General features: G+C 42.2%; 2 protein-coding genes and 1 long non-coding RNA gene across 4 annotated transcripts; 2 read left to right on the top strand and 1 right to left on the bottom strand.

Moving 5' to 3' along the window:
- The first annotated feature begins 17,061 nt into the window (after positions 1 to 17,061).
- OBI1 (ORC ubiquitin ligase 1) lies at positions 17,062 to 41,498 on the top strand. 2 transcript variants are annotated; one of them, XM_027721127.2, is made up of 6 exons: positions 17,062 to 17,207; positions 21,649 to 21,784; positions 22,762 to 22,853; positions 25,735 to 25,983; positions 29,426 to 29,514; positions 39,153 to 41,498. In XM_027721127.2, exons 1-6 carry the CDS (start codon positions 17,136 to 17,138, stop codon positions 40,654 to 40,656), a joined length of 2,142 nt encoding a protein of 713 aa, XP_027576928.1. In that variant the 5' UTR covers positions 17,062 to 17,135; the 3' UTR covers positions 40,657 to 41,498. The 2 variants fall into 2 exon arrangements, with proteins under 2 accessions (XP_027576928.1, XP_027576932.1); XM_027721131.2 differs by lacking the exons at positions 17,062 to 17,207; positions 21,649 to 21,784 and adding an exon at positions 23,008 to 23,057 and having other exon boundaries at positions 22,814 to 22,853.
- An 8,650-nt stretch (positions 41,499 to 50,148) lies between these two features.
- Positions 50,149 to 52,399, top strand: POU4F1 (POU class 4 homeobox 1). The gene is made up of 2 exons (XM_027721126.2): positions 50,149 to 50,468; positions 51,338 to 52,399. The coding sequence occupies exons 1-2, from the start codon at positions 50,346 to 50,348 to the stop codon at positions 52,385 to 52,387; spliced, it is 1,173 nt and encodes a 390-aa protein (XP_027576927.1). The 5' UTR covers positions 50,149 to 50,345; the 3' UTR covers positions 52,388 to 52,399.
- Positions 52,400 to 60,246: 7,847 nt separating this feature from the next.
- LOC120322504 lies at positions 60,247 to 67,557 on the bottom strand. Its single transcript, XR_005562267.1, has 3 exons — positions 67,517 to 67,557; positions 61,746 to 61,844; positions 60,247 to 60,438 (listed from the first exon to the last, which is right to left on the bottom strand). It is a non-coding gene; the product is annotated as an uncharacterized LOC120322504 (long non-coding RNA).
- Positions 67,558 to 71,411: the final 3,854 nt, after the last annotated feature.

Below are 71,411 nucleotides of genomic sequence, written 5' to 3'. Positions count from 1 at the left end.
CCATCCATCTAAGAGAAGGTCACTCTAAACAAACCTACGTCCTGAGGACCTTGCTGCCACTGTCCGAGCTTTGCTCGGCCCCGGCAGTTGAACCTTAGGATTAAAGGGTGGGCTCAGTTCAGCGCACACTGTGTCTCACCTAAAAAATCCACTGCGCAGGCTCGAAGGGTAAAGACCTTTCCCAAATCTTCGTTCGCGAAAACTGGCCATACTCATGTCTCAGGGTCTTTTCTGTTTCTGAATTTTCTAATATCAGTAAATTTTATTCTCTCCTTCTCTAGGTTTCCTAATGCTGTCACGATACTGTGTTCTGTTCACCTCCAGTTCAAGAATGAGATCACAATTCTGTGATGGAGCTGGTTACAAAAGGAAACCTGACTGTGATAATTCAAATTAATGTCCTTGTATCTTTTCTTCAGGGCTCCTCTTTTGTGGCAGCCTCGTGTCTTGCAGAATATACCACCTAAGGAGTCTTTCTGCTGTGCCTTTTGCAATCGGACTTGTCTATCTCATATTGGCCTTTTTGGCCACCAGCGTGCTTGTAAAAAATGTGGGTAGAGCCTTTCCCAAATCTTCGATGGTGAAGCCTAGCCATGATGATGAATTCAAATTAATGTACAGGCATCAGATTCCTTGGCAAACTGTTAACACAGATGCAGGTGTTTTCAGATGCTCAGTTCTCCTTTTGGCTTCCAGACTCTTCCCTTCTCTGATTCCCTGGCTTCCAATGAAAATGAAAGGGACAGTGGCAGAATAGGTGATTTTGCTCCTTAGTTGTTTTCTTTGACACCCACTTACAAACTTAAAAGCATATCTAGTCACTATTTGTTTTGCTGTCATAACTAAACCTTACATCAGATACAAAAACCTCACTTTGAAATTCACCAAAAGATTACCTCCGTCTCAGAAAGCTCTCAGGGCAAGTCTAATTTACTTCTGTAGAGTCAAAGGGCAAGGAGAAGCTAGTGACAGAATCGTCATTCACTGGAGGGGCCAAAACTAATAACATTCCACAGGAATAAAAATATAAGTCTGTCCAAACAGGAAACATAAGAATGCAACTCATACAACCATAATTCAAAAATGAGAAAAAATATCAGATTTGAAGGGGAACAGTGTGAGGGAACAGTGTGAGGGCAACTTACTTACTTGTCTGAGAGATACAACTTAAACAGCTGGCCACACCCAACCAAGCCTTGAACACTTCCAGGGATGGGGTATGAAAAACTTCTCAGGTAATCTGTTCCAGTGCCTCACTACCCTCTGAGTAAGGAATTTCTTTGTAACATCTAATCTAAATTAGTTTAAAAATGTTCCCCCTTGTCTTATCACTATTTGCCCATATAAAAACTTACTCTCTTTCTTCTTATAAGCCCCCTTTAAGTACTGGGTCACAATGAGGACTTCCCAGACCTTCTCTTCTCCAGACTGAACAAATCCATCTCTCTCAGCCTGTCTTTGTAGGGGAGGTGTTTCATCCCTCTGATTATCTTTGCAGCCCTCCTCTGGACCCATGCCAACAGGCCTCCTTCTTTCAGGAGAACACTATTTGTGCTCCTGATCCCTTAACCAGCCATCCCAAGGCCATGAGGCCTCTCTTGATTGCCCTCGGGCTTCTTATTGCAACTTCATCACTGCCTACCTGAAAAAGCAATAGTAGATTATCATCTGAGGATTATAGCAGGGTGGGAAGCTTTCTCTTCACATCTTTAACTCAGGCCCCAGGGAGGCAGCAGACTTCCCTGAGAAGTGGGTCTAGTCTGCATATTAGGCCTACTGTTCTCTTCAGAAGGGAGTCTCCTATGACAATGACACATCTTTTTTCCTTATGGAAGCAGTTTTGATGCAAGCATAGGCTGACTTAACCCCATCGAGGCCTCCAAGCTAGATGAACTAACATCATCATTGTTTGGCTCCACTTGCAGACCCTCATACCTATTATGCAAGGGCATGTGGGGAAGTGCAGTAGGTAGTCACAGAGGTGAGGGAGTGTCAAGTTCTATGTGCAGCAGTTACTGTCATCTAGGAAGCCAGGAATCATGTCATATCCTTCCTACACATACACTTCTTGTTTGGAAAGGAAGTTTCTGGACCAGACATGTTGAGTGAGGGAAACACCACTGCAACTCTTCCTTCTCTCTTTACCCGTCCTCCCATTCTTATTGAACAGCCCATCCTCTTTTCTGTTGACCTTAGAACAATCATCAGCTTTTTCAGTATTTTCCTTGGACAGATATCTGGGAGTTGGTAAGTAAAGATTTTGTTGTCAATGTTTGACAGGAATATATGGACTCTAATAGCCATTGAAAATGGTTATTTTTTATACAGTATCCATATGTTCATAGTCTTTATTGAATAGAAAGGATTGTGGGGGATCTGTTTTTCTTAAAGACTTGTTTGGAGGTAAAAAAAACCCAACCAAAACCTAAAAAAACTCCAAAAATCTACTTTTCTAATGGATTTGTGTTCCACTCATTTTCTTTAGAGTATTATAGAATCACAGAGTGGTTTGAGTTGGAAGGGACCTTAAAGATTATCTACTAGACTTTTTTACTGACACGGTGTAATTGTCTACTGAGTACTTTTAGGGTTTTGCTCACTCTAGATTAAAATGGAACTTAGTAGTTAGGCTTCTTTCTGGAACTTTTCCACAGCCCACAAGATCTCACAGTCAGTGTTATCTGATATTGGATCTCAATTTTCCCCCCCTCTCCACTGTACCCAATTACCTTCAGCTCCATTTTTCTCTGAAAAAATCAGACATCTTGAGGTATCCTGAGGTTGGGACCCAGTAAGAAATCAGCTTAATTACTCTTCACATTTCATTTCATATTGATGTACAAGAGGAGTTTATATCCCCTATGTGGCACATATTGCAGTATTAACTTGCACAACCATGCAAGTTGAGGATATTTGCCTTTAAAAGAATTTTCACCAAAAGTGGACTTCTACCCACAACTGCAAATGTCCATGAGTCAAGGATGCAAAATTCATCTTAAAGCGGTAACTTTTTTTGTGCATAAAAATGTTAGGGTTTTAAGCACCATTTTCCAGCCTGATCATGCTAGAAATGGGAGTTCTAAGAGAAGGAAAACCTTGACTTTTCAAGGGAACATTTCACACATTTCTCACCCTGCAGTGTGATGAGTAACATATTTTAAAATCATGCAGTGATATGTATTCACAGAAGAGGTATCTGAAGTGACTTCACAAGGGGAGAAGTTTCAAACACATTGTAAATAATGTTGCTTAAAACACTCTAAAGGAGTGAATTCCCTTAAAATACCTTGACTTAAACTCTTACCCAGTGTGTCAGTGCTTGACATAGTCCAAACCTGTCACTGTCAATCATTTTCAGATGACCTGTATAGCTTATTTTGAGGTTTTGCTACCTGCTGACTCTGCACCTATACTAAACACGGGTTGATAAAACTCCCCAATGTATCATCCTGCAGTTTGTATAGATAAGGACTGACAGAAGAACTTCCTTCAGGACAGATGTAGTTGTTGTCTTCCTCACCTGGGGCACATTTGGTCACAATCAACAGCTTTTCACTCTCTAATGACACAACATCATTTCAGTTCTTCACTCCAGTTAAAGAAAATGGAACATCAGCAATGAAGGAGTAGTTTAACACTTGAGCATTGATCTCTAAAATAGATGCACAGAAGCACAAAAATGTTCCAAACATGATAGCCAGCATCAGTTCCTACTTACATACTGACTGGATCATTTATCCCGAGAAGGTTATTGGTTTTCTTTTCACAGAATATCACCTTCTTAATGAACACCTGAGTGCCACATGCTACTGCCCCTAAGAAAAAAATTCTACTCTCAGCAATATCCAATGGATTTCAGATTTTTGTTCATACTTTCTAAAGTCTCAATAGAAACATTTCAAATAATATGTTCCAGACACCTGGGCCCTTACTGAGCAAAACACTAATTTTTCTGGATTTAAGGTCACTGTAAAAACAAATTAATGGGTCTTTCTTGACTGAAGTTCTACAGAAATAGTATAATCACATCTTTATTCTTCAGACTAGGCGTTTTCTGGCTCCATATTACCCATTATAAGTTTGGCCTATTGATAGGGGAAAATTTTGGCATTTGATTTATTTGCAAATTATTTCCCTGTTAAAATGATAATGGAAAATATCCTCTTATTACAAAGGTAGGTACATGTTGGAAAATATGACTATGTGAAATGTGAGCAGTGAAAAACTTGAAAAGTGGTCTCACAACATGACTATTAATATATGGTACCTTGGCAGCATAAGTGGTCATTTAATGAAGTCCATTGTAGGTTGTGCATGTAACTTATGCTTTGACTTTTGTAAACAGTACCTAGTTGCTATGGCTTGAGGCTCAGTATAAGTCATTAAACAAATACATTCAACAATTTGTACAAAATCAAGAAGCAGGAAATATCCATTTCCGTATTTAAATCTGCCTGTATGTACATCATTATTTTATTAACTTGCCAATAGATGCACACTATCTGCATACTGTATTGACAACAGTTGGCTTTTTTTTAGCCTATACTTCTACAATTTTGTATGGAACTGTAGAAGAATAAGTTATAGTGATGGTTTGCAACCTTATTTTAAGTAATCAAGTCAAGAGAGGTTCATGACCAGATCAATAAAATAGCTACTTAGAACAAAATGAACTATGGCTGCAAATCACCATCAAACCAGGAATTACAGAGCAAGCACATACAATCTTTTCCAAGCTTGCATCAGGCCTCTTTCAGAAATTGAAAGGGACAGTCATACAAAGGCTCAAGCACAGGCTTTAAACTTAATGTGAGTAATCACATTAGTATCAGTGGAACTTCTCTTGTGCTTAAACACATGTGTAAGTCTTTGTAGAATTGCTATCTAAATTCATATGGTTAGACTTTTATGGAATACAGAAACTGCAGAGTGCATAACTCTAAGAAAAAATGTATTTTTATCACTGATTTTACCCAAACAGTTAAGAGTTCTAATAAAAGGCACACAGAATAATATTCTTATCCCTTATTCTCCGTAGCATCAGTCAATGAGAAGAAAAGACTATAGCCTATCCATATTTAATTATAAAGAAGGTTTCTCTCTGATTAATTGAATCATTAAACATGCACAGATAGATTTCATGATATTAAATATTAGTTACCTTCCAGTATATTAAGAAGTAAAAATCAGAGTGGATTAAATGGGAAGAATTATTCTTATTCTATGTCTTGCAGTGCATACCACCCCTCACTTGTTTCCCAGGAAACGAAAAGGAAGCACAGACATTCCACACAGAACAAAAAAATGTACATAGGCTGCAGAACAACTGGCAAAAAATCTTGTCCTCTCTTTAATTTATTTATGGTTTTAGCTATTGTACTGTTTATTCTAGCCTTTACGAAAGAACAATTCCAGCACTACTCATAAACCGATACTGGCAGTTGGTGTCTCTATTAAAAATACAATAAAAACACTACTTTAGGCATTAGGAGATATGGAAAAATATACCGAACCAAAGTATCTGCAGCATATGTTCATAATAATGAAGGGTTTATTAAAACATTTTTATTTGAGAACCCATGTTTTAAGTGGAAAGTAACTGCATTAGCAAATGCTATGCCTCAGTTCACAGGTTTCATATATATATATATATATAAATATATATACAGATATACACAATTTACATCCAGAGAATTCATTTCTGTCCCATAACTTCATTAAAAGAGAGTATAAAGGAGAAGATTAAAAAAAAAAAGAGGGAAATTAAGTGTCACTCAAAGAAATGACAAGGCTGAGAGAATAGTTTGGAGCGGAGGCTTTAAGCTGCCCTGCTGTGCCTTTCACAGCTGCCTACACTTCATGTCATTAATAACCAGTAAATAAGATCTGCAGGTGGGCATATAGGGCACCCTGAGCCAAGAAGCTGTAGCTAGGGCTTCTGTCTCTAAGATGGGTGGCCAGGCTCATTTGCACAAGGCTGCTTATGTTTCCATACAGAAGTGTAACCCTACTTAGCATAGCTTCAGGGAAGCTGCTACAATACAGAGAATGCTAATTACTGTAACCAACTGGCAATGATGCATCCAAAATTAAATGGCCTGTGACTGAGCAGATGAACAATTTTTATAGCCCTAAGTTCAGGGAACGTGGATATTCTATCAAATTAACAGACAGTCTATTTGGTCTTAATAGGTAAATTGAAGTCTTTTAAAAGACATTTAGATGTGCTATTAAGTTATCAGTTATTAAGTACAGTTCTCCTTCCAGCCTAAAGGTGTACAATCTGAATCTAAAATACCTGTAGCCTATTACAGTTAAAAAAAAAAAAAAAAAGAAACAAAATAAAACTCAACCAACCAAGAAAAAAAATAAACCTACAACTTTTTATAGCACTTATAAGCTTCATTTTTAGATGAAACTGCACCATTGCCTCTGCTTGTTCTCTTGGTTCGTGTTTGTCTCTTTGTACTCACACAAAATGCCCTCTGAAGTCAGCAGAAGCTTTGAGCAGAGGGATCTTCAGGCACAGACACCACAGGCTGCCTCCTCAGTCTTCAATTCCAGTGAAATTTGGGATTTTTCAGGAGAACATTATAAGATCAAAGATCTTACTTGACTTTCTACAATGAACTTTAACACGTAAATCAAAACCAAGGCCAGATATAAATAGTCCTTGATTTTTCCTGATTGCACATAGTGAATTAATTACCCATATATTCCAGCACAGATGATATAGCAGTCCAGCTTTCATACAAGTGCTATCAACAAATATATGTATTCATCAACTAATGTTATTATCCTCCTTAAAGTTACCAAAACTCTTTCTCTGAATAATAGAAAATACTCAATAAAATTTAAAAAAAATTATTAATAAACTATGTAGAAAAAAGTTCCAAAAGAAAAATTTTATTGCCAGAGTGCAATCTTTTTCAGAGGATGTTTTGTAACAAGCAAGACTCACAAGAAAATCTTTGGTGCAGTATATCTGGAAAAATGGTTCACTTATACATTTGTCAGTAAGCAAGAATCATGTTGCTTTCAGGAAAACAGAATTGTAAGCAAGTTTGCCTTAGTGTCCCCCCAGAAAATAAACAGCTGGATCTAAAAGCCACTGCACTTGGGATATGATTACAGAAATGTCACTGAAATCAAGATGTTTAGTTACTGGTCAGACTTCCCTTTTTTTATCAATCATATTGAATTGAAACACAAATGTTTCTTCACCCACCTTTCTAATAAAAAGTGTGGGATCCACCTCATCAGCCTTAAGACATATGTATAGTGTCTGGCCAATTCATCCTAGCATCCCTTTATAGGCACTGGATTAAAACTAGGCAGTTGTAGAATACAATTCCTCAAATGTATTTAGACTTTATCTCAAGATATGATGCATCATATCCTAGAAAGTTCTGTTTCTCTGCAGTGACTCCCAGATGTGGTTGGTGAGATCTGCTCATATGTAGATACCTACTTCTTTTTGTTGGATGAAGAGGAATCTAAAAAAAATTCCTCTACTCATTTTTCAGACACCCAAGATGGAAGTTGTGCACTCTGCACGCCCTTCAAAGGGCTTTTTATGGGTTCCTTGAAGAGAGTATGCAAACTGGGAGAGCCCCCTTTCACAGCCACCAGCACCTCTTCTCCTTCACCCCCATGGGCACAGAGGGGTGGGGGGAGCTGCAGAGATGAGCTGCCAAGGAGCAAAGCCGGCAAGAACAGCTGCAGTCACCATTCAAGCCAGAATTGATGGATATTGATAACATCATCACAGTAGCTCTGCAGTTTCCTCACTGGCCTCTGCTTATTCGTTGTTCATTCCAATCGCTTCTCTCTTTGCTCTTCTGTTTCTCCATTTCCCTCCCAATATAACCTCCCTGGATAGATTTTAAAAACCATAACACAAAGCTTATAAAACTCCAGCAGTTTCTGGATATATGTTACATCCTCCCCTTCCTTCCTCTCTTGTCAATTTAAGGTCGGTACAGCAGTCTGTTTCTTAACTGTGTTTTTCCTGAAACTAGCCTCAAAGGCTAAGTCTACATTTACCTGAACTGCAGTGTCCCAGGAGCACTCTGAAATTTCTAAAATCATGTCTGACAAGATATCATCAACTATCAAAAATGGGGTGGGAGGTTTCTGTTTTAATCCAGTAACATTATCATGATAGACAACAAGAAAAATTACTTGAATATTGAATATCTTTGCTAAACAGTCTTGTAACGAAGAGATGGAGAAACTGGAAGTAAAGACTTCAGAGGTAAGTCAAAAAGGAAAGACCTGTGACTGATTTGGATCTACAGCATCTTACATATCTTGCTGGCAAATGCCTGATCCTGCAAGGAGCCATATACAATGTACTGGTTGCCACTGCACTCCAGAGGTCTCTGATTTTGAGCCAAGGATAACCACATATATTAACAAAATGCAAAATTACGCTTTTTTACGTTTTTAACAAGAAAGGTTTTCAAAGCACAGCTGAATTTAATCAATTCAATCCAATTAATGCAAAAAACTTTAAAGATGTCTATTGCATATACTCACAGGAGATACATTGTTTTTCTCTTTTGTTATTATGAAGTTCAAACAATTTAATTAAACACAGCTTTGTATATTCTGGACTAAAAGAACTCTGCATGTTGAGGAAGAGATTGCATTAAAAAAAAAAAAAGAAGATGCATTTCCATAAACTACCAGGTTCATTCTCAGAAGTGCAGAAGTTGTTGAGCAGTGAATTAGCAGCACAATACTTCAGTGGGAAAACTCCAATTGGGCCATTTTGCAGGTGTCTGCAGCAAAAAGCCAGGAAGAGTTGGGGCACTGTTACAGTCATCTCTCTCTATTGCTTTGCAGCTTTTCTTTTTCTTCTTTTCTGCCAGGAAAGACTGTCCAGGATTACTGAGCTCGGTACAACTTAACACACAGCTCACATTTACAGCAGCATCTGTGAAATTACTGGATCAACAGACAGCTGGTTGCTACCACCCCACTGTTGCAAAGAACTGGTCAGAGGGTGACATATTTATTAGATGTCCTTAGCATTCCTCCTATCTGAAGATGCCAGCTGCAACTGGACTCAGAATCCACTTCTGATAACACAACATACATTTTTTTAAGGTTACGGCTGGAGTAACTTAACACATCCCCTATTACATACACTTGCTAGAATTTCTCTGCTGGAAATGACTGTGCCATAGCAGACAATACCCTTCTTGATTTGCCATAATGCATAACAAACAAATTATGTCCAGCAGGTTGATAGCCCATGGACAACGAAAGTGAAGAACGAGTTTGACTTTGCAGCCATCAGATAAGGAGAACCAGGGGCAGTATATCTGAATGCCCTCTGCACTTATTGTTTCTGATAGGATCCTTACAGGATCACTTTTCTGAAAGTGCGGAAAAGCACTGTGTGTGATTGATATTTAAAGGAAAGGGTCTGAGAACTTGCTCTAGTGTAATTTCATCTTTTATGGGAAAAATAGTGCTGTGGGTATGCCAAATACATGGTGAGTAGTATATTTGATTGGGGAATAGGATTCTGGAAATTACATCAGCTTTTTTCAACCTTAGATAAATGGATAGTCACAAAAGTGATCCATTCTCTGTAATACAACAAATCCACTGTCAGCAAAAGTAAGGAATGTTAACAGAGATCTGCATGACTCCATACTGATGCTGAGGAGCACACCAGGATGCTTTGTTGCTCATGATTTGAAACTGTATTTCAGAGCTTCTCAGGAGAGCTGTGCCAAAATAAATACAGATTTAGAGTGACAACAATGGGCAACAAGTTATGATTTCAAACATTAAATATGAATCATAGGATTTTTCAGAGTTGTAAGAGACAGCAGTTGCTACATGATCCCACTGCTCCAAAGTCCTCAGTCAAGTAAGATTTTAGGGAATGTTGCCTTTAATATATGCTTTTTTACCAGAGCATAGGTTAGAGAACCCAAATGTACAGCGGAAGCCATATCAAGAAATTTGTCATTCTTAGCATGAAGTACAGCATTCAAAGTAAAACACAAAGTATGGGGTAGAAAAGATTCATTCTGCTTGGTGAATGCTTCAGGTCACTCTTCAGGTATGTGCTCTTACACCTGATATGTCCATATCTCTCTTTCTTAAACTACAACATCAAGTATAAACAAAACAAAACAAAACAAAACAAAAATATATTTAATTGTCAGGATGGAGATTATTACCTACAACTGGATCAGGAATGTTAATAAACATTACTTGCATTGCTTCAGTACCGCTTCAGGTGTGATGAACGTGCTATGGAAAGGACTGTGTTCACTCCAAATGCTTGGGATAAAAGAGCCCTGGCCTTTCCTTGCAGCATCTCACTTTAAAAGTCCTTAGAATTTTTGTTTAAAAATGCAACTCCTGCTAAAGTAAGTACTGGGTTTACTCCCAGGCACAAGAGATGTAGTAGCAGGCCCTGCAAGAGCACTATCAGGTATATATAACTCACATATGACCTCCATGACAGGGACTACAGCAGGGCTGGGGACATTCAACCCATGTACCCACAAACACACTCCCTCACATGGCTTGTCTGATGTTTGGGAGAGGTCAAGCAGCAGGTAAGTGCTGTACAACCATCAGAAAGACACCACTATCTGTGATGGATTACCAGGATTCAGGACACGGCCACTGAGGGTGGGAAGAGAAACATCAGAGCCCTCTTTTCTCCTCTCAGAAAAATCCACACTTACTCACAAATTACTCCTTCTGCCTGGGACAAGTGGTGTGCAGCTTCCACCCGAAGAGGCCTATAGGTGACAGAGGCCAGTCAGCAAGCCCTACAGTATGACCTGTAAGTATTCGGGACCTTTCAGGAGGAGGTGAGAAACCTGCCGAAAGGTGGCACAATGTGCAGTGGCTGCACTGTTGGCTGGCTGCTCAAATTAAATTTTAACAGAACTTTTAAAAATAATTTCAGCATAAACCACAATGTATGTGAGTGAGCTTAAATTAATAAAAAACTGTCTTTCAAGAATGAAGAATAAATGTAATCTGAGATCAATATTTATGAAGTTGTGATTAATTGACTGATGACCAAATGATTACAAACTTCTGTCTGAGGCAGCTACTCAAATGTATTAGCTTTGACCAAAAAAAATTAAAAAAAAAATACAAACTAGGTCAATGAAAAAATGCATTCCTAATCAATTTTTAATAGCACTTAAGATTTTATGATTTTTTAAACTTTGCTTTTAATAATTAATCAGAAAAATGAATCTAATTTAAACAAGGTGGTGTAAGGTGTTCTGTATCTGTTTGATGGAGTTCTTAATGAAGAAATTCAATTAGGGCTGACTTTTCATTATAAATCTCTGGTTTTAAGGAACACTCTGATTGGCTGGTAAACATTTTAGACTGGGAGAAAAAGGGAGGTGAACCACACTGCTTAGCACAATCTATTCATTAAGATTTTACACTGTTAATTCCAGCCTCCCCTTGCTAAAGAAAGGAAAAGGAAAGCGAAAAGGGGGAAGAGGAAAGGGAAAAGGGGAAAGAGGGAAGGGGAAAAGGGGAAAAAAGGGGGAAGGGGAAGAAAAGGGGAAGAAAAGGGGAAGAAAACGGGAAGAAAAGGGGAGGAAAAGGGGAAGAAAAGGGGAAGAAAAGGGGAAGAAAAGGGGAAGAAAAGGGGAAGAAAAGGGGAAAAGGGGAAAAGGGGAAAGGGAAGGGAAGGGAAGGGAAGGCAAGGGAAGGCAAGGCAAGGCAAGGCAAGGCAAGGCAAGGGAACCAGGATCTCTATAACGTCTGTAACTTTATTAAACTTTTCTGGTGTGTTACAGCATTTTGCCTCCTTCCTTGCTGCACCCTAAAGGATAGATACTCAGGTGGTAGCAGGCATGGTAGCAGGCACCACAAGGTGTACAGAAAGGCTTTTATAATTACAGTTTAAATCAAGGCCTGTTGCATCGAACACTGGTATAAGAAGTAATGTCAGAGATCAAGTAGCAGCCAAAACTTGCAGATTAATGGTACAAACTTGAAGATATTCCCTGCAGAAGCCTTGCCTCCTAAATCAGTTAAATCTATGTAGATGGAGGGGTTAGAGAGAGATCATCTATGCATAAAAAGTAGCTAAAATTCCCCCTCTTCACTGTTATATTACCTATTTCACAAAGTCTCTATATATACTAGCAAATAAAATAAGCACAGAACAGAAAGCATGGTCTGTTTATCCATACCACTTGTTGATGATGATCAGGACCTTGCCTGGTACATCTGTGGCTCACTGCAACCAGCCTTCAAACACACAGACTCCTGAAAAGCTCATGGAGACATCCTTAGGCTGAGACATACCATTACAGGTGGGTTAGAGAGTGACTGCACAGCACAATACTTCTGGAGCTTTTTCTGGCCCTCAGATGCCATTCTAATGCAATTCAGTTTAGATAAAATATCCATCTGAAAAAAAGTCTAATGGGAAATGAACCTTTTTCATGACCCTCAAAAATAAAAAAGGGCATAGCCTAATGTCCCAAGTATGCAAGCTGCACTGACTTCAGGTATAACCCAGCATTATCTATTTACTTATTTGGCTCCTTGCTGACACATGTCAAGAAAAATGGAAAGTATCAGAAGACCAAGATCAAAAAATCTAAAAAGGATCATGAAGAACAGGGTTTTTCTCACTGAACTTTGGATGCCTAGGAGCGAGATGTCTACAACCTGAGCTACTCACTTTGAATTCCTTTGTGGATCCTGGAACCTGAAGGCAGGTATATTCTTCTTTAAGAGGAGATAAAGTTACGGCGGTTAAACTCAAAACAAAAACTGCATTTGTAAAAGCGATTTGTCATCTTTTACTATTTCTTGTGAAGAAGACTAACTGCACCAAGCTTACAAAAGAGTGTCAGTCTCAAACACCATTAAATCACCAAAGTTATTCTCTTTCTCTGCCCCAGTTCACTTACCCAACAGCCAGAGATTAATCTTCTGGTCTCTGACATTCTTTTTATTTACTTTCTGATAACACTAAATTTTTTCCACAGCCAAAACCCAAAACACTGTTTTAAAGAAAGAGACGAAATTTGCTTACATTTTAAAAGGAAAGCCACATGGCAAATCCCAAAGAGCAACTAGGAAGAGCAGCCTACAGTGCTCAGGCATCATAGACAGGGGGCATCTGAGAGCTACATATTTACACTGAATGACCTCTGAATGCCATCAAGAAGGGATTAGGCAGCCAGTGAATCCCTGAGATGGTGTCTCACAAAAGGAGCCAGCGAGGTTACCACTCTGCAGGGCTTGTCAACAGTAAAGTCCTGAGCAGGCAGAACATGTTTCTACCTTTTCTGAAAGTAGTATGTTTTAATGACCACAAGTCTGACTTTAGGCACCTAGAATCCCATGCTTCTTTACTCTTTCTTAGGCAAATTTCACTATATATTCCCCTAAATCATGTAAAAACAGCTGGGAAACCATTTTTAAAAGCTAAAGATCCATCCAGTCTTGTTTTTTGAGGAGGAAACTCTTCAAGACCAACCTGACCAGACTTCACTGTTGCAGAAGTGGACACTGAGAGTGGGTAGCCTGGCTTGGCACTGCATGGTAGAACACAAAAAAAAAAAAAAAAAAAAAAAAAAAAAAGTTAAAACATTAGTGGTTTATATCTATTTGTGTAGGTGCAAAAAATGATCTTCAAGTTAGGTTTTCGAGGCATAAAGTGCCACATCCAAATATATTGTATATATCCAAATTGTTAGAAACAATTCAATTGCATTATTTATCACTTATCAGCTGGGCTAATCAGCCAAGAAGACACACACTTCACACCCTCCCCTGCTCATTCCTCTCTCTACACAATGATGCTGGGAAACATGCACAGACCCAAAATGTAGGAACTTACATATTTTAAGCCAAAAATATGGTAACTTTATTCATTTTTATGAATCAAGCAATATATGTCTCAAGCAGAAAAGACTTAATTGGCTCACTTTAGGAATCTGATCAGTTTCTCTTGTCCTATATTGGTTCTTTCCAAGCTCTCATCAAAGAACTTTTAATTTTTGTGATGGATGCTATTTTCATATTTTCACTACTAATCATCTCAAGGTTTCTAAGATTTCAAGATTTGGTAATGAAGTGGCTGAAGCATTTTACAAATGAAGCCCTAATCCTGGGAGATCTTTCATGGTTATGTTGTTGACCTTTAACCCACCTAACTCTGTAGATTTACCAACAACAGTGGCTAGATTTTTGGAAAATTGCCTGCTTGTTTGATCCTCCAGTGGATCAAAGGATCCAGTTTGATGCATGCCACGCATCCCACAAAATTTTTATGTGTTTCATCCTGGCTCCAGCCCTCCTGCAAAAGTATCCTTCATGCTATGCGGACTATGGTGTTCAGTAGCCTCGAACTGTTAAACATTTATCTCTTGCAGTTACATGGTATTTCTCAGTGCCGCTTTGCTGCAGCAGATTGTTAGCCCTCCAGCTTCTTTCTCCTTGCTCTCTGAGATCTCTCTTTCAGCACTACAGAATTAAGTATTTTCTGTACCCCTGAAGAGTTGGTAACATCAACCCATAAATTTCAACAAAACCTCAGGCGCTACTAGATCACAAATAATTTTTTAAGTATTTCTTCCCTGACTAGGCATACAACCTCAGCAGAAATCCACTAAACAAATAAGTTTAACCTCCTTACACAGAAAATGTGTTCCTTTTAGCAGCTTATTCAGAAGAATAAACTCCTTTACAAGTTATTTTTGGCTGAGAGAAAATAAATTCATACCAATAGAGCTTGTTCTCCAACAGGTCACTTTCCAGTTACAGACACTTTTTTGAAGTAGTGGAAGTCATGCCTTTGAAAGGGTTCCTGCTTCATCCCAGATTCATTTAAAAGAGTTTCACATGTCAAATGCAAGACGCATTTCCTTGCTTTTGATTTCTCTTTCATGCATTTAGCCTTTCTACTCTTTGTATTGTCTATTCACATTTTTTCAATAAAAGTCAATATAAAAATAAAGCTAAGAAAGATAAATAACAGGGATTCATTGCATTCCTGTGTAGCTTGCTGGCTGCATGATAAACTCACTCAATGAATTTCAGGCTCCAGTGGTTCTCTTTAAAGCTCAAAAGACTCAATAATTTTACATTTCTCTTGAAAAAAATTCTCTGAGCACCCTTCTACCTAGGCGGCAGGTCAGTCATGCCAGGACTAAAAGCATCTCCTCGCAGTGGATGTCCACTCAGTCCAGTTTATATTAATTAAGGATATGTCCATTATGTTGGCAAATGGTTCTTTTTTTATTTGACAGTAAATAATTTTTCCTGGAGTTTACGGAAAGGTGTTGTAATGTGTAAACACTCAATCTTTATCAAGCACGTCTTATTCAAACTTGTCCTTTCCTACCCAAGGATTACGTTACCACGAAATCCGCTAGGCCTTGTCTACACTGGAATGTCACCACGGATTAGTTTCCTCACTTTATTTGCAGCAACTTACCTATATCAAATTGAAATGCACTCGTGCAACTCTGCTATCAGAGTCAGCCTAAGATACTTTCCTTGTTAATCATTGCATCCACAACTTTATGCTTGTTTGAATTAGCTGCTCAGCATTATAAGCATTTATCATGTGCCTCAATGTTAAATCACTCAGGTCTATAATTTTCAGCATGTTGTGGCACATTTACAAGAAACTACAGGAATCCTGGGATGGAGGTCAAGTGAGCAGACTCCTAGGAGCCTCCTGTCTCACCAGCACTGCTTCCCAGCTGCTCTTCATCTGCCCAGAAAGAGTAACACAGAGGCTCTGCAGTTTGGAGAGTCCTTGGCACAAGCCGGGTGGCAGATAAAAATTTTCATCTGTGAATTTGGCCCCTCAATTTCCATGGATCAGGATCTTCCATCAGACATCATTAAGCAAGCATCGCCACACACAGCACCTTGCAGGGCTTGGTGGCTTATCAGTCCTCATGTTCTTGCTGGCCTCAAAGCTGCAGCCGCAAGGGCTGTGCAATTCCCACCTGAGTTGACAGGCAAAGCTTTGGGCCAGGAAGCAAGGGGGTTCGGCCAAGCCGCCTGCGCAGTGGGAGGGCAGTGCAGGAACCCAGAGACAATGCCAGGGGCGAGACTGCAGCCGAGTATGGACTGGAGGTGATGGGGAAGAGAGGCTCGTGCCCTGGGAGTTTCCCCTAGAACATGTTCCAGGGCAGCACGTTCCCATGTCCCATGAAGGGCACTGGCCTGTTCAAGTGAGTCCAGCAGAAGCCACCAAATAGATCTGAGGGATGGAACACCTCTCCTGTGGGGAAAGGTGGACAGAATTGGGATTGTTCAACCTGAAAAAGGCTTCAGGGTGACCTAATTGCATCCTTCCAGTACCTGAAGGAAACTTACAAGAAAGATGGGGCAAGACTATTTACAAAAGCATGTAGTAACAGAACAAGGGGGAATGAGTTCAAACTGAGAGTAGGTTTGGATTAGATATTAGGAAGAAATTTTTTACTGAGAGAGTGGTGAGGCATCGGAACAGATTGTCCGGAGAAGCTGTGGATGCTGCACCCCTGGAAGAGCTCAAGGTCAGATTGGATGGCACTCCGAGCAACCCGGTCTACTAAAAAGTGTCCCTGCCCATGGTGGGGGGTTGGAAGTAGATGACCTTAAAAGGTCTCTTCCAACTCAAACTATTCTATGGTTCTATGACTCAGGTGAATTAACAGGACTAAAACAGCCCGTTTATTCAATTCAGCACGATGAAACGTGAGCATAGGATAAGTTTTACTAGGGTAAAGGACATCACCCTTGTCAGCGCGTCGGCCTCCTCCTGCACGGGCACTGCACCAATGCTCCCCATGGCGCTGTGCTTCCCAAAAGGAAGGCCGCGCGGAGGCCGAGAACTCCATGGGTCCCCCAGGCCCATACGGGGGACAGCAGCGGCCCGGCAGAGCCGTGAGGGGCCGCGGCTCCCGCCCGCCCCCCAGGGGAGCGCTGCAACAACGCGCGGCGCCCTCCCTCCGCCGGGCGGCGGCTTGGCCCCGCCGGCTCGCCGTACCGCGGCTGGCGGGATCCTGGGCCGCAGCCCGCCCGCGGGACTTCCGTGCTCGTGGGGCCGGGCTGGGCTGAGCTGGGCTGGGCTGAGCTGAGCGGGGCTGAGCTGGGCCGGCGCGATGGCACAGCACGGGCCGAGCGTCACGCTGTCCCTCACGCTGCCCATCACCTGCCACATCTGCCTGGGCAAGGTAACGGCGGCAACGCCGCCGGGCCCCCGCGGCCCCGGCCTGGGTGCGGGGAGCGGAAGGCGGGGAGCGGGGCGGTCCGGCCGGCGGCGGAGCTCAGGGGCCCCGCCGTGGCCCGACGCCCTGACCCCCACCGGAATTGTCTCTTTTAAGGGGAAGAAAGTTGGGGTACGGGGTCCCTTCTCCCCTGAGGGCCGTTCCCGGCTGCGGCCGAGGTTTCTTGGCAACACTGGGATGTCGGGAACCGCGCGCGCCCCGGCGGGAACGTCCCGGGGGCTGTTACTGGGGGCTCGGGGCCCGAGGCCGCCCAAACGCGGGTATGCAGCTCCCGAGGGGAAGGTTTGAGGTTTGGGTTTTTTCTTCCGGTCCCAGTAGGATGCTCTGCTTCAAAACGCTCGGTGAGCCTGTATTTGAACGTGGTGCGGTGTCGCGGAGAACAAGTGAAACAAAAAGGGGATGTATAACCAGGTGGATTTAAAATGTATTGAGCAAAACTGCAGCAGTCTGGAGGAAAAGTTTCCAGTTTCCTCTTTCTGACCCTTTCTCAGTTCCTTTCTCTTCTCCCTCGGGAAGCAGAGGGCTCTTGAATAGTCTGTTCCTCTCTAGAAGCCCCAGACCTAATTTCATAGTGGTCACTAATTGCTTCTCAAATTCTTTGCTCATTCATTAGTACTCTTTTTATTTCTTGTTTTCCTACTCTCAAAAACAAAACTAATCTCTTAAAGCACAACAGTAATTACAAAGGGAAGAAATAACCTTTTATGTTTATACTCAGAGCATTTACTGACTGGTTTGTTTCTACCTTTTCTCAAGTCTTAACTCTGACAGAGAGTGTTACTTTTAGCAGTTATGTTTACTCTTCTCTTGGCTTTTCTGTGGAAGCCAAGCAAGACTTCCTGGCTGTTGTCCTGTTACCTCTCCTTTTCTGTTTATCTGTTTAATGAAAATGGAGGAGAACACAAACATAGTGTGTCTATAATGGAGAGAGGAGAGCAAAATCAAACCAACAAGGTATTTTCAATTTGAATCCAATCCTAGTTACTTTCTAGCTGTAATAGATTGGTTAGGTATTCGTTCATATCTTCCTATAAAACCACTGGGTTATTTCAAGCCATTGTTTCATACTTCCACTTCTTTTCTAGAGTTGGTCAGGAATTGATGTTCCTGAGTTTGTACTGGAAGAGATTTCCACACTCTTTCTTGCTATATTGCACTGAGATAATACATTAACATTATATCAGTGAATCTATGGGTGCTACCTGTAATAAAGGTATTTGAATGCTTTTGGTTTTAGATGTGTGAAACTGTTTAAATTTTGCCAAAGTTGGCAGCTCTGACTGTCCTTTCTTTTCAATGCACATCTTTGCCTCTAGCTTGGAACTTCATTGAAAAACTTCATCAGAAAGAAAACTCTTCTCGGGAGTAAGGTTAGCATAAGAAAGTTATTTAGTTTAAATTAAGGAAAATGTCTTGTCAGTTTTGTCCTGTCTTGTAGGGTGGAGCAGAGAGTATTGTGGAGAGTTGACATAATCTGATGCTTCTATGGTTTGTAGCATAGGCTTCAATCAAGTAGAAGGCCCACCCTGCAATCAGAATGTACTTCTTGCTATCCTTGAAAAATTTGCAAAGGTCTGTCTGCAAAATAGAAACTACTGTGCGTAACGGTAAGGGGATAAAAAAAGAGATACTCATTCAATAACGTTGTTTTTAACAAAGCAGAAATCTTGGGCAGGAAGGACATGTTAGCCCCTTTTGTTAACTTGAGCAGTGTCAAAAAGTATACTGGCAAGATGTGTAAATAACCATTTATAATAAGAGCTAATTGCTTGGATCAATTTCATGTTTGTCACTTGAACATTCTTTTAGCAAGGCCTGGGCTGTCTTCTAAGGTATCCATATTTATAATCAGTAACCATATCAGAAGCCATCTGCATTGGACTGTTAGGTTTACTTGTCCCAGAATGTCTGAAGGTCTCTCAGACCTGTTGGTTTTGGTGTTGACAGTTTGCTTGGGCTCGAGCGCACAGTTCTGCGTAGGATGTCTGAGAATTCATTCACTGGTATTAGTGTGCCTTCTTTTCCGTGTGCCTGCTCCTCTATTAATCCTACTTGAAGGTCCAGAAGTGCCTTCAAAGTGACATAGATGTGTACAGGATTTGATTTTGGTCTGCATAGGCATTGCATTTTGTGGGAGGGGAAAAATGAGGAAATTGCTCAAAATCACCTAGCTGATCAAGTCTTCTCAAATGAGCTGTAGTCTTTGTGACATTATGGTCAATTGAGGAACTGAAACTGGGCTGTAATTCAAGTAAAATGCTTTTTGGGTATGTCATGGTCCTCCACCCCATGGGCTTGTCACAGTCAGTGGCTCGGGAACTGCACGAAGGGCAGCAGCACCCCCAGCCACTGTGTGACATCAATAGAGCTTCTGCTTGGATTGCTTTGTGTGGATCCTGAGCCAACAAAAGTACAAAACCCAGCCCCAGAATGAAACTTGTACAGGTGTGTAAATCAGAAGCACTGTACCCTGGAGAGTAATAAATGTGACTTACTATTTTGCTAGAGATATGGAGTAATCATTCACTTGCAAGAAGTGTGCTTCTGTGTCAGGTTTGGGGTAACTGAGGGTTTCTTGCTCCCCAGGGGGAAGACCTGCACTCCTGAAATGTCTTTTCCTGTTTGGATTATTTTGTGTTATTCTGCTCTGTATCTTATCATCACCATGCATATAACTATTCTCAGGCTGCTTTTGAGTAAGAAAAAAGTATGGCTAGAGAAAAAGTTCTGGTTTGGGGTGGGGTTTTTTTGGTTTGTTTTTTTGGGGGGAGGGGTATGTGGGGGGGTGTGCTATCTGCTGGTGAGAAAGCTCTTTTTCTGTTAAAGAAAAGCAGTAAATAACAAGATTTTTTAAAAATAATGGAAATTGTAATATTTAAATTTTTCCAAAGCATTGGTATGCTATGCTTGCAATAATCACAAAAAAGTGTTGATTATTATAAAAATCCTCTCCTTAGGAGTACAGTTCAGTTTCTCTCTGTTCAGACCTTTAGTAACTTGAGTGTCTGTTTATGGATAGATAATTCTTATGGCTCTCAGGACTGTAATATAGGAGATCCTAAAAATATTGTGAATCATGTAAGAGGTATAGGTAGTGAATTGGAGAAGAAGCTGACAGATCTGGGCCTTAATTCATATCCATGTGTATTTCAGTGTATATCAGTGTATTTCAGTGGTAAAAACCAGGACACATCTAGTCTGATTGCCCAAGTGATTGTTGGCTGTCATTTCCATTTCCTTGCTTCTCCCTGCCAACGTTTCATTTTTAGTTTGACTGCTTTACTAATAAAACAAAAGAGGAATATCTTGAAAGAGCAATATCTTTGGAGGTGATGAGGACTTCATTTAAAGTTGAAAAGATTCTCTTGAACTTGGGTTTTAAGTGCAGTACAGTAGAATCTAAAATAATATATACTGATGCTTCTGCATCTTAAAATGCGTTTCTTGGGCAAAGAGGGAGTGGAGGAAAAACAAATAATTATTTTTAAGACCCCTAACATAGATACTAGTGTTAACACGTGAGAGATTTTGAGAGTGCATATTACAGTAAGCTGGAACAGAAGCTGCAGTAAGGCATAAAGTCTTTTCCTTCCACATCATATTTGGTCCCTCTATGCACACTTACTTTCAAACAGGGTTTATAGTTAAATGACAAGAGAGAATAATGCATTGTCATTAATATTTTCTAAAAGTTTGTTTACCCTGCTGTTTCAGAAGGGGAGCGAAAGCTTCTTGAAAGAATCTGTGTCTGATTGGAATATTTAATCCTTCAGTTAGCTGCCCCATTCCTGGGTAATGACTTATTTAGTAGCAATGCATATCTAGCAGGAGGGTTGAATTAGTGATTCCTGGTTCATGTTTCAGCTCTGTGGTTTTGGCCCTGATCCTTTTTAAAGCTGATTTCCATGAATCTGATTATGTGCAGGCTAAAGTCAATCTGTAACACTGTACATTTCAATGACACCTCTTTTGAGGCAAAGGGTTGGTTGTTGCCAGGAGAAATCCCTCCTTCCCTTAGTTTTGAAAATCAGTTAATATGGGTCTTTTGGTCTCCTTCTGCCTTGGGAGGCTAATGCATTCACTGGAGCAGTTGGCTGTAGTTCTTGGAGGTTGTGGGGTGAAGGAAAGGTGCTGCTCCCACATTATGTGTTAATGAGCTCTTGGAACCAAGGACCTTGGTTCGGTGCCTTCAATAATAGGGAAGTTTGGTGTTTGAGTCAGATCACTCCTAGCTAGTCCTGTGGAACAACAGTGTCACTTTCCTGCAAGACCAGACTTGCATTGAGAGATGGAGTTGTGTATTTTCGTACTTTGTTACCTGGGAGAGTTTTGAAGTATTCATACTGTTTTTCTGTTTGGTTTTTTTTCTCCCCCTTAATACTGAAAGGTCCGTCACCCAGTTATCTGTGTGAACAACCATGTCTTCTGTTCCATTTGTATTGAAGTGTGGCTGAAGAACAATAATCAGTGCCCAGCTTGCAGGATTCCCATCACACCTGAAAACCCCTGCAAGGAAATTATAGGTAAGGACAACTTTAGGCTTTGAAGTAACTTTCTGGTATTTACTGCTGGAGGAAATTGCTTTGAGTCGAAAGATGTCTGGATACCTTTTCGCCTGTGTGTTTTTTACCAGCATCTAAGGAAGAATTAACTTTAAATCTTTCTGGAAACATACATAATAGCTACACAGTTACATTTCTAAAGATCATGTGTATATTAGTGCTTAGATTATTCATGGTAACCAGTACCCCACGCCTCTATTGATTGTTTTTTAAATCTTGATTGGACGTCCTGTAACTGGAAACAATGTATTCTCACTTGAAGTACTCCACCAATGCAGCGCGATCTGCTGACCTAAGAGAACAGCATTTAGCTGAGAGATAGTGTACTTCAATCCAGAATCTCGAATGAGTATGTGGTATTTTTTACTTTTTGTTTGTTTTGTTTTGTTCGTCACTTCCTCCCTTTTGCTTTATTTTTAAGAAAATTACTCTTAGCACAGAAATATGACAAAGCTACAACACCTGAATGAGGATCTGAACTTCCAGAGCTAGGAAATACTGTAGTCTTTATTTAACATAAAATGTCAGCTCTGCTATTTCATTCTGAGAGAAAAATATATCTGAACGATCTCACTTTAAAAACTTACACTGTCTTGTACTAATTAAATGTAGGCTTGATACCCCACCTCCACCCTTCAGCTCTGTTTTAATAGTATTGTCTTAAATAAGATAGGATTCTGTTAACAGAAATAAAAAGTTAAAAAAATTAAAAGTTTTCTTCTTGCTGTGAGTCAGGATTTTGACTTCTAAATAGCACTAGTAGATACTCAAGTTGAACATTTTCTGAAAGTGAAAGGACTTTAAATCTCCCATGGCAGCCAATTGGTCCAATCTTAGCTGCATTCATAATATGAAAAGTGATGTAAGGTGGATTACTAGTATTGAATTGAATGAAGAAGAGACAATACCAGTGCTTCTGTCATCCTGTGTTGCTTTAGGAGGAACAAGTGAAAGTGATCCTTTATTTAGTCCGGCAGTCAGGAAACACCTACGTAAAACAAGGCTTGAATTGCTCCACAAAGAATATGAGGTAAGGACAGGGGGGTGTTGTGGCTTTCCAGATGAACTGCAACTGTTAAATTGCTGCATACAAATGGTGAGTCCTGCTGTTTTTAATTTGAGTAAAGGTTTATACTGTATCTATGTTAAACTCAACTACATTAAAATCCCATCTTTTGACTCAGGTTACAGGACAGCATTTGCTGGTGCTTGAAGTGACCCCACTGAAGTCATGGTAATAGTCTTTCTAGGCTACAACCAATTCTTTAGTTTTGTGGAAATTCTACCCCCAGGTGGTATGGGAGGGTTTTCTTTATGCATACTGGGTGTAGGGAGCCTTTTGTTTTGTCTTCAATACAAATGCAAACATTTTTTGAAGTAATTCCCTCTTGCTCAGGGAGATTAAATTCCTTCTTAAAGAATATTGTCCACTGTAACCTTCTGGCCTAGGTTAATTTTTAGTGTTATTGTTTTACTGTTTTCTGAAAGTGAGTAAATGCTTCAAAGTGGAACTTGAATGCTTAACTCTCCTGCTGGAAAAATACTCTCTTGGGAAGATGAAAAGCTGTTAATAAGGAATATGCTTAGTTTCTTTTCTCAGCTGTTGTTCCCTTAGTAGCAGCAATGTGAAGACATCACATATTTTTGAAGGAAACCTGTCTTGGGGAGGAGAATGAGGGAAGGGAAATGGACTCTGTATATCTTTAACACCGGGGAAGTAAAAGCTATCTTTTATGACAAGCTTGCCTATAGCTCAGGTTCTTTTGTCCTGTATGAGAGAAGGAGTCAGGAAAAAGGTTTCTTTCCTTTCTTTTGAATCAACTCCAAATTCACACAGCTAGGCATAGAATCATAGAATGAACTGGTTTGGAAAAGACCTCTGAGGTCATTGAGTCCAAGCCTTGATCCAACACTGCCATGGTTACTAGACCATGGCACTAAGTGCCACATCCAGTCTCATCTTAGAAACCTCCAGGGACAGTGAATCCACCACCTCCCTGGGCAGCCCATTCCAATGTGTGATTACTCTCTCTGTAAAAAATTTCTTCCTACAACCTCCTTTCAGGTAGTTGTAGAGGGTGATGAGGTCTCCCCTGAGCCTCCTCTTCTCCAGGCTGAACAACCCCAGCTCCCTCAGCCTCTCCTCATAGGACTTGTGCTCCAGTCCCTTCACCAGCCTTGTTGCTCTTCTCTGGACCTGCTTCAGCACCTCAATATCCTTCCTGAACTGAGGGGACCAGAACTGGACACAGTACTCAAGGTGTGGCCTCACCAGCGCTGAGTACAGGGGAAGAATCACTTCCCTGGTCCTGTTGGCCACACTGTTCCTGATAGAGGCCAGGATGCCATTGGCCTTCTTGGCCACCTGGGCACACTGCTCAGCTTCCTGAGGCTCATGGGCCACCTGGGCTCACGTTCAGCTTCCTGTCAATCCAAACCCCCAGGTCCCTTTCTGCTTGGCTGCTCTCCAGCCACTCTGTGCCCAGCTTGTAGTGCTGCAGGGGGTTGTGGCCAAAGTGCAGGACCTGGCACTTGGCTTTGTTGAACCTCATCCCATTGGAATCAGACCATCTCTCCAGTTTGTCCAGGTCCCTCTGAAGAGCCCTCCTGCCTTCCAGCTGATCAACACTCCCCCCCCAACTTAGTGTCATCTGCAAATTTGCTAACGGTACACTTGATCTCCTCATCCAGATCATCAATAAAGATATTAAACAGAACTGGGCCCAACACTGATCCCTGGGGGACACCACTGGTGACCAGCTGCCAACTGGATGCAGCACCGTTCACCACCACTCTCTGGGCCTGACAATCCAGCCAATTCTTGATCCAGCAGAGACTACCCCTGTCCAAGCTGCAGGCTGCCAGCTTTTTCAGGAGTATGCTGTGGGAGATGGTGTCAAAGGCTTTGCTGAAGACCACGTCCACAGCCTTCCTCTGATCCACCGGGCAGGTCACCTGATCATAAAAGGAGATCAGGTTGGTCAGACAGGACCTGCCCCTCCTAAACCCGTGCTGGCTGGGTCTGATCCCTTGTCCATCCTGTAGGTGTTGTGTGATTGCACGTTGGATGATCTGCTCCATAACCTTGCCAGGCAGAAGGATAACATAAATCTCTTAAAAAACCTTGAATTTAAAATGGCTGTTCCCATGATAGGGGCAGAGGCGGGCTTGATTATTTATGAAAATATGCCTTGGATTTGTGTCAATGCTATATATGCTATATATACTACCTTTAGTAGTCTGACCATGAACAACTCAGGTATTTAAGTTGGTGAACAGTGTAGAAGACATGTTTTCAGGATAAATTTTTTATCCCTTTAACAAACCTTTTGAAGGTTTTTACTTCTTTGTAGCTTCAGACTGCTACAGCTAAGAGCTCTGTTCCTTGCATTTTGAGAGTCTTTCCTAAGGTGTTGCTACTTTGGTGTAGGTGGAGCAGCCTTTTTCAGGCAGTGTTCTGTCCATTTTGGGTTTTGAGGCTTTCAGCATCTGAACATGTAATGTTTCCAAATGATATGAGAGAAACACTCTTATAAAACAGCAAATGAGTCAGCAGAGAGTCAGCCTTAAGAACACTCCTGATACAGGAAATCCTCCCAACACAGTACCCTAATAATAGATTCATGTTGCTGAATGCTTTGAAGCTTTTGGTCTGCCCACCAGTTTGTTCAGGGTCCTTTACGTAGTCAAGGGATTCCCTTCACTAAAATCTTCACTGTGCTTGAGTGTGCAGGTTGATTAAAATCCTGCCTAGAGCACAATACGTAAGCATACTTAGATATATGTGTAAGTGAAGGCATGCATCTGGGCTTGCCAGAACCCAGGCTTACAAAGTGATGTGGGAACTTGTCAGTGTTATTCAATTAATCTCACAAATTATTTTAATTCCTGTGAATTTCTGACACCTTTAGGATGAAATAGAGTCCCTGCAAAAAGAAGTAGAAGATCTGAGAGGTAAAAATCTCAGTTTACAGACACAGCTGAAATCTCTTCTGGATCCTGCAGCATCAGCTTTGTCTTGCCAAAATGAGGAAACTAGCCAGTCAGCAAATGAAGCAAGTACCAGTGGCCCAGAAACACCAGAGGAATGGAGCAAAAAGCTGAAAGCTGCCAATGATATGTATGAAAAACTGATGGATAATGTGGAAAAGCTAAAGGAGGTAATAAATGCAATAAACACATTTCTTCAGCTATCTTGTAGTGTAACTGTTTCATGTTAGTTAACCGGGAATCAGAGCTAGCATGACCTCTGGGTACTTCATAGATCCGGAAGAAAGAAAAAAAATTGAATTCCAGTGACTGTTGTTGTATCACAGTATTTCCATATAGCCCTTGCAAGTGTCAAATGTTATTGCTTGTTCTAGTGAGTCCTGTACGTGACTGCTTTTCAACTCCTCCGTCACTCTGTGCCTGGGTAATTGGATTATAGTAGCACTTGTCAACAGTATTGATGACCAGATTTTTCAGGCTTGCAATAATCTATATAATATATCTATTTTACAACATTCAGTGGGCAAACACAGTACAGTTGGCTGAGGCAGATTTTGCACTATTGCCCTCCCTGCTAGCCGATATTTTTGGTGCAATTTGCTGAGACAGGGTAACTTGACCCTTTGACCAAAAATAGACGAGCTTCAGCATTTTATGACCAGAAGATCCTTTACTGGAAACCTGCAACCTTTTTATACATCTTGTTGTAATATAAAAAAAATCTGATACTGCAGAAGCGGGGATGCAGGAGATAGACGTGTGAAAATACATGTAAATAAAAATATCTTGCAAAATATATCTGTGGGCACAAGAAGGATCACCTCAAACACTGAATAAGAGTGAAATTTCAAAATTAATTTGAAAACAAGGTAGAAAGAACTGGACTTGCATTTGTTCAAAATGCTGCCTTTATTTTTTCTATTAACGATCCTGAGTTGCCACCTGCAAAAATGAAGTGTGATGTGTTTAGGACTTTTTTCTTAACTTTTTACACATTAATAGTGTTCCCACTTATTCTGTGCTACCGACTCGGAGGCACACATACTGTTCTACCATTCTGTAGTTAAAAGGACACTTCTAGGACCCCAGGAGCTTCAGAGTCACTTGTAGATGGCAAAAGGGGATTCACAGCAAAAGTTCTTGTCTGCTTATTTTTTTGTATATTTTTATGAAGTTAAACTGTACTGACTTTTGTTTTTTTGATGACTAAGTTTTTTAACTTTTTCCCTAGGTAAGTAAAAAAAAGAATATAGCAGGAACTGAGGGAAGAGTTTGTTTGGGTATTTTTTTTCAATGTAACTTCAGCCTTAACAGGAAAAGGGATTTAAGTTTATGGAGTCTCTAAATTTGGTTAAGGGTTAGAAACAAATAGAGGTTTAGATGCGTTTTAGGGAACAATATTAAACTGTTGTCCTAGAATCATTAAGATTGGAAAAGACATTTAAGATCATCAAGTCCAACACTCTTCCCATCTGTTCCCTCTTCAATAGCTGCTCAATTCCATAAGCTCTCATTTTAGACCTTGTCTCAGTTGTAAGCATGCACTGAACAGTTCACTCTGAACAGCAAGACGCACACACAGTCTGGAACCAGAAACCTTCTTATCCATGAAAGTGCCTGACCCAGGGGTTTCATCCGTACATCTCTTGTTAGCGAGACATGGTCCCTCAGCAAATGTGCTTGCCATCGCTTTCTTTTTCAAAACCAGACCGAGTCAGGAAATAGCAACCACCTTTATCATTTAAATGTCCTAGAGCAGACAAATGTAGAAATGCCCAAAGTAGGCATTATTGCCTTTGAGTGGAGTCATAACAAGTATGGGAGTGGTGAAACAAACCCAACAGTAGAAATACTGGACAAAGAACACTCATTAAAAATGCAGTTATGTGAGCTAATTAATCTAGACATCATGCTGCAAGTGGAGATCCCTTGCAGATTACTGGCTTGGAGGATCAAGCACTCTCTGGAGGAAGGACACCAAAGAGGTTCAGTCGTGAAATTTTTTACTTGATTATGTGGTTGGGGGAGCTGTCTCTGGAAATGGAGAAAGGTTTTGGCCATGTTGTCAAATGGAGCTTCTTTGGAACTGAGGTTTCCTGAATTCTTACTCATCGCTTTCAGGATAATTTTTTGTGCTTTTATTTTTTGAATACCAAGTAGTTGGTGGCTCGTACGGGGAACCCTGGTGGTCTAGTGGTTAGGATGTGGCACTCTCACCGCCGCGGCCCGGGTTCGATTCCCGGTCAAGGGAAACTCCCCCGGGCAGATGGAGCTCGTCAGCCCTGTAAGGCCATCCATCTAAGAGAAGGTCACTCTAAACAAACCTACGTCCTGAGGACCTCGCTGCCACCGTCCGAGCTTCGCTCGGCCCCGGCAGATGAACCTCAGGATTAAAGGGTGGGCTCAGTTCAGCGCACACTGTGTCTCACCTAAAAAATCCACTGCGCAGGCTTGAAGGGTAAAGACCTTTCCCAAAATCTTCATTCGCGAAGACTGACCATACACACCAAGTAGTTGACACTCAGACACCTAAGCCCTGGGCTCACCCTTCCCTTGTCTTCTTTATCAAAGGTCTCTAGTTATTCTTTTTGCCCTTAGGAATATTTGGTGTTGGGGAAGCAGGGCGTTAGTTTATTTTTTTCCGCTCCGTTCTCCCTACCCCTTACCTGGAAAGATTGCTAGGGATATTTGTCTAAGCATTTAAAGTTTTCTGCCTCTCTTCTTGCACTGTTCAGTGCTTCTAAAAAAGTGCATTTCACTCCTGAGCCCGGTGCATACCTCCTTCTTCAGATCTAACTCTAGATCATACTTTTATTATGCAGTGGAAGTGTTATCTAATTGAGGTTATGAATTACAAGTCTTGAACCGGTGGTGCTTTGTTTTTTAGCATGCAGAGATTAGCAGACTATGAAGTGCAAAGAGTATATTCTGATTGTTAGGATAGTGGCATTCATTATTCTGAAACACGGTGGCAGGAAAACTTCTCTTTATATGAAGCATCTTGTTAAGATGGGTGTCTGCTGAACTGAGAAGAAGGAATTGACCTCAATTCAAGGAGTAAGAAGGGTTGTGAATCAGGAATCTTAATCACAACATCCTGGAAGAAAGTGAAGAAAGACTGCAAATAGCTTGTCGTAATGCATTTACATCCACAGGATAACTATGCTTTAAAAACAAGCCAAAAAACCCACAAAGTAATGTTGCTCTAATTTGGAATGGCGGAAGCTGTTCAACATTAGTTTTGCTGATACCTGCACATTGTAATGTTAATGTACTTAACGTATTTAGTCATGTGGAAAAAAAAACATGGAATTGCCATTAGTACATCTCCTTAATGACTTTCTGTGCTAACTAACATTGCTGTGTTTATTTCCCTAGATAGGACACTTGCAATGTATTTTGGGAATATAAATAAAAAATGTCTGTTCGCTATTCAGTTTTGCAAACCATTTCCCATGGTGATTTTTAAGTGGTGTCCCTGTCTGAAGATTCTTTCCTGCCTTCACATTTCTAGTTCTGTCCCTTTAAAAAGGAGAAACAGCTTGTCCTATAAATATTAGAAGTCATTTCTGTTTTACTGTATACTTATTTTTTTCTGTTTCTTTTCCTTAGGCAAATAAGAAACTGAGCATGGAAAACAATAACCTTTTAAGAGAGAATTTGCGACTAAAAGCTGAAGTTGATAGTAGATCACCCCAAAAGTATGTGAATATTTTAAAAGCTACCATATTTTATTTATAGACTGTTTAACTGTTGTAGGACTGTAACCTAAAACTGTGGTGGTGTACACAGTGTTGCATATGTGTCTCCAGGTAGACTTTGGAATTTTTATCCTCATGGACTTGGGTGAAAAATGTAACAGAGAATAGCAGCAAGTGGGTGAGAAATGCATCTTAGAGAATAGCAGCAAGTGAAGGAATATGACTTGACTACAACTGGTATTCCTTGTGTTACCTGGCCAATATTGAAGAACTGGATTCATTAGTTGAATTCTACAGTTAACTTGTTATTTGGAAATGCCTGAATCTGGTATGCAGTCAAAGTAGAAGGTCTCTTACTAGGTGCAGATATTCTGGTTGCTTGTGTTTAGGTTTGTTTTGTTCTTCCTTTTGCTGCCTTCGTGGTTTGTTTTGTGGGGTTAGGCTCCCTACTCAAGGAACGTTCCTGATAGCTTTGTGTCCAGCAGCATATGTGCAATCAAGCTTCTGCAGCATGAGAACATCATTCCCAGAACTGACACCTGTGTTTAATACTCTGTCAATAAACAGTTAAAACACCAATGACAATGCCCTCAAAAAGCAGAAACTTTGCCATATTGCTTAGAGCTGTGTTGTAAGGTACCCTTCCTTGGGAGTACTTCGTGAAGCAATATATTGATATTTTTAAAGTTGCATTCCTTTCTTTCATTAGCTCTACCATTTTCTGTCATTGGTTTAGAAAGTAAAAAGTTAATAGCAATATTGGCCAAAGGTTTATACAGAGCCTTTGAAGAAGGGGGTTAGGAGGCACCTGCGTAATGTAAGAAGAGAGCTCTCTGGATTTTGTTCTAGTTCACAACTCACCTGCTGGAAGATAAAATTCATCCTTATAGAAAAACTTACTTGCCAGACTGCTTTTTATTTGGGACAACAGAAAAGAGGATGCATGATCCTTGGACTGTGAATACATAAAAGTACATTCTGCCCTGAAGTTCCCGAATAAGATAGAGCCCTGTTTAAGGTCTTGGCAATGGCTTTTATTGACATGGAATATCTTTTCGCATAAGATTCAAGAGTGACTTGGCAAACATGGCAAACTTGAAAACTAAATAAATTTTAACTAAATAAATCCTAGAAAAGAAGAGCTAGAAAAGACCAGATAATATAAGTTGATTTTTGCTTTACTGATACTAGGTAAACTCCTCAGTGGAGAGAATTTCCCTTTCTTCTAGCTTTTACATGTTTTACCATGGTCAGAAAAAATTAGATGTCTGAGGGGCAGGGGTGTGAAGAATTAGTTTTTGCTGCAAGCCAGTTATTTTTCCATCTTTTGCCAGTGTTGTCTAAAACTATAACCTGTCATTTTCTTCTTTAGAAGCAAAGATGTTTAAAGATCTGTCTTGCAACCCATATGCCAGCTAGATTTGCCTGTCTACGTCTCTGCTATTAATTTTTTTATTATTTTTTTAGTCTCCAGAACAGGTATCACATCCTGCCTGCCTATTGGGAATTATGTTTGACCCATACTAACCTAGAACTGTGCATAGGATTTAGGATAAGAATTGAATCAGGCTTAACCTGGGCTAGGAAGAGTTCAAACACTTCAGGAGTTTGTATTTCTGTACCCTGATTCTGCTATATTCAATTTTTGCTTTACTCTGGGCCCAGTGGTGTGCTACAAGAATTTAAGTATATGCAACAAAAAACTTGTCCTGGAAGAAACCCTTCAGCACGTTAAATTTAGCAGTTTTACTTCACCCTACCTGTACCCATTCATTCCTAGTCATGTCTTATAGACTGAATTCATCCAGTTCTTTTAGATAAGTGTAACTTGAGAGAAAAAGTAAAATTCTGTTTATTTGGTTTTGCTCTGCACTCAGGGGTCTCCAGTGTCTATGGTTTTCTGAAGCAATAAAGCTTAGAACTGGGTACTAGATTACAAGTGAAGTCTCAGTAGCACTAACTAGAGCAGAAAAACTGTCTTGTGTCTTCTACAACATCTTATATCTTACAATACCTTTTTTTGTTCTTTCCTTTAACCTGACACTTCTAGCACAAATGGCCAGTACCAGTTCTGTCAAATAGCTACTTAGAAAGCTACCTTCCTACCTCATTTTGCATTTGTGCTGCTATGTCTCCTTTTGAAGTGTGGGAATTAAACCATTTTTTGGCTTTCTTCAGGTTGGTGTTTTGATGCGTGTCAAACTTCACTTATTCAAATTCCAGACGCATCTTTCAGGTGGTGGAAAGTCTATCCCGTCTTAGTGTTGTTAGCAGAATTTTTAAATTAACTTTCATCCTTGTGGTCATCAGTCTGGTCAATATCCAGACCAGACCTAACATCAAGACATTTTTTAAATGTTCTTTCAGCTCTGATAGCAAACTTTGGTAATATCTAACAGGTCTTTCAGCTGGGCTTCACACACTGAACAGGGCTTGCAATAAATGTCTTGCTTATGAAATCAGAATTGAAAGCATAAGCATCAGAGCCCGACAATGTCGCTAGAATCAAAAGTTTCTGTGCAGGTACATTGATTTGCCAGTACAGTTGTTCCAGTGTGCTTTATTCAGAAGTTTTCAGAAGGTAATTTTTGGAAAAGTTTCTGGATGAGTCTCTAATGCAATTTAAAACAGCTACTGAATTGGATCTTTGTCATTTACTGTCACAACCATTGTTTCATTTGTCATGTATTCCTTAGCTTCAGAGTCTCAGGTATGGATTCATGCTTGAACAACTGACTAAATTAACTAAATAAAATTTGTAACAAATTTTTTTTAAAGGTTTTGTCAGTATTCAGTCCCTGTATCCCAAGTGTATTTCATTTTGTGCATAATGACAGTGGAGCTGAATAGCAAAACCTAAATTGTTTTAGTGGACTTTGCTTTACAGCAGAGGAAACACTAATGGCAGGTGAATGATCCCTTTGTAACACAGACTCTACCTCTTACATCACAGGAAAAGTATAATTACCCTTCTTCAGTGGTCAATAAAAAACTTTCCTTTTATCATAGTCTTGAGTTGTTTTTTCTTTGTTCGTATCCATTAAAACCTGCTGAAAAATGTCATGTATGTCAATAAAATTGATATTTCAACCATCTCAGGGATTTTTACACAATTTTTAAACTGATGATGCTGATTGATTAGCTTTTTATTTTTTTTCCTTGAAACATTTTTAAGAGTAGACCTTCACCAGAATACAATAACATCATGTAGTTGGGATACAGGTCTGAAAGGCAAATAGAGGTAAGTTTCTTGCTCTAATTCTTGCTAAAGACCTTCACTTGTCTCCCATTTCTCAGGCAAATCAGACTGATTGGTGGCTGTTGTTTGCTCTTTGTTTACCCTTTCTCCTGATGAATTCTCAGTAACTTTCGTTTTCCCAATGGGGAACAAGAAAACTTCTAAAACTTAAGTTTTGCAGGATGATAAAGCCCTATTAATTCCAGCTCTACTTAAAATAGAAAACTGTTACGTCTATTGGCAAGGCACAGTGGATCTAAAAGCATTTTTGGCAAAAGGATGTTTGCTTTTTACCTGAAGGAAAATAACTAGCAAGTCCATCTACTCCAGGGTATAGTGTATTTTATGAATGGTTAGATTCAAATTAGCTTGAACCAGACTTCTAGGCTTCCTAGGAGCCTTTTCCCTAAATATTTAATTCCTTCTGCCAGTTAAAATCCCAGTCTGAAAAACTATCTGTAAAATGCACAAAATTGTTGCATTATCTCTTTTCTCTGATTTTGTTTTATTGTTGTAGTTTGAGGAGGGAGGAGAGGTTCTCCATCTCCAGTTTTACTGTTTATCTTGTCTAGATTTTAACATCAAGTACTTTCAGAAATCTAAGGCTGTTGACTTTTTGGGTCATTTGTTACTACATTGAATTTTTATCTAAGTCAAATACTTCTGCTCATGCCAAACTTTTTAGTTTAGTCTTCATTTTACTGAGCCTACAAATAGGCTTCTAGTAACCTGTGTCCATGGTGCGGAGGGTAAGAACTTTACTGTCTTCCTTGATAGAAAACTGGGCTCTGTTCTTACCTTTCCACAAGTTTGCTATTCCAGAGGAGTGACCATTTTCAAAGACCAGCTGCAGTGTGGCCTTAAAAGTAAGTAGGAGAACGGAGAATATAGTAGCCTTCAAAACAACTCTGAGTTCTTAAGTCATAGCATTAAATCCTGAGGAAGTGCCCACTCCAGGCGTGAAGGTCTGAAAACTTAAGCAGATGGGTAAGGACATTCAGATCACATGCCAGTTTTGTGGGTTTTCTGGTAGGATTTTTTTTTTTTACTAATTCTGAAGTAATTATTTCTGGTTTATGCTGTTTGCTGACCCTGGGTATAATCTGCCTTTCTTATATGGAAAACCAGTGCTGCTTCACTGAAAGATGTTAAAATGCTTGGAGAGATTTTGCATATTTGTCTAAATTCACCCAATTCCCTAAGTGAAAGGAGAAGCTCATTTCAAAGAACATACCTGACTTGTCTGTTCTGTTCAAATCCTGCTGCTCTACAGTCGTCCAACAAACAGTATATGTCTTGACTTTTTTTTTTTTTTTTTTTGCTAGGAAAAGGCCCCTCTCTTACAGTAACTGTTTTTTTCTTCTTAAACATGCCTGTGCAAATATGACATACTTTTAAGGCAATTGTATAAAACCTGGGATATTCTCTGATCTGCAGACACTTGAGATCACTTGTCATAGGTGATGTAGAGGGGGATTGCAGAACTTGTTCTCTTGCAGCTACATCTGGTACACGATATCACAGAAGGACTGTAGAAGCTACTAAGGCTTTCAGCTGCTTTGTTCTTAGATTTCCTGCCTCTGTCTTCCCACCTAACTGCAGAACCCAAGGGAAAATGTGAAAATGTGTATCTACATGACAGAACTGGGTTTGGTTGTACACTCTGGCATTGCCCTTATCTCAAACTGTGACAGGCCCTGACTGTACCTTGTCATTTTCCACTTTTCACCGCTCTTTGTTTCCGTTGGAGTATGGATCATGCTCTTGCATCCTGAGCTGCTGGGTGGCCCCCAGCCTGGGCCATCAGGTGATTAGAACTGGAGAGTCAATTTCCATAGCATCCTTGCAACCCCAGTCTTCAGTAAGTGGTTATACAAGAAAAATTTGTTGCAGCTACTTACTATCCACAAAGGGAAATGTTTGTATGAGGCTCTGTGGTTTTAAACTGAGTTGGTATCACTTAAGGGCTCAACCAGATAGATGTGTTAGTGGTCGCTGATGTGTGAAAATAAAACCCTAAAGCTGAATTTGCAGAACTGATAGATAAGAAGAGAAGAAACAACTGAAGAAATTTGTTTTTCAACTTTCCAACAGTTTCTAAGTGGACTTCTTCAGAAGTTGTCGTGGTTTAACCCCAGGCAGCAACTAAGCCCCACACAGCTACTCACTTACTCCCCTCCCAGGGTAGAGGAGTGGAGAAGTAAAAGTGAAAAAACGCATGGGTTGAGATAAAGACAGTTGAATAGGGAAAGCAAAAGCCATGCACAAGCAAAGCAAAACAAGGAATTCATTCATCACTTCTCACAGGCAGACAGGTGTTCAGCCATCTCCAAGAAAGCAGGGCTCCATCACGTGTAACTGTGACTTCAGAAAACAAACACCATCACACCTTTCCTTCTTCTTCCCCCAGCTTATATTCAGAGCAAAATGCCTTATGGTGTGGCATATCCCTGTGGTTAGTTGAGGTCAGCTGTCCCAGCTGTGTCCCCTCCCAACTTCTTGTGCACCCCCAGCCTCCTCACTGATGGGTTGAGAGACAGAAAAAGCTTTGACTCTGTTGTAAGAACTACACAGGAGTAACTAAAACAGCTCTGTGTTGTCAGCAGTGTTTCCATCACAAATCCAAAACATAGGCCCATACTAGCTACTGTGAAGTGAATTAACTGTATCCCAAACAAAAGCAGGATAGGAGTACTCAAACATAACTGAGGGAGCAGTTGTGTGATAATGTGCGGGAAAGTTACTCCAACAGTGTTAGTTCTTCTTGCTCGCTGTATGTTAGTTCTTCTTGCTCGGAGAGCTGACTGTAGCTTTCTGTCAAGTTAGAATCATGCTGGGTCAAGAAAAAGGACTCTGACTGAGGAGAGATCCTGAAATTTTGGATTCAAGTGTTCCATCTAGACATCCAGTATCAGCTCAGACACTATAACATATCCAGTACACCTTCCTGGGGCTGGTGGCTGTGATACAGGGTCTCTAGAATATGTGTATCCTTCCAAAGTGATAGCTGGAGGTCAGCAGTCATGTAAAAGATTTTAGGTGATCTAAAACGTCATTAAGTTTCTGTGTTGAAGAATCCAAATCCCGCCTGAAATGTCTTTCTGTTCACTTTATGAGTGACCACTTGTTTCTGCAGGCTTTCAGTTTTCTATAGAAAGGATGCATTTAAAACCCATGCGTTGAGATCCAAAGTCATTGTTTCAGTGATGTGACTGAAGAACAAGACACTAATGCTCAAAAGTCTTTGTCCATGTGTGAGGATGTGGCTTTCCTTCAGTATATGTATGCTGTATTCACATGTATTCACATGTATACTGAATACCTTAACTTCTAGTGAAGAAGTTAACACTTGTTACTAAGTGTGAAATAGTTCAAATACTTCAGGAAATTTATCTAGATTGTCAGGTGAAACTTAGATTTATTTTCATGTAACTGCACTGCATTCTATTGTTATTATCAGACCATAATTTTTTCATTTATAGCACAGCTCACTGTACATCTGAAGGGAAAAGAAGAGGAAATTTTTATGAGTGGTTTGGTTTGGGGAGATGAGCAGGAATCTGGCTTCTCTAACCAAAATGTGAATGTCTTAAGCCCTCTGCTGACCTGCTAGGTCAGTCACTAGAACATCTATATCATGCTCTGGTCTGGAGTAATTGGCTTAAATATGTGCATAGTAATATGGCTGTCTTAAAAATCCATGTCCTTGAAAATTTGGGAAATAAATGCAGGCAAGTCTGAAAGCAGGAACAGAAAGTAATTACTGTTCTTTGCCTAACTGCAGAAGTAACTTTGTAGGCAGCTTGTCATATGTTCCATTTCTGAAAACCAAAATTCCCAAGCACATCCCTCTGCAACAATTAACATATTAGTGATGCTATTTGCCTTTGAACAACATACTGTATTTTTTTAACCTGAGGACACTTGTTATAAAAGTTACACTTGAGAATACAGTGCTTCTTCCTCATAAGCAAATCCCAGACTGTCACTAATGCTATTTGCATTAAATAAACATATTACACCATTCTTCCATTAAAAAGGAATTACCAGGTATGCATATAAATGTAAACATGTTTTAATTTTTATGTCAGTGTTTGTTACAGCAGACTCGAGAAAATCTTGCTTATTTTGCAGAAGCATTTTTCCCTTTCTCTCACTTGGCTATTCAGCTAAATTGTATTTTTGCATCATCTTTCTATCTTTTATTAAGCAGTGTAGCATTTGCACCTGTAAGACTATGTGAACAGGTCTGTTAGAGAAGGGCAAAATAAATACTTTTGGATCATCTTAGGAAGTGTGAAAGGTCTTACTTGCGCCCTGCTGTGCTACACTGACTCCTTCCGTATCATAAAGCAAAATCTGTGTTCCTTTAACTAAAGGAGGAAATAAGCCAAAATGTGTTGTATAGGAGGATGCTTATTTCATGTGACCCCCTTCACCTGACAATATAATGGAAACATTCTTGAGCTGTGATTCTGCTTTTATCTAGTTTCATATGGGAGACAGAAAGTTGTCCGTGCCTTTTCTCCCATTCCCCTCTTGTGTGCAGCTAGAAGTGGAGAAACTGCTATAATCGATTGAGAAAACTTGTTATCCAGAGCGTAAGCAAATGAAAAATGTTCTGTCTTCTGTTTTATGAAGACAAAGAAAATTGAGTAGAGCTACTGTGGAGGGGGGGGGTATCCTTGCCTCGACTGAGTTCCAGTCCAGCCAGCTTCTTGTAGGGGGAAAAAAAATCTTACTAAATATAAATCTTCTATCTTGGCATTTTTTGTCAACAAGGCAGTGAGTGGCACATACCAAAACTGTGTGAACCTTAGGCTGATCTGATTTAAAAAGTCATCTAGTAGCAGTGCTGTGACAGACTACTGTGTGAGTCTTACCCACCACTGAACCATCTACACTAAAGTCTTCAGAGTTCTTCAAATATGCAGAAACAGTTGAATAGTGAAATATATCAGTAGATCTTGGTCACTTGTGCCCAATTTGTCTGGGGCTTGTGATACCCGTTATTCCTTTCTCCAACTGCCCACTTAACTGTATTGCAGTTGTCAGCATACAACAGTTTCTTGCTGCTTTGGGCTCATGAATTAGAAGAAATAGAATACAGTTTGATTGTTTGCTGGAAATGCATGCCTGGATCCATGGATATTTTGCCAGCATAGTTGCAGGCCACAGACATACCACCTTCAGATTTCACTGGTCTAAGGGTTGCAGTGGGAGCATTTTGTGAAGAGATGAGGGGATGGAATGGGGAAAATGGAATGTAAATTCACTGTGACTCTGAGGGAGGGACAGGCAGACAGGCAAAGAAAAAAGGTAGAAATTCCAGGCAGTGTTTGTGCTGGAAGAATGAATATAAACTTATGCTGTAACACAGAGCTGCAAGATAGGAGGTGGAGATTTAAGCCCACATACAGAATTGTCATTTCTTTGTGATATAAAACCTTATTTGTCAGAGTTGTAGGGTGGCTGTAGGTCCTTCCCTCCTTTCTAATAATACCAGAACTTTAATTGTTTTTTCTTTCTATAAATTGAAAGCCTTGGATGGAGCAGGGAATTCCCTGGTGCTCACCTGTCAGTGACAGGTTAGAATTAGTCAGGGCATATAGCTGAAACCTTCACCTGCCCTCTGGGGAAGGTCAGTCTTGAAAGCTGATGGAGGACGGGGGGAAGGCAAGTCCGTATCTTGGCAGTTGGAAATGTGCTCAAGCTGGAAGCCCCACAAGCACATAACTTTCACAAACCGCAAGTGGCAGGTTTTTGTATTGGAGTCAAGGTAGAAATTAGATTGTTCTGGTTGTAAAGTTCAAAAAACAAGTAACTCTGAAGTAAGTGGATATACCATCTGCAGAACAGGTAAGGAAAAGCTGTATATCTAACAGGAACGTAATTGAAATGGTCTATATAAGTATTTAAACCACCTCAAAGGACTACTGCATTTTCTACGTTTCATATTGGCATTTTGTATTTGACAAGGTGACATTGTGAAAGAAATGTGTTGTAAAACACTGCTGTACTGTAGGAAAATGATTGAATGTAAATATTTCAAGATGTGGACCACTGTTCAAATGTTATCATAAATCTTTGCCATTGTTTTAGGGGATAATTCTTCATGCATATTTGAGTTGAATTGATAGAACCAGCCCCTGGAAGTCTAATCTGCTTGTTATTGCCTTGCCACCACTAATTTTTTAATTTTGTCTTTTTACGTATCACCTCCACCTGTATGTTATTTGTGATGATTTTAGTATTTTTTCATAACTAGCAGAGAAAAGTTATGACTTTTCAAATTAACACAGTGTCTAATAGCTTTGCTCTGTCTTGAAATAAGCTTGCAAAGCATCATGAGAATGTCTTTTTCCAGCTTAATATTTTCTTTCTTTTTTACTTATTGCAGGTTTGGTAGGTTTACAGTAGCTGCACTTCAGTCCAAAGTGGAACAAAGTGAACGTGAAATGAACCGTCTGAAAAAGGCACTGGAAAGAAGTGATAAATACATAGAAGAAATGGAATGTCAGCTTTTACAGCTGAAAAATGCAGGCAAAGGAAGCCAAACAGTGAGTGCTGTTAGGGAGAGAGCACTTTCCACAGATGCTGAAGGAGGTGAGAGCAGTGAAGATGCAACTTCTTTGAAAACCCAAGTTGAGGAGAAAAAAGCTTTGAATACCAGTCAAAGTCCTGACAGTCTTGAACAGCTGGCAAGTCGTGGAACTTGTTTAATCTCTTCTAGTCAAGATAGTTTGAATAGCTCAAATACCCAGTGTGCCACACAGAAAGAACTATTTCCAGGATGTCACAGGGTTGTCCTGGATGAAAATAGTACAAATATGGATGCCTGCTTAGAAGAGCAGTGGAGTAAAATTGAGGAATGTACCCCATATAAGGATGAAGAACTTTATGATCTTCCACCACCATGCACACCTTTTTTGTCTCTCAGTCGCCTTCAGTTGAACACTCCTGATGGAAAAGAAAATGCAAGAAAACCATCAACATTCCTGAGAAAACTGAAATTCGAAGAGTTTCGTGGAACTTCAGATGGTGGCAGCAAAGCTTCTCCTGAACACAGCACAAGCAGCTGTAATAGTCAAAAGAAGCTAAACTGTTTTACTACAGGAAAATCAGGGTTTTGGGGCACCTGCCCAACAGATTTTGCTGAGAACTTAGATTTTGATGAATCGGAGCAAAATTCAGTAGCTGATCAGTCAGATGAGACAACAGCGAAGTCCAGTGATAAAACAAGTACTTGCTTACCTAAAAGGCTACATACTCTCTGCTCTTCAGAAATGAATCGCACAAGAACCTCCAGTGAGGCATCTATGGATGCTGCCTACCTTGATAAAATTTCTGAGTTGGACTCAATGATGTCTGAGTCGGACAACAGCAAGAGTCCATGCTATAATTTCAAGTCCTCTGACCTTGATAATTCTTCAAAGTCAACAGAGTGCCCTAAGCTTCTGAATGGAACTGAGAAGAAACTGGAAGAAATGAATGAGGAACAGACAATGAAGTGTCCAGAGACAAGCAATCTAGCAAATGATAGAACTGGCTGGAAACCTGTTATGTTTTCCAACCTCTCCCCATCTGACCTAGATATGAATGACCACTTTCCACTGTTTACAGGCCAAAACGCAGTGGCTAGTGGTAGCAAACCTCCAAACTCTTTATTTCAAAGGGACTTTTCCCCAAGTGTACCGTTCAGTAACTCACAAAGGTTGTTTGAGGAACAAAAGCTTGGTTGCTGTTTTTTAAAGATGTCATCTGATCTGCACAGTCAGCTTAGTCCTCCTTGGGTGTCTTCCTTTACAGCTGAAAGAAAGAATAAAAATGTCAGTCAGTCAACCAAGAGGAAAATTCAAAGCAGCCTTTCCAGTGCTAGTCCATCAAAAACCACCAAAAACTGACTCTGCTTGAAAATCAAATGTGATTTAAAGTGATAAATCTGCAAATGTGTAATATTTACAGGTGAACTGAATTTTTAATAACTTCCATGCAATCTGATCCTCTTATTTTCAGCTATGTGAAAACCAAATATTCCCTTGCCCATTGCAAGATATTTCCTAGGGAAGAACCATTCCAGATTATTTTCTTTGACTGGGCATTTTATGTACTTGGAAGTTTGGGGGTTTTGGATGTTCTTTTGTTTTCAGATTACATGCTCTTCCAGTTGTGAGCACAGCTAATGGCTTCCTTCAACAGGAAGTTCTAAGTGGACTTAGCAAATCAGTCATTCCTGTGATAATTAAAGGTTACGTTTCCTGTTCCTAAAGATTGCAGTTTTTTGCGTGTAAGGCAGCTACTGGCTATATATCCTATGGATTCATGAATTTGCTATAAAACAATGTCAGTTTTGCCATAAAACTTTCCTCCCAGAGGAAATGTTGCTGCTCAAACTGTTTCATAGCACTGTACTGTGCTGAAGCTCTTGTTTTAGGTGGGTGTAAGATAGCAACCTCTTTCTTTTTAGGGTTACAGCACTTCAGTTAGAAAACATCTCTTCTTTAACACTGCAGTCATGGTTTGTTTTTTTTTTGAAGTTAAGCACAATTTTTAATTTAGTTCCCAGAAAGCATTGTTATTCTAAGTGTGTTTAGTATGCCTGTATAGACAATAAAAATGGGTTTGTATGCTAATAACTTGTTTACCTAATGTGCACTGAACATCTTACATTAATACTGTACCATTTCACATTAATACTGCATGCTTTTCTATGTGAATTGAATAAAACATGTTATAAGTGCTGTAATCCTTGATGTTGCCTCAAATATTGAATTAGGAAAAAAAGAAAAAGGGGGAAACTTTTTTTTCCTAATTTGGAAAATAGATATCTTAAGTTTGGTAAAGCATGATGTGAGCTTATTCATAAAAAAAAAAAAATCTCCCTTCCTCCTCCTTGTTAGACATACTACCATTCTAGTGTCAGCATCGATACAGTTGATGGAAATGGCTTTCGGCCTCTCTGGAGGTGACTTTTCCATAAAGTATTGCATAGGTCAACATAATGTGATGGCCTGCCACAGGCAGGAGACCTAATTAAGCAGCAGAGCAAAATTGGTTTCTTTGCATTATTGTGGGTTTTTTTAAGGGCATATTTAATTACAAGATGCAGGGTTTTTCTTTCTATATAGGCCTCTGATGGCGTTTCTTAGAAACAGACGTCCTCGCTTCATCAATACCTATGATATAAAAAATCCATACACTACCCTTTCTCCCTTTGGAAAGAGTGATAGCCACTTAGAAACTTTCAGTAGACTGGCTCATCTTTTGTAGAGTAAAGTCCTGTAAGTTGTTTGAACAAGAACTGCATTTCACATTGTAATGTGGGCATGCATTTATGTAATTGTGTTCATTCTAAACTGTGATTTTTCTTTTTTGAGCTTTACCAAAAAATCATTGTTCAAGCCATACATGCAAAGACTCTTTCCTGATGACAAGGCAGGATGGCATTGTGCTTTCATGTACACTTGAATTTTAATCTTCACAGAAAAATCTAGTTGTTCAATTTTAATATATTCAGAAATTAGGGAGCTTTCAACACTATCTGGACATGAGCTGTTACTTGATTTGGCTAGTTTTACTAATAAATCAAAAAATGCTGCCACAAACACTTTCTTAAAACATCCTTGCGTTACAGAACAATCACAAATACACAGTAAATAAGTGCTATAGTTTGTGGGTTTGTTTCATTGTGGCATTGGGGGGGTGCATTTATGGGCTTCATTTTAGACTCTGCTTTTTCATTTTTCACTTTCAGTTATGGAAATATGAATATAACTGGTGTCATGCCTGAAATTGAACTAAAATAAAGGAGAACAGTGGAGGGTTTTTATGCTACTTTGTAGTCTTTGGGGCAGGAACATCACATACAGGCTTGCTCTTCAATACACATATTTTGACTGTACATATCATGCAACTTGAATGGATAGAAGAGCTGAGCCCAAGGTTAAATGCTGAAAATTGAGGTTGTAAATTTCTTACTCTCAAGATGGGAAAGGGAAAAGGCCATCAGGCTGAGTGCTGGCTTTTTGCTTGGAATGGTTGTGGGAGCTCATATATTGTCGTGTACAGCCTCCCAACTCTGGGCTGGTAACTTTCTACATAGTTGCAAGAATGAACTATGTAATTAATGAATTCCAAGCTCTCTCATACTCTCAGATCTCAGCCAGAGCTATAGTGAGCAGATTGTGATTGCATCCAGTGCTGTAAGTAGGAGCATTTTATGTGTCACAAGTTGTAAAGCTGAAACTGTTCTGAATCCTTGTCTTATTTGGTTCATATAGATTCCTTTTGGCTTAAAATTGGTAGTGTGATCAATGCGATATTAACTCAAAAATTTCAACTATATGTAATGACTAGGGTTTCTTCACTTATAAATTTGTCAGCTGTACATGGGGTTTCTTTCAGTTCTCCAGGTTGAGTTCTGTCGATGCTGGGCTTACTTAATCTCTTTCTGCATTTAATAAAACAGCCTAAACTAGAGTGCGTTGCTGCTAATTTTTGACAATAGATATTTCAAAGGGATGTACAGAAGAGATCTATGATGTCTAATGATATTTAATAGGTCATAAAATTTTTACTTCCTCTAATAATACTTCCTATACTAAATACAAGTCAACTTGCAGATTTTAACATGGAAGAATGCTCTCCAGGACAATAGGTAACACAGAAAAATGAGTTTGCTACCAGCCTAGGTTTGTTGCCAGTGAAATCTACTGGATTATACGTAAGAGCAAGAATGCCAAGGTCAGGTTTTTACTTTGTTATTGGCAGTTTTTCACCTACATGAAGTCTAGCAAGTGACCTGCTTCTCCATGATTCCCTAAAGGCCTTGTGGTAGCCCAGTTCTGCTTGGTATTGCTTCCTTGGGTGAGGGCTGCCAGAACATCTCTGCATACCAGCACCAGATAGTGACTTGAGGTGTGTTTGGTTTTAAATGTGCTTTATTATCTCTTTGTGAAGTATCCTTTAAAAGGGGGAAAGGGGACAATGTGTAGCTTGTATGCACAATACAAGGTGTGCTAACTTGGGTCTCCCATCCTTCAGCATTCACTGTTTCTCTCACCCAGCAATGCCATTTAAAGGCAGTTTAACTGACTGAGTCTGATCCTAATCTTTGCACAGCATCAAAGTCATGCCTCTGACTCCTAGCAACCACAGGCTTGAAATGCAGTCTTTGCACACATCTGCTGTGCTGTGATTATGATAAATGTTTTGCAAACTGGGGACACTCCTTCCTTGCTGCTTTTTGGCATAGGACCTGTGTACATAGACTAAGGCTTCCACTTCCTCCTTCCCAGGTTTGGGTGAGAGGAAGAGCAGCTCTAAGGTAACTCAATATAGAGATTCATGATTATTCCAAGGATTTCCCTGCTGGCTAGTAACGCAGGTCCAACCCTTCCTGTGCCTTTGTTCCTTGCAGCAGTGACAAGTCTACTGCTGTGACAAGCCACCCACTTTTCAGGCCTGGTCTAAAGGGGTGGCCTGTCTGTCTTGTCTTTGTGGTCCAAAGTTGAGCTACTGCCTCAGTGTCCCTTAGCTCTAACTGGAAAAGCCATCATCATTGGCTGAAGGATGGAGGGGAAAGCACAGCTGGCGCAGGAGAAAGCTTGTGTGTGCTTTGACAGCTGTGAATGTAGTGAGAGATAGCAGCAGAGGATGAAACTGTATTCTGGTTTCTTTGGCTTTTCTCAATAGAAAGCAGTCTCCTCTCTAAAGCTCTTAGAGGCAGTGTGGGTGCGGTCTGCTGGTTTTCAGGGAAGCTAGGTGGACAAGCAGTCAAGCTACCTACTGGGCAGCTGACACTCCTACCTGATGCTCGTTGGGCCATCGGGGTGCCGGTTTCAAGCCAGCAGAATGTGCCAGGGGAACCCGAGGACCAGGCACGGATGAGAAGGGTCCCTGTCCCTTTCCCAGATCACTCTCTGCTTGGTGCATGCCTGGGAAAGCAGTGGGGACCAGCTACAGGACTGGATGGCTACACGGGCATCCGAACCTCACAGAAAATGATGTCAGAGTTTTTTGTTTTGTTTTTGTTTTTGTTTTTGTTTTTACCTATCCGCCTTAGAGCTGTCTCCAAATTTTGGGGAGAGAAGTAATGGTGTTGCCCTCCCCCGGCTCCCCCACCCCACGCAAACCCAGGTCTCGGATTTGTTTTGTTTTTTTTCCCACCTTCATTGTTAACAAAACCCGGTGATTAAGACTCGAAACTAACAAAGAGTTTTTATTCCACCTTAACCTTGCACACAATCCTTTAACAAATTAATTAATCCTAATGAATTAACACTTCATTTATTTAAACGCGCTACAGTTCATGAATTAAATTTTCATGCAGTGATTAAAGGCTGTTAAAATATGCATGATTTCGTTAAAATTTTATAATAAATCAGGGCAATGTGTTACATGACAAGGCAACTACTTCCCAGCCCCTCGGAAGGTGCTTTGATTCGCGCGGGGGGACGGGGGAAGCCGAATGCTCTGCTCTCTGTTTGAGCAGCCAAGCGGACCCCGGAGCGCGGTGAGACGCGGCTGACGACCGACCCCTGCCCCTTCCGACCCCTCTCCGTGTCTTTCTGGGAAGAGGAAGGCTGCGTTTTCAGGCTAACCCATCGAAATGTGGCGTCCTTAGAGCGAGAGCGCGGGCCAGCAACTGGTTTGCCCACATAGCGGGTGTGAAAAGCGAGCGGGGTCTGGGAGGTGTTTTGCTGGAGGGGCATCTTGGTTGGCTTGTAATTCCTCTGCATCACTTTTACGAAAGAGCGAGAAACTTTACTACCGACAGGACCTGCAGTGTTTTTCACCGGACCTCTGCCTGGCTCCTCCGGTCTCCTTCCTTACCCGAAAGGGGACGTTGTGAACTACCTTGGGACTTAAATCACCATCAAGCGTTTCAATTTTTAATATGACAACATTCTACACTTTGGCTGCAAAAGCAATTATTGCGGCTTGTACATCAGTAATTAGCAGATCTTTGCTGATGTAAGGAAGGTCCTCATTAGGACAAGGAAATACTTTTTGTGCATTCACCCAAAGGGTTGGTTGGGTTTTGTTGTGGTTCTTTTAACGTTTTTTTTTCTTCTGAAGGTTAATTTTTATCATCTGAATGGAAAATAACTTTTACACTAGATAGTACATTGACTTTCTGTGAACTTCACCAAATAACACATGTACTGTAGGTTTTCTCTCAGTGCTCCCACTGACACTCGGGGTAGGACAAATACTGCGACTACAAAATGTAAAGCTAACATTTGGTGAAATAAAAATATCCAGAAGGTTTAGAGTGAGTCGTGAGATCCACATTAACATTTTTTTAAAAGTCGAGATACACAGCAAACTATGATCAGACGTTAATACTTAATATCATAAACTTTAGTATATTTATCTTTGGGGAATCCTAAAAGAGAAATCAAATACAATGGGTTACAGTAATTAATTTATAAATCGTTTCACTGTGGGAATAAGGGGTTACTTTATTACTTTCTCGAGATAGGTTGTTCAGTCAATTAAGGAAATCTGCCTATTTCTTGCATTTGAAGCCGGATAAAACTGCGGGAGACATGTAAATGCGTTATATATATATATCTATATGCCTCCTTCGCTTTACTGAGCATCTCGGGCCATAAAAGTAGGGCTACAGCATGGTCGTGTCGCCAATGAACTCGCTCCTCAAAGCCTGCGAGTTTATTGCCATCAGTATTCATGAGGCTGGACGTACCCACGAGGAATAGAAATAAGAGCGAACATTAAGATAAAATCTATTACCAGGCCCGTGCGATTCTGAGCCTGGCTCAAGCCGTCTGCTCGGGGAGCTGGCTGTGTGTGGTGGGGAGAGGAGGGGCCGCCGAGGGCTGGTGACATGGGCGGCTGATCCCCGGCGTGCCCAGGGGAATCCCCCTGGGCAGCAGCCCCTGCACTCGGTGTAGGGGAGCAGAAGGGCTACGACGCTGGAGCGGGAATTAAGGTCGGGCTCTAATTTTGAGCGTTGCTTTAAAAGTTAGCGTGAAGTTAGTGCTTCACCTCTTCATAAAAAAAATTTAAAAAAAAAATTGTTCCAAGGACTGCGAAGGGAAGTTTTACCTCCTGGACTTGATAGGTGACAGACCAAGCAGTGCCCTAAAACCCTCTTGTTCTGCTCCTCCCTTCTCCCGAAAAATTAGACAGAGGGAAATCTTGGCTGCAAGTCCATACGGAGGCTTCTGCCTCCGGGGCAGCAGGAGGGAATGGGCGGGGGCCGGCGGCAGCCTCCCCAGGAGGCACCAGCAGCCCGCCTCCTCCCCGGGGTCCGGAGGCTTTGCCAGCCCCGTCCCTCGGGCAGCCGCGGTGACAGAGGCCCGAGCAGTTTCTGTGACTGGAGCGAGGAGCCTTTGAGAGGGGGTGTCTCTCCAGCCGGGCGGGACTGCTTCATCCCCGAGGAGTATCCAGCAGGACGCATATCGCAAGCTGCAGAAACAGCGTGCCCACCCACAACCCGGCGTCCAGAAGACACTGGAGAGGTGGGACAGGACCCTTAGAACTTCTAAAGGTCCTCACCTCCTTAGCCTCCGGCTGGCGCTAGGGCGGAGGTGTGAGTGGGGCTGAATTCCCTGCCTTTCCGGCCGAAAAAAAAATAAGCCTGTGAACAGAAGGGGTCGTTTTAAAAGCACTGGCGGGGTTGAAGTTCCTCCAGCCAAGGAGAAAGTCTCGTCCAGCAGTACCTGCCCGAGCCTCCCATCCCCATCCCGCTGGTGGCTGCCTGCCCTCCCTGCCTGCCCTCGCTGCCTCGGCCCAACCCCTGCCAGCCCAGAGGTTAAAGACCCGGCCGCAGCGGCAAAGCAGGTCCCCGCTGTATGTGGGCATAAAAGGTCACCGCTTAGCCTGGAAATCCTCCTCTCGGCAGCCTTTGCCATCACTTGCACAATTTTCCCTCCTCTCAATGTTTTCCTTAGGGAAACCTGGTGTACTTGGCCTGACAGCATCCTGGAGAGCGGGGTACGCGCAGAGCCGCACTGACAAACACCCACGCATCCCAGGCGGAACAGCATTCCACTCCTTCCTCCAAGGGACGAGGACGTGATCACCACTATCTGTCTCCCTTCCCCGTCGGGGTCTGCCCAGGAGCCCCCTGGTGCGTGCCATGGGCTTGATCTCGCCGTTGAGTGGGAACGACAGGCTGCTCGGCTCGGGCCTTTCTCCTGCCTCTGGGCACTTTTCAGCAATTTTGGAGAAAAACGGTGATGTCTCCCGCTTTCCTACTGCTCCCCATCCCTTCCCCAGGTGGCTTTTCCTTTACAAGCCATGATAGCTTAGAAGTAGCTGGAATAAGTCATATAACTTTAAAAAAGAAAAAAAAAAAGAAATAAATACATATGAAGTATGGTTTGTCGATTCTGATACAATGATGTCGATAAATAAGGGGAATCCAAGCCCAGTTTCAAGTTACACCCTCTTCAGAGATGAAGTTGCATTCCGATACCCCAGGGGACGCAGTAATGGATGGAGACCTGGCTCCCCCTCGCACAAGTAATTCGCAGTCGTTCCCTCCTTCCTCCTGGACTGGCTGGGGAGCTAGGAAAGGGCTTATGAAGACAGATGTGGACTTCACCTGGGGTTGTGGCATGTGCTCTGTGTGTATGTGCATTCGAGTGTGTGTGTGTGCCTGTGTGCGCGTTTGCCTGCGTGCCATTTCGGCTGTGTTTATGCGCATAAATAAGAAGCGTTCAGGAGAAACAGAACAATTCCGTTGCACTCCCAGGCTGTCACATCCCTGATCCAAATATCCTGCTGCCTCTCCCCGCGGCTTGCCTGCCCGCAGCCCTGCCGGAACAAACAACGTAGCATCTGGTCAGTCACCGAGGGACGGCTCCAGCGTGCCCCAGGGGACAGGATTCACCTTGGGCCGTTCGCTAAGAATCCACATTAATCTCGCAGGCACAGTAGCAGATTCACTGCTTCCACAGTTTTGCCTCCAACTCCATAAACAACTCCAAGAAAAAACTGAATCTACTCTAAAACGGAACATAATAGTGCACTATTAACCCTGGTGTGAACCCTTAACTGGTTCAAATGCAAGAGTATTCAAAGAATAAACCACTGAAACGGGAGGGAGAGGAGAGAAGAGAGAAAAATGCAGAGAAAGATATGAAGGAACGAAGGGAGGGAGAAAGGGAGAGAGAAAGGAAGAGAGAGAGAGAAAGAAAGAGTGAAAGAAAGAAAGAAAAAAAAGAAAAAAGAAAGAATAAAGAAAAAGAAAGAAAGAGAGAAAGAAAGATAGAAAGAAAGATAGAAAGATAGAAAGAAAGAAAGAAAGAAGGAAAGAAGGAAAGAAGGAAAGAAAGAAAGAAAGAGAGAAAGAAAGAAAGAAAGAAAGAAAGAAAGAAAGAAAGAAAGAAAGAAAGAAAGAAAGAGAAAGAAAAGGAAAGAAAAAGAAAGAGAAAAAGAAAGAAAAAAGAAAGAAAGAAAAGAAAGAAAGAAAAGAAGGAAAGATTCTGTTTGTGATTGTTTTCTGCTTCAGGCCACGCCAGTGAAACTTGAGTTTTCCCACGGAGCGGAGTTGGGGCTGGGTAGCAGGAGGAGATGCACAGTCTCACCTCAGCGGCGCTGCCCGTGCAGAGCGCACACGCACACACGCCCCGCGTGGGCGCAGCGGCTGTCACCCGCGGCACCTGGAACAGCAGTATGTTCACTAAAACTACGCGAGGTGAGGGGAAATTAAATTACAGGGAAAACCATAGTCTCTGAGCGGTTCAAACAAATGTCTACCACCGCAGTTCTTCTCCAGGAGCCGGTGTACATTTCGCGGCAGGAGCGGGGAGCGGCCGGAGGACGCCCCTTTCTGTGACGGGGCTCCGCAGCGCGGAGGGGCAGCGCACCTTTGTGTTTCAGTGCTGGGGGCCGGGCTGGTTCCCCCCGCCGCTCCGAGGGCAGAGAAGGGGCGCCCTGCCCCGCACCCCGCCCATCCCCGCCCCATCGGGGCGCCCCGGGCCGCGCCGGCGGCCGCGCAGCGCGCACGTGTGGCAGCCACAGGTGCCGCAGCCGCCGGTGCTCGGTGTCGTTCTCTATAAGAGCGGCCCCGCCGCCGCCGCCCCGGCGAGACGGGCGAGGGCTGCGGGAAATGCAACAAGGCGCGAGGAGGCAGGGAGCGGGGGCGGCGGGAGGAAAAGAAGAAGGAGGAGGAGGAGGAGGAGGAGGAGGAAAAGGAGGAGGGAGAAGGGGAAGGAGAAGGGGGGGAGACAGCTGATGTCTGTCAAAGCCGGAGCCGCGCTCTCGCGAGAGCCCGCCCGGCGGTAGCCACGGGATGCGGGGCTCAGGTGCGGGCAGAGCGCAGCGCAGCGCGCCCGGCGCCGGGCAGCGGCAGGCAGAGGACTGAGAGAGGGAGGGAGGGAGGGAGTGAGGGAGACGGCGGGGGCCGGAGGGAGCCTCGCCGCCCGCTCGCCCACCCACCCCAGCCCCGGCCACCGCGGCAGCAGCGGCGGCGGGGGCAGGGTCCGCTGCGGCACCGCCGCCACCACCGGCTCCGTCACCGCTGTCAGCGGCTTCCCCCGGCGGGAGGAGAGAGCCCGGAGAGCACTTTTCCCCCGACTTTAGGAGTGTTTGTGGATTTACATGCCAAGCCTTCAAGATGATGTCCATGAATAGCAAACAGCCGCATTTTGCCATGCATCCCACCCTACCTGAGCACAAATACCCCACTCTACACTCCAGCTCGGAAGCAATAAGAAGAGCATGTCTACCAACTCCACCGGTAAGGGATAGATAGCTGCAGCTCTCTTCTTTCTTTCTTTCTCTCTTTCTCTCTTTTTTACACACGCACGCACTTTTCTTTCTTTCTCTCTCTCTCTTTTCTGTATACTGCATGTATGTGTATGTGCATTAATAAAAAAACGCTGCGAGGCACATTTTGACAAGCGGCGCTTAATGTTTTTTTCATGTCTTCCTCTGCAATCATCTGAGCGCCTGTGATCTTTTTTGAAAGCGGTGTTCACACGAGTCTCCGACTTCATCCACTTTCTGTATTAATTTTTATGACTCGGCCTCTGAAAAGGAATGCGTTTTATGTGCTCTTGTGTTTGACACAATTCCCCAGCTGAGAGTTACAGATCCGTTTCTTCTCCTCCTTTCTTTTCTCCTTTCGTTCCATTTCTCTCCTTTCAATTTATTTTTTCCCTTCACTCCCTCCTCCTCTCCTTTTCGGATTCCCCCTTGCTTCCTGCCCTTTCTACTCTTCGCCTCTTCTTTTCCTCTTTTGCTCTCTCCTTGCTTTCCCCCCACCCCCCGCACTCCCCCCTCCATTATTGTACCCCATCCCCTGTTTCTCCTCACTTCCCCGTGCTGTCGCCTGCTATACCACGCTTCCCTAACCTCTTGGCTCCCCACCGCCACCACCCCGTGCCCCTTTACACGCTCATCCTACTGTCGGCTCCCCGCCCGTACGATCACCCCAACTTTGCCCACCTCTCACTCCCCTCCATCAACTTTCCACCTCCTTTCCCACGGCGCTCCCGCAACCCCACGCTCGCCCCCGCCCGTCCCTTTCCCCCTCCGTGCTTTGCCCCATCTCTGCCCCCTTGCCCTTCTCTCCCTGCACCCCGCTCTGTTTTGTGTCTCCTGCAGCTGCAGAGCAATATCTTCGCCAGCCTCGATGAGACCCTGCTGGCGCGGGCCGAGGCTCTGGCCGCCGTCGACATCGCTGTCTCTCAGGGCAAGAGCCACCCGTTCAAGCCCGACGCCACATACCACACCATGAACAGTGTGCCCTGCACCTCCACCTCCACCGTGCCCCTGGCACACCACCATCATCACCACCACCACCATCACCAGGCGCTGGAGCCCGGCGACCTCCTCGACCACATCACCTCCCCGTCCCTCGCGCTCATGCCCGGCGGCGGCGGCGGCGGAGGCGGCGGCGGCGGCGGCCACGACGGGGCGGGCGGCGGCGGCGGCGGGGCCGGCGGCGGCGGGGGCGGCGGCGGCGGCGGCGGAGGCGGCGGCGGCCTCATCTCCACCTCGGCCCACCCGCACTCGCACATGCACGGTCTGGGCCACCTCTCGCACCCGGCCGCCATGAACATGCCGTCGGGGCTGCCGCACCCGGGGCTGGTGGCCGCGCACCACGGGGCCGCGGGGCAAGTGGCCTCGGCGGCGGCGGTGGTGGGGGCGGCCGGCCTGGCCTCCATCTGCGACTCGGACACGGACCCACGAGAGCTGGAGGCCTTCGCCGAGCGCTTCAAGCAGCGCCGCATCAAGCTGGGGGTGACCCAGGCCGACGTGGGCTCGGCTCTGGCCAACCTGAAGATCCCGGGGGTGGGCTCCCTCAGCCAGAGCACCATCTGCCGCTTCGAGTCCCTCACCCTCTCCCACAACAATATGATCGCCCTCAAACCCATCCTGCAGGCCTGGCTGGAGGAGGCCGAGGGCGCCCAGCGGGAAAAAATGAACAAGCCCGAGCTCTTCAACGGGGGCGAGAAGAAGCGCAAGCGGACTTCCATCGCCGCCCCAGAGAAGCGCTCACTGGAGGCGTACTTCGCCGTCCAGCCCCGGCCCTCCTCCGAGAAGATCGCCGCCATCGCCGAGAAATTGGACCTCAAAAAGAACGTGGTGCGGGTTTGGTTTTGCAACCAGAGACAGAAGCAGAAACGGATGAAATTTTCCGCCACCTATTAGGGGCGGGCGGGAGGGGCGGCCCCAGCATCGGGGGCACCGGGGGGGGGGGGCCGGGCCGGGGCCGCGGGGGACGCCCACGCACCGCCACCGTCGCCTGAGACGCCGTGGGAGGCTCCTGGGGACCACGGGACGATGTAGAAACTAAAGGCGAACTAGTCGGGGAGAGGGGGGGGGGGTGTGCGTGTGTGAGGGGGGTGCGCTATCAATTATTAAAACAAAAAAGACACCGGGACATCAACGAGAAGAGGAGAGAGGAGGTAAAAACGCTTTGGAAACCCACGGGGGTCACTTCTGCGGGCCCATTCCCCCTCTACCCCCCACCCCTGACAGAAAGCGGGAGAAAGCGCAACTTAAAGCGTAAACACACACAGACACACACCAATAAATACCGTGACAGCAACAACCACAAACCGAGAAACCTAAGTCACAACTTTCCGAAGGAAAACAAAACCGACCAACAAACCCGGAAGGCGAAACTGTCGGTGATGATGATACTACGTTTGGTTTGGGTCTTTTTTCATTACTTTATGCTTTTCTTTCTTTTCCTTGGCTTGGTAATGAATGAGGTCGGCGGTGGTTTGGTGTGGGGAACTTTTTCTTTGGTTGGCTTGGATTTGGGTTTTTTTTGTTTGTTTGCTTTGATATTTTTTTCTGGGTTTTTCTTGTTTGTTTGTTTGTTTGTTTTTCCTCAAACGCGGTTTTGCGCGAGGCTTTGGCGATGGGTCTTGTCTGTGGCGGGGGAGCGGTGCGAATGGGACAGGGGCCGGGGCCGGGGGAGCCGCCGTAGCCCGACGGGATAGCCGGTCCTCCCAAAGCTCGGGAGCGGTCTCTTTCCGTTGTTGCCTCAATAATCCTAGCTAGCTCAATGAAAACAAGAAAAAAAAAAGTTACTCCACAGCCCCTTTGTTCCTCCTCCCTCGCCTGCGTGGTTTGCGTTTCCAGCTGTGTCCAAAGACAGGTCCCTCTTTCTGCAGAGATGCATCTGGAGGCAGATGCCAAACCTGCCAGAGCGGGGATGCTCTGCAAAAGATTATGTTCAGACTCATTAATGCTCGTGGTTAAGTATGTCCTCTCCTCTCCCTCCCTCCCCGCTGCTCCCAACCCTATGCCCCCCGGCATCCCTACCAAATATGCAGGATTTAGGTTAAGGTCCTTCCTTGTTTTTTCCGAGGGCTGAGGGTTATTGCACCCGGTAGGCAAAGGAAATCACCAGTTTGAAATGGGTTTGAAATAACATTTGTTTCTGAGGGGTCTGCATGTTAGGAACAAACACGGAACAAAAAAAATTTGGGCTTAAAAATTTTTTATTGTAAATAATAAACGTTATGTAGAGGATGGCTTTTGGGAGGGGTGTGTGGGGTTCAATTTGCACTATCACAGTCTCCTGGATTGGAAGCGATGATGTTATACCATAAAAACAATGCTGGTAGTACTAATAACTATCAAAGTGCGTTACATATCTCGCGAGTTGAAAACAAACAAAAAAAATATCAGGGCTTGTTAGGTAAAAAGGGCAGTGACGTGCAGAAGCCTTCGCTGATTCTGGCTTTTGCAGAGAGACTGCTAAGGCTTTCAAGTAACAAGGAATTTCTGCAAAGAAAATACCATTCCGTTTAAATCAAAACAAACAATAGACTGAAATTATGCATGACATGACCTAAAAAAAAAAAAAAAAAAAAAAAAAAAAAAAAGAAAAGGAAAAGAAAAAAGGAAAAAAAGGCATAGAAAGATCCGTGTTAAAGTCTCTATATTATTTATTTATTTATCTATTTATTTTATTATTAATATTATTATTATTATTTCGTGTATCATTGTTTGCAGCGCAAACATTCTATGCATTTTGAAACTGAGCACTAAATAGACTAGCTTCTGGTAGAATCTTTTGTGGATGGTGTAATCTCACAGTTTAACTGCCTGTTTTCACCGAAAACACAAACGTTCTTGTCACGTTCTTGTATTTAGAATTAAAAGAGGAAAGAAAAAAAAAAGGAAGAAAAACGGGAAAAAAAGATAAGAAAGACGATTGTAAATATTTTCTTTAATGCACAAAACAACATAAAAGGGTTACAAACTGCAACCACGTGTGGATCCTAAAATGTCTCACTGAATAATCTACCTGTCCATGTATGTTTGCTGAGCTTTCTCCTTGGTTGTGTCTTTACTCTATTACTTTTATTTCTATCAGAAATATTTCTGTATGCCAAAATACAACAGGGAGATGCGTCCCAGCATACTTACAAATAAAACAAACGTGAAAACAGAATAGTTACTATTATTATTGGGTGCATTTTAAAAAAAATATTTCCGAGACACGGCTGGTAAATTCAAGGTATGGCCGTTAGATGATAAGACTAATTCTACCAAAAAGAAAATAGTGAGAGATGTATTTTTCTGCTTAAATCCAGAAATCATTACTTTGAGATAGCTCTTATGTGAAAATCGGTGCTCCGAATAAAATTAACTATATATTAGCTGCGTGTGTTTCTTGAAATTTATTCTATAACTGCAGAATATAAATCAAAGTAAAATTTTAAGAAGGACTTCTGAAGTATTTCTTTTCAGTGTGCTGGAAAGGATTATGCACCTACAAAATATGTATAAAGAAGAAAAGCTTGGGTGGTTTCAGGTTTATATGTTGTTCTGACTGGCCTAATTGCACTTAATTATGTAACAAGATACTTTATTTTTATTTTGGGTTAATAAATATGAAAATCCTAAACTGATCTCTCCTTATGTTGTGAATGCAATTGTTCATTAGGAACGTATAGGATGCCACCTACTGCTTCAAGTGATCAAAGAACCTCTTTCTATTTTCTGATGACCTGTGACTACATCAGATGCCAAATGTAAAAAGTTACTTAATAGCTGGGATTATTTCTTCTGTAGACATATTTTAGCCAAATCTTTTTTAATTTTGCCGGTAAATCTGTGAATCAAGACACGTGATGTTCAGAAGAGAATAATACGTTCAAAAAAGCTGTGATTTTAAACAACTGTTGATGTTAAAAAATAAGCACTAAAGGTATTTTTAAAAAACCATAGATCTCATCCACCGGAAATTACCTTGTTTCTGTTGTTATTGACTTGAAATGTCATCAGAATTTTTAATAAATGCATTTGTAAAAATATTATTTTATAGAAAAGTATTACCGGGTATCATTTTTTGGAGAGTCAGGAATGAACAAATAAAAATAATAACAAATGTGGGGTTTTCTTTTTCATCAGTCCCAAACGATTGAAATGTTGCAAGCGATACCACATTTGTATCATACAGTAATGACCGATGTATGTATTGAAAAGCTGAGGAGTTTGTTTTGTAATAAGTACAATCCTTATCGAGTACAAAGAAAAAATAATATGTTAATAAAACAGATGGTGAAAATAAAAGCTTTGCAGGGTTTCCTATTTTTCATGGTAGGAAACTGTGCAAAACCGGAACGTCCTGCTTTCTGTCAGATGAATCTGAATAGTTCATAAAACCACAAAATGCTCGTGAGGCCTTTTTAATAAATGCCTTATTAAAAATATCAAAAGAAAAAATAGAGTGAAAGGAAGACAGGAAAAGAAAAAAGAAAGAAAAGAAAAGAAAAGAAAAGAAAAGAAAAGAAAAGAAAAGAAAAGAAAAGAAAAGAAAAGAAAAGAAAAGAAAAGAAAAGAAAAGAAAAGAAAAGAAAAGAAAAGAAAAGAAAAGAAAAGAAAAGAGGAGTATTTATAACGTCTAAACTAAGAACTGTTAAAACTTTTGCATCCGAGGAAAAAAGTAAGATAAAAGACGAAGAGGCATAACATGCGTTCGCATTTATTCCTCAACAGTTTGCAGCCTCTTGCATACAAAAGAGCAATTTGAGACCAAAAAAATACAGATATTCCCCCCCACCCCTTGTGCCAGGGGCCGACGCCTCTAATGACTCCTGCACTCCAGCCTGTTCCCCTTGCCGAGAACACCTCGGCCTTTTTCTCCACAACCCTTAAATGGCCTTTTTCTCCACAACCGAGGTATTTCGCCGCTTTCCTAGTGTGATTTTCCAGTCCTAAATCCGTGAGACCCGGTTTGGCTCCCGGATTTGCTGCCTAACACTTGCTCTCTGCTTGCTTTCAACTTAGATTAGGCCATCATAAGTGAGTAACAGACACCCACTGCCACGGTCGTATTGATTTTTACTCTCCTGTGATATTAAGACTAATTCGGTCCTGGTTCAACAAGTAAAAAGGCTCCCCAGAAGGAGAATGAAGTGTCCTACAGCACTGACTTTATGGTTTATGTGCCTCCCTCCCCGCCTCCCCGTGTTCCCCCTTTCCTCCGAAGAGAAATAGATTTGTCGAAAGATAATTATTTTAACTCTGACGGACTCGAGCACATAAAGCTTGATACCGCCAGTGGTGCCCTGTGTTATTCTGGCATTTCCCAAACGATTTTAAATCCCTCCAGTTATTTATATCTCGCTTTTCAGCCGGCGCTATTTTTTTTAAAGCTTTATTATATTTACCTGCTGATTCCAAAGCGGAGGCAAGCCTAATTGATTTTTAAAAGATCAGCAGCAGAATTCTAATCCGCTTGGGAACCTGTTTCCACCTGCCAGCCGAGGGTGTGATTATCGGTAATTATGTTATTTAAGAGTTGATAAAATAGCGGGGCGCGGCGCCGCCCGGGCCCCTTCCCCAGCCGGGGCGCGGAGGGGACCCAGGCGGGGAGAGCGGCGCGGCGGGGCCGCCGCCATCACGTGCGCCGCGGCAAACACAATTACGGGGCCGCTGTTAATAATTCATGGGCTGAGATTTAGAAAATTAATAAAATGAATTATAACAAGAGGCTAATTAAAAACTTTAGTAATTGTTGTCAAGACAGCTTGATGGGAGGCGTGCTGCACGACACTCCCTCCCCCCCCCCCCCCCCCCCCCCCCCCCCCCGCCGCTTCCCCTCCTTCTCCTTTCGGAAAGCTTTTTCTTTTTCCTCCTTTGCAACCCTTTCGCACCTGAAGGAGGCTCAGTTTGGGATAAAAGCAGTGGATGAATATATAGGTCAGCTGAATATATAGGTCCCAGAGATGAGACCGGGGTGGTAAAACTTCAAGCAAGTCTCTTCGTATAGTAGAAAGATAGATAGGCAGGCGGCTGGTGGGTGGGTGCGTAGATGGATGAATGAAACCCAGGGCTCAAAAGTTAATTTAAACTAAGATGTCACATATAAATCTTTGAAGAGGCAGCAGTAGCAGAAAGCACGCCTGCACCGAAGGGCCCCAGCCCCGTCGCCAGGAGGGCGAGCAGCGGCTGGGGGCGGGCAGGGGCAGGGAGAGCCCGCGGGCACGGTAACGCACTTTCCGCTTTGCTTCCGCACCACCGATGGCAGCAGCAGTCGGTGCGGGGCCCCCACCGCACCTCCTGCCTCCGCGGGGAGCGGAAGCGCCGCGGGATGCTCGCCCTCCCCAGCGGGATCCCTCTCCGCCTGCTGGTTTAAGACGCAACTTTGAGGCGGGCTCAGCGCGATGTTTCCGCGGGCAGAGGGGGCCGGGGATGTCGGTCCCTGCGCCGGTGCGGATTTATGGCGGTGTCACCAGTCAAGCCCTGCCCGGGAGCTCGCCGTGGCTGGTCGTCCAGAGGCAGCTGTGCATGCAAAATCTGCTTCCCAAATTGGAGTCATAGCCCCTCTGGGAAAGCAGGAGTCCTCCTTTGAACTGCATTTTAACTCCTTCAGCCTGCTTACCGAAGTATGCCAAAGCATCTCTAATTCTGTGGGGAAGCGTGGTTAAACACCTCTTTTTTTTTTTTTTTTTTTTTTTTTTTTTTTTTTTTTTTTTTTTAAATATAAAATTAAAATTTATCAGGAAGTCGGGGGTGGGGGGAATTAAAAAAATATGTTGTAAGACGTTAATCACTCTAAAAACTGAAGTATTTAAAAGGCTTTATATAAAAATTAATTTAATATTTTCTTAAAAAGACATTCGGCCCTGGTACGTTGAAGACAAATTGTAACTTCCCACTGATTTTCATAAGTGAGTCATAAAAGTCTCCAGAATGCCTCTTTGGGTAGGAATGCCAACCATCCCTCCTGCTCACACGGGCTCTAGCACGGGGCGGGTCTCGGTGCGGGGACAAACCACCCCAATCCCGGGTCCAGCAGCGGGAGCAGACACCAGCTCATGCTGCAAACACCGGGGTGCAGAGAAGGACCGAGGCGGTTTTTCATCCCTTGCCCGGGTAGAAGAAAGCAATTTAACATTGTGAGCCAGAGCTAGAAGATGTAAAAGTTGTGGGTGTGGCGGTTTTGGTTTTGTTTTAGTTAGTTTGTTTGTTTGTTTTACTCTATTTTAAAAAAGGTGTTCCTTGACAAGAGGACAGCATGTTAACGTGAATGCATCTTCTTACGGGCTGCGCGGAAAGAAGACAAGGCGCTGATATACATAACTTAGCCCTTGATTATGGTCATTATGTAAACGGAATTACTAACAAAAGTTTGTTTGGTAACTAATTATAGCTCACTAAATCTCTGTCGCTCTTCACTTCAGCATAATGTATACAAACTTTTGTACACGCGGATCAGAATAAAACAAAGTGTTGACAGCATCCAGCAGTGGAAATTCACTTACACAAGACTTTTTTTTTCACTGAAGTGTTGACAATAAACATTTAATGAAGGCAGAGACTTGGATGTCTCCAGACAGTGTCAGAATACTTTAAACAGACCATTAGCATGGCTTCTTCTACTTCAAACAGAGCACACTATACCATAACATTATAAAAATACAAAGTATGAAACAAATAATCTGTTTATACAGATATTTTAAGCTGTTTTCACCAGCTCTGACATCCCCTGTATTTAGTATCAGAAACTTACTCATTTCAGATTACTCGCGCTTAAAAAATGTTAAATACAGTTAATGCAATATTAATCGCCCTTTGGTGATATAAAATGCAATATTTTCAGGCAGCTATTGAGCTTTTCTAGAGGAAGAGCTGATGAAAACAGTCACAGCTGAATAGTGGAGAGAAAAAAAGCTCTGTATTTATTGCTTTTGTTTGGCTTTTGGCTACAGAGACAGGAACATTCTAATGGGGTAAGGACATTTATTTTATCTGCAATCTATTGCTGCTAGAGCAGGAGTGGCAGATGGGGTTTGGTGTTATATTCACAGAGTAATTTAGAGCAAATCCTAATAACTAATAATGATTTATGTTAATTTCAATCACTTATGTGACTTTATTAAAGCACTGCTGTAAGAGGAATAGAAAGGGAGGGGGTGAGAGGAGAAACTGGAGAAAGACAAGCTGTGTCTGTCTGAAACCGAACCGCATGCTTGAAAGGTTGTTGTGGTGGGCTGCAGTGAAATTTTTGACGCGAGAAAGCAGGTTTTACTTATGAGACTCTATCGTCGGCACTAATTTCTTAAAAGAAAAGCCCCGTGTAGAAACCCCGTCCACCGACGAAGGGTAAAGCAAAATAGAGAGGGAGGAAGAGGAGAGCGTGCGAGAGAGACTCGTGTTATGCAAAATGTATTGATTGTGTGTGAGGAATCTGCGGTGCTGATGTTTTGGGCTTCCGAAAGAATAGAGGAGGTTCCTGGTGGAATAGCTAGGAAAACCCAGATGTACATACATCGTGCGAAACTTTTATTCTGGGGTTTTTTTCAGCGTGGTGGAGGTCTACAGTTCTCTACTTACGTTGCATCGGCTTTACTCCTCACCACACATCTCTAGGAGGCTTTTCCCCACGGGGTTTTATAGTCTTATTAGGAAAAAAGAAAATTACAATAAAAAAGTAGCTACAGCAATGAGCCTTCCGTATTTGCCCCTGTAATCTTCAGTTTCATTAGCAACTGATAATACTGAAATGTGCACACATAAACACAGGAGCACACGTCGTCGTGTGTGCATTGAAAGGAGAGATATTTGCAAAAGCCAGCAAACCTCAAAACAGCTAGCGCTGCTCTGCGTAAGGTCGGTTTGATGTAGGTGAGAAGAGTACTTACACTATTTTGAAAGGGAGGTGCTCTTTGCTTCTGGCAATTTACTTTCCCAGGTACCTTTATACGTTTTTCTGCCTTAAGGCACACAGTCTGAAAGTAAAACAACATCAAAGCTCCTTATTAACACTATTTTCCTGAAATCAGAAGATGAAGCTATCTGAAACGTTTAATCTGGTGTTAGCATTTATTTCCCAACAAAACAGCCAGAACAAAGTTCCAAAGAGTCGGGACAGTTATCTTCAGGAAAATAAAAGGCAAAATGCAGGGAGTGATGTATGTTTCTGCCAGAATCCTTGAAATGGATTAAACAAACTTTAGGTTTTGCTGCATTCTAAAGCCACTCTTTTGTTTAATATAATTCCACCCTCCTAATATCAGATCTCTTCCTCACTGCCAGGTGCAATGGATGCGAGTTTCTAAACTTTTGGGTCATTTGCAAAAATGTCTTTTCTGCACTATAAATGCGACCGAGTTCTACACAAGGCGATTTTTGAGTACTCTGTGGTAAAGGATTTATACATATAGCAATACCTTTTTTTCCTGGAATTAAAAAAAAAAAAAATATATATATATAAAAAAAAAAAAAGGGAGGGAGGTAGATCCCTATATTATGCGCAAGGAGTAATGTCGATGTTGCTTTCCACCTCTCCGTTTGAAAGCGGCGCAGGACTTTCAAATCCGCCTGTGCGTGCACGCCTGCTTTTTGAACCCTGTCACGGCGGAGGCGCCGCGGGCGGGCTGCGCGCAGGCGGAGCGGAGCGGCGGCGCTTCAGCACAGCGGAGAGCTCCAGCGGGGCCGCGGCGGGCGGTGCGGTCCAAGGGAAGGCTGTCTGTCTGTCTGGCTCTCTCTCTGTCCGTCTGTGGCTGCACAGAAGCCTGTAATATGTTAATGGCCGTAGGGTATGCCTGAGGTACCATCTCAAGCTGCTTCGCACACCATATGTCAGGCCGTTAGCCACATGGATCTATTAATCAAAGGGAGAGAGAGAGAAGAGGAGAGAGGCGGCGGGGGAAGGGAGCTTTTCATACCCCACTGTATGTTGCTGTACACTTTCTCCTTTCATTTCTCTCAGATATAAAGACCCGGAGTACCTCGAACAGGCAGCTGTAATTCTCTTTTGATCTGCTCTTTTATACCCTCGTGTAACCAACTCAGGTCAGCCGGTAGCGAGATTTGAGGCAGGAGGGAGAAATGTGTCACGTTTCGCCTGGCAAAGGATTTGGTTTTAAAGTGCTACTCAACTTCTGTGACAAAGCGGATCTCTGTGTGCCCCTTCAGCCTTCTCCTTGCGGAGGGTGTCTCCGAGGGGAAGCCTTTTTCTAGCGAGCCAAACATCATCCCCCCTATAGACAGCCAGAGCTCTGGGCGTCCTCACCACTTTTATCTCCCCTATTACCTATTGCTGCACGTCATTTCTTCAAGGAAGGTTTGTCCCACGTGAGATCCACAAAAGTATTGAATCCGCAATATTACCGGGAGAAGGGGAAGAAGCAGCCTGTGTAAGAGAGAGGTGTAAAAGTCCTTTTGTACATAAATTTTTTGTGCAGCCCTCAAAACGGGACCACCTAAACTTCTGTGTTTCAGGCAAATAAAGGTGCCTTGATGTATCTAACGTCAAGGCTCAGCGCCCAAGAAGAGGCACTGGTCTGGTTTCTCAATTTTGTTTGGAGGATAGGGTTTTCGGGGGACTTTCTCTTCAGGGTTAGAATGAACGTGCTCACATGGGCTCCTCCTGAACCTTCTTGGCCAGTCCGTAGGTGACACGTCAGGGGCACTCGGGGGCACAACTCAGACAATCGACATTTCCAACCCAATTCCGAGACCGCTGCCATTTTTAATTTTTTTTTTTTTTTTTAAATTATTATTTTATCTTTCACAGTGAATGAAGGAGAGTATTAAAGAGACTGACCTTTTGCTCAGGTACACGCCACATAAAGTTTTGAAATACTAGATTACTATAAAATGCTACAGCGGCTCAGGAAAGTTACTGAGCGGTGGAGGAGGGGAGAATGGGTTCACTTCAGTATGCTAGGATCCTGCAGTAGGGATCGTGGAGGTGGATGGGGCTGGTCTCCATGCCTGATCTCCAGGTCAAGTGACACGCATGGATGTGCTGTAAATGGTGAAAAAACACCCGAAGAAAGGAAAAGGACGTGGGCTACAGCAGGGACGCTTAACACGAGGACAAACTGTGTTTTTGCAGGCTTACACAAAAAGCACAGTATCCTGTAGCTGGTTGGAATTCCCTCTGTTGGTACAGGACACCACAGAGAGGCAAGTTAGAGGGAAAAGAGCTTGAGACAATTTCTGCCATTGCAAACACAGGATAGTAGCCCTATTGATATGTATTATATGGTAAAGTGCATAGGTTATGTTGAAGTCAACCTTACTTTTTAACATTTTTTTCCCCTTTTGGTGGCTGGAAAAATAATGAGTGCATCTGTGCTTACACCTACAGCTGGCACCCGTCTTCTGGAACCTATGCTTTAATACAGATTGCATTAAATCTGCAAAAATATGAATGCCTTCCTAAGCAATACTTTACATCAAGACAGAGGTAAATGCACGGGCTGAGTATCAGTTGATTCTGCATTTCCACCTAGCTAGGGAAAGGCTCTTATTACCTTTAAATTTTGGTGCACACACCACCCATCATTTTCTTCCTCTATTTAAAAGGTAACCCATATATCTGTCGTTTTAGGTTTCCAAAGACTCGTAACTTAATTCCTTCAGGCTATTCATCAGCACAGTAATTAAACTAGCAAATGGATGTAAATAAAGTGAAATTGGTTTCATGACAGATGAGCCAAAGAGGCCTCTGACATGAAACAAGCCAGGACAATAATTATTTCTGCACCGGGCTATATGAGGAACTCCATCTGGATTTATTAGGTGCTGCAAGTTATTTGCTGGGAGCAGGCAAGACAGGAGGACTCACTTTAATTTGACGGGATTTTTTTTCTCCTTTTTGCATCCTAAGTAGGTTACAGAAATAAAAATCTGGAATTAACTGTGGCAGTACTCTGGGAAACCTCTATCCAACGTAAAAACCCGGCAGTGAAAATAAGTAGTAGAAGAAAGACTTCCTATATAATTTCTTCCCAAATGCTAAATAGGAGAAAATCTACGTTAAAACTCTCCTCTCGAACTATGCCCTATTAAAAAATAATCCAGATCGCTGTGGCAGCCAGTGTATGCTTCTCTTTTCTACAAATATGCATATGAGACAGTGGAGGCAATAGAAAGAAGGCAAATTTGGAGATCTTGGGAATTCTGAAGAGCTTCTCTTAAAAAAATAAATAAATTATAATCTCAGCTAAATGGTGTCTGGTAAGATCCCCCTGCTTCCTCTGTCAAGAAAAAGTTTATAGCAGAGAAAGGGGCTGCAAAAGGGAGAGTATGGATTCCGCAAGGCTCAACTGTAATTGGAGCCATCAGGTCCAGCTTGGAGTGGAAGTAATATACAGAATAAATAAAAAAAGGGCTCTCACAGCAGGTGCAGATTAGTCCCTTTCCCCCTGAAAAGATTAGAAACTGACTGCTTTATGCTTAAACGTACTCTCAATTATTTAAGCGCCCCTTCGTGATTAGCAAGTAAAAGTAACGCTCCAAAGCGCTGAAGAAATGAAGCAAGGATAACATCGCTTTCGCCCAGCTCACGCAGGCTTTCCAGCACACGCCTTGCTCCCTGCCGGCTAACAACGCTCAGACCGGGGGACTCGCTTAGATACACACACCTGTAGGGTGGGAGGGGGGCTGGGGGAAAGGAGAGAGGAAGGGAAAAGGAGGGAGGGAACAGGTTCAGCGTGGTAGAGGTTCCACTGTCGAGGCTATGCAGGCTGCAGTCCAACCTTGTTTCATAGGCGATTGGAATCCGTGGGATTTTCGCAGGAATGCTGAACCCTCAACATCTTTTACACTGGGAAGGGGGAAAAAACCCCCAATCCTGCACCAAAATCCCAAACACACCTCCCCGCCCGTCAATCCGTGTCGTGTGTGTTTCCCCCCCCCCCCCCCCCAAAACTATTCTCTTTGAATGGGATGGAAATGAACCGAGGACGTCTGTGTTTGCATACGGCAGTTTGGTCAGGGTTCATATCTTTCTGCAATCAAATCAGAGGCGTTTTCCACCCTTCCTCATGGAAGGGACTGTGTTAACTGCAAAGCCGGGGAGAGATCCTAAAGGGACTGAAATCCCCTTATGTCTGAAGCTGTCCCTTTTAACACACACCAGACTAATTATTTAAAAGTTCTTGTAAAATTAGAAGACATAGCCCAGTCCTTTAATTAGAATACACTATGAATAGGGATAGCATATGGAGGCGAATGTCAAGAAGAGGGTGCCAGGGGCAGATCCTAGGAAATCTGTATTCATTTCTGCCTCCTGTTTGTTCAGTAATCTCTACCATCATAACTAAATCTTGGAGCACTGATGTAGTTCGAGTTGTTGTTGACTTAACGTCAAAATTCAATCACTGGGGGTTTTGCATCAGCCGGGCCACTTATTTGTCTAATAAATCCGTCATTTTGTAAGAAAAATATTTGAGCAGCCGTACTTGACCTCTTGGTATCCACAAGTCACATTTATTTCTACCAGTTTACGAATGCAAAATGGAGATGATCATCTTAATGCCTCGAGGTACTGTGTTGATTTCTGATTGGATTTTAGATGGAAATGTCTATTTTAAATACCCCGTGATTAAATTGTACATATAATAGAATTTATGCCTCTTATGCCTCTTAAATCAAATTCTGGTTTGCAAACCCCGAATTTTTTTTTAAAGGAAATATTATTTAAGCATAAATTGTTTTCTTAAATGATTCGTGACACCCCCCGTTGTAAGATTTTATTATAGCCGGACATCTCTTTCACTGAAAAACTTATTTTGACCCTGGAGCGTTCGCATCTGATGAAAGGTGTTTGACAGGGGTAGGGTGGAAGTACACCCGTTTGCGAGCGCTGCCTGGCCCGTGACATCCCACGCTGGATGTTTTGCTTCTTGTTTTTATGCATAATTCTTCCGAAAAGGGGGCCATGTTGTACGAGTTTAATTGGAGTTGGGGAAAAATAACTTTCACGAGAGCTTTTGGGTTGGGGGAAGGGGAATGGGGACGGGAGGATGGGACAGAACAAGATCTGTGTCAGGTGAGGGGAGGTATGGGAGCCTTCCGTGGGGCCGGAGGCCGGCTCCAGCCACGGGCACATGTCCCCGGGAGCCGCGGCGTTGCCTCGCCCCGCCGGCTCTGCCTGCACCCCCCGCCCGGGCGTTCCCACACGGGACCCCCGGGGCGGGTCTCGCTGCGTCTCTCGCCTTGGAAAGCCCCCCTGGGGCCCTCCCTGCGGCGGGGCCCACGCCCTCCCCGGCCGGAGGGGAGCTCCTGCACGACCTGCTTTTGGGAAGGGGTGGGGAAAGGGCTTCTCTCCTTCAGCAGGCATCACCCCTCCCACCCTTTTCTGACTCCCAACCCTCGAGTTTTCCCCTTGGGCGGCTGCCGGGGTCTTTCTGTCTCCATGGAAATCTAAGGGGCGGCTGTCAGCCCGGGTAGCGGTCATTATTCCCGCATTAAAGCCAGCCATCGATTCGTTCCCCAGCACCCTCTCACGCCGGGAACACGAAGGGCCAGGCTAGAGCCGCCGGCCACGGGAGCGCTTGCCCGGGAGCGTGCCTCGACCGGCATCCCCTGTGAGTTCCTGCAGCAGTGCCCGACACGAGGAAGGGGGAAAAAGGGAAATATTTCAGCATATTGGAAATTTTAATGTTGGCTTGTAGGAATTAATGTAATGGGTCACGGTTATTAACAACTTATAAAGACTTAAATCAATATAAATTAATTTAATTATGATTTCTAATTGCATTATGCATGATCAATTTGAAACACTACATTAAAGATAATTAGAGCAGGGTGCTAGTCAGTAATCACTTCCTTTATAGCTTAATGAAAAGGAATGCCATGTATTACCTGTGGGGTGGATCCATGAAATAATATAAATGCTTATTTTCCAATAGAAAATAATTATATGTTTTAAAAGACATTTTAATTGCTTTATTGTAAGCACAGAATGGATTTGAACTTTTTAAATTGCCTTGCTTAAGTATTATTGGTGTTGACTGAAGTGCTGAGTCCATCTATTGATGACCCAAAGGAAGACTAACTTTTATGTAAAAGTATCATGCTGTCCTCAGAAGCTAGTGCCAAGAGGTCACAGTAGATGGAGGTCCTAGCTTAGCATAATGGGTTTAACATTTCCATGACATCATCAGGGAATCTGAAAAGGAGTCTGAGGATAATCAGAGTGGTCATTCAGAAGTAGAGTAAATATTTTATGAGAATATATAGAAGACAGGAAAGAAGGTGGTCAGAAAGGTGAATCTCTACTTCTTCATGCTCTATGAAGAAGGTTTTTTACTTGGTACCAATTTTGATTGAAAACTCATGTATCTGTAATACAAAAAAAAAGGCAGATCATGACCCTTGGAGAGGTGAATCCTTAATTGATTATTTATTTGTCCTGTGTATTGGCACTTACTCAGGGATCTGTTCCTACTTTAGCAGCAAAAGTTCATTTACTGTTAAAATTAAAAGCAACAACCATAAATGAATGCCTTGTAAATGGACACAGTGAGGCAGACTAATTGAAAATGCTTTCCCAATGATTAGCTTTATTTTCCTATCTTTGCCTGATAACTGAAGCAGTACTTGCAGCACACGTCTTGGTTAGACTCATTATATAATTCGTAGTTTTCAGAGTCGTAATGTGTAATTAGGGAAACTGAGATTTGAGGAGAACAATAAAGAACAGTAGCATATAATACCTACATTTTTCACAGCAAGACCTGTTTGAAGAATTTGCTTTCTTTTAAGGCCTGATTGAGACCTAGAAGCTTTGGGGCTCCTGAGGATAACACTATCTGAATAAAAAGGAGAAGTGAAAAGGAGAGCTTAAATGTCACCCAAGGATTATAGCCCTTTAAGGCTAAATTATTAGAAACATACTGATTTTAGTACTGAACCATGACTGCAGATGACTCTTTGGATAAAATGATTCCAGGGATATACAGCAGCTCTTTGTCATAAAGATTCCTGTTTAAAAGTGCACAATAGAGTAGCTATGCCCTCACTCCACCACATCCTGCAGAGGGAAAGTAGAGGCAGAAATAAGCTTACTTTGCATAAGAATTTCTAAGTATTCCAGTGAAGTGGGACAAACTGCAGGATGAGTCTGGTCATTCCCTCTGTTGTTCACAGTTTGAAATGATGTGGCCTCATACTGCCAAGATCCAGGGACAAGACCTGAAAGCAATTCAGGGAAAGGTTTTAAAAAGTACAGTTCTCCAAGCCCAAACTTGCTGTTTTTCTTAACAAAATAAAATAAAAAAAAAATCCTCCACAGAGGCCCTCGGTTCCTGCATGGAAAGTTCTGATATATTGGAATAGCAATAGATATATATGGAGTCTAACACCTCGAACTAAGGATGGGATATCAACGCAGCTTGAAATATCCAGGTGACAAATGCCTGATAAACACCAATGGAGACACATTCTTGTGGCTGCTGTGTCACTTCACCTGTGGTAACTATTACAGTTGTTGTGACTTTCTTGCATCCTGACCTCTCCTCTAAACAAAATTGATTTCCATGACTCAATCTCTTGTCATGAGTGAGGAGTCCCCCAGCATGACTCTTCTCTAGCCAAAAAGCTCACCAGGAGAAAAACAGTCTACTGGATTTCATAAATCAGCTCAAGAACTTAAGCCTGCATGTAAACTCATCTTGTGATATGCCTTAATCTTCTCCACCATGAATAAATATTGCACCAGATTATGATTTTCCACTCTGCACCGAAGCTGGGGCAGTCTTACTACAAAAAGGTGCAAGTGAGGTATTAGGTTATCCATCTGCTTTTGAGAATACTGACTTTTCTCTCTTTTTTTTCTCTTTTTTTTTAAGTACAAAGAAAATCCTTGCTTGTGCAGGGGACCCTTGATTCCAAAAGCCTCATCTATCTAACCTTTGAGTGGTTAGATTGAGAGCCACATGGAGTCTGTGTTTTATGCTGTTTTTTTCATATAGCAATTGATTTTAGATATCACTGCAAACCAAAGATGGAGTGTGAGTTCTGTTTATATGCCAGGGAAAGGAATGAAAATAGCTATGTGGGATACACGGACTATTGAAGCATATACACAGGTTTCTAGCTACAGAACTTTCCTGTGCTCCTCTATCTAAACTATATCTAGTAAATAAAACAAATATCTTAGTGGTTCAAACACATCTTTGCCTCCTTTTGGGGAGCCTCTGAATGACTGGCATATTTGCAACTGTGGCAATCCACCAGAGCCTTAAGATACATTTTTGTAAATTTCTGCCCAAGTTTTTCTGTTGAATGCAAAATTGATTTTTTTTCCTCACCTTAAATTAAACAGAAGGACAATTTTAATTCATTGTAATAGTTCTTTTTATAATTTATCGTTATTTAAATAATCTATATTTTTTAAAAAATACAGTCACTGCCCAACATCTCAAGGCTTCCCCTTTTCTGATTGATGAAATTTTTTACGAAATCCACTGACAGCTGCAGGCAAATGTCTTAACATAAACTATAATAAAGTGTTTGGTTTTTAAAGCTTCAAAACTAAACCTGGAGGCTTTGGTTCTCAATACTAGAACTAAGCACATTTTGATCAGTGGCTATTTTACTGTTATGCAGGTAAGATAATTGTGTCTGACCAGGTTGTCATCGCAATCTTGCTAGTGAGCTCTCACATTCAGTGTGAATATGTTGGGTTGCAATGCTATATTTTTAAAAAATTTAAACTAATCAAAGACTGTGGCACAATTTCAGCTAATTGGTCACTGGGTATCATGATTCTTTGACAATGCACAGGGTTGTGCTAGAGAAGTTTGTAAGTAATATAAAACAAGGAAAGGTCTTTTCAGCATCCATGGGAGGCTGAAGAGGATGATGCTTTTAGCATGTAATCAAATATTAGTAATAGGGAGAGGCCGGACTTATTTTTATTTCAAAACATTTCTAATAGGTCTCAGTCTGGCATTGAAAACATTAGGCACATCGCTCTGTGTCTCACCTTTTTAACTCTATTTGCATGTTTGAGCAAATACATCTTAAGGTCTTTTGTGCTCATGACTGGTGACGGAAACAACCTGTATGTTAAATCAGTGCAGAGCTCTGAAGAGGAGCACATTCTGGCTCAAATTCATCCCATTGTAAACTGAGTAAATCATGATAGCCATCAAATATTTTATCTGTGTTTGAACTGCACATGGTTTGATTGTCCATAATAAAGGGTAAGAATGTGGAGCTTAAACTTATCCACAAAAGAAATGTAGAAACATTAAAAAAATAAATTGGATTAAGAAACAGATGAATATAATGACCTTCCTTACTCTCAATCATATGCTGCCAGATAAGTGTTTGAGTCTGAAAAATTGCACTAATGAAGCTATTTGAAGGCTTTTGTGGACAACTGCTTACTCTTTGAAGATTAAATGAATGATGTTGATGTGATTAATCTTAGTACAGGGAGTGATGCAGCAGCCAGAAAATACCTTGGTGATTTTCATAATTAAACTGAATCAACACTTCAAAGAAATGCCAGTGTTATCACTTGTATATTAGAATTACATTCATTAGACAGAAGAAACAAATAATTTGAGCAAACAAGATTTTCCTTTTGGTGTACTGAGACTTCTGTCATGTCTCAGAGTATCTTACTATAAATCATCATTACTGTTTAATTTTATCCTTGCTTTTTCAGTTACTTGTTTTCTGTTTATTTTTTCTTAAACACCCTAATGATTCACTGATACTTGCTTCCTGATTACTTATTTCAGTATTAAATAGCCTTTCCCCGTTTTCCAGTTAAAATTGCCTGTCCACTGTAGGATTTCAAATCTTTGTCACTGAAAAGTAACGTGAGTAGTCACTGGTTTATGTGGGTAAGTGACTCAAGCATTCCAACAATCTCTAGCTTTACAAGGGCTCCTCTACAAGGGATAGGACAAGCCACAGATTATAGGGGAGAGAGGAGTGACAACAGTATAAAGAGTCTGTATAAAACTAAGAACATAAATAATTGTTCACAGTGATCTGTGGAAATAACAGTTTGGGTCAGATTCTGCATGAGTAACTCATTTCCTGAGAATCTTAAATATTTCGGTACCACTGCCCAAAGTAATGTTCCTTAGCACCTTCTAAAGTAGCAGAATCTGGATTCATGTAATTGAGCCCCCCTAAGTGATCTTTAATAGCACATGTTTAAAATATTTGAATAATATATGCACACTATTTTGTAACACAAGGAACTTGGAATATTATATATGTTCCCAAACACATTCGCAGGCACACAGGTGGACACACATATGCACATGTATACTCACAGACAGTAAACTTGCCAACCTGCTAAACAGTTTTGGTGGGATAAAAAAACAGAACACAAAAATACAGTCAGCTGCTTCTTTAGTGCAAATCAAAGTAAGGGTGTAGGGTTAATGATTGCTGCATCAATATAAATTTACTGTATTACTCTTTCTATCACCACTTCAGATTATTGGAAAGGTTGCTCTGTGACTTTTGGTAACCTTGATATTTACATTATACGTCTAGTTGTTGTACAGTCTTTCCTTTCACAGTTGCTTAATGTAAAAAAAAAAAGATATTGCTTCTTTAGCATAGTGGATGAAAAACAAGCTTTTCACCTTTTAGTTTATTCCATAATCTGAAGCGAAATGAGCTTAATGGTCTCCACACAAGCTCTAATGGGCAATAATCAATAATACCAAGCACAAGTTTTCTTCCATATTCAGTTTAAAAGCTGCACATGGATTTGGAATGCCCACTGATCCCAAGGAAAAGGTTTCTGTGTTACTGTCTAGATATGAGCTAAAGAAACACCCCTTACCCCATCTGACCTTCAGTCCCTTCACCTAACCTTGTTTTTCTGCATAGTGTACTCTATCTACCTCAACTTAATCTTCCTATCCCACTTCTCTCTTCTTTATAGAAGAAACATTGTATTTGTTGTCATCCCAGATATCATCCA

The sequence above is a fragment of the Pipra filicauda genome, unplaced genomic scaffold, assembly GCF_003945595.2.
Source record: "Pipra filicauda isolate LSUMZ 115617 unplaced genomic scaffold, ASM394559v2 scaffold97_size2427393_pilon, whole genome shotgun sequence".
In the NCBI taxonomy this organism is placed as follows: Eukaryota; Metazoa; Chordata; class Aves; order Passeriformes; family Pipridae; genus Pipra; species Pipra filicauda.
Note: the sequence above shows the minus strand (reverse complement) of the source record. Positions and strands in the feature narration are given on the sequence as shown.

Coding starts and splice junctions, on each gene's coding strand:
- POU4F1 (XM_027721126.2), top strand. CDS start 50,346: ATGATGTCCATGAATAGCAAACAGCCGCATTTTGCCATGCATCCCACC. Junction 50,469..51,337: donor CATGTCTACCAACTCCACCG/GTAAGGGATAGA, acceptor TGTCTCCTGCAG/CTGCAGAGCAATATCTTCGC.
- OBI1 (XM_027721127.2), top strand. CDS start 17,136: ATGGCACAGCACGGGCCGAGCGTCACGCTGTCCCTCACGCTGCCCATC. Junction 22,854..25,734: donor TGCTCCACAAAGAATATGAG/GTAAGGACAGGG, acceptor TGACACCTTTAG/GATGAAATAGAGTCCCTGCA. Junction 29,515..39,152: donor GATAGTAGATCACCCCAAAA/GTATGTGAATAT, acceptor TACTTATTGCAG/GTTTGGTAGGTTTACAGTAG.